The following is a 72089-nucleotide window of genomic DNA, read 5'->3' as shown; positions in this document are numbered from 1 at the left end:
GCACACAGTCAAAATTTGCGTAGTCAAAGAAGCAGAAGTAGATGCTTTTCTGGCATTGCCTTGCTTTCTTTGTGATCCAACGAATATTGACAATTTGATCTCTGATATCTTTGCCTTTTCTAAACCTAGCTTGTACATCTGGAAGTTCTCAGTTCACATACTGCTGAAGCCTAGCTTGAAGGATTTTGAGCACAATTGTCTGGTAGTTTGAAAAAAATTTGGCACTGTCCTTCTTTGGGATTGAAATGAAAACTGACTTTTCCCATCCTGTGGCCACTGCTGAGTTTTTTAAATTTGCTGGCATATTGAGTGCAGCACTTTCACAGCATCATCTTTTAGGGTTTGAAATAGCTCAACTGAAATTCCATCACCTCCGCTAGCTTTGTTTGTAGTAGTGCTTCCTAAGACCCACTTGACTTCACACTCCAGGATGTCTGGCTCTAGGTGAGTGACTTCACCATCATAGTTACCTCAGTCATTAAGAACTATTTTGTATAGTTCTTCTGGGTATTCTTGCCACCTCTTCTTAATCTTTCTGATTCTATTTGGTCCATATCATTTCTGTCCTTTATTGAGCTCATCTTTGCATGAAATGTTCCCTTGATACCTCCAGTTTTCTTGAAAAGATCTCTAGCTTTTCCCATTCTATTATTTTCCCCTACTTCTTTTTATTGTTCATTTAAGAATCCTTTCTTATCTCTCCTTGCTATTCTCTAGAACTCTGCATTCAGTTGGGTATATCATTCCCTTTTCCCCTTGGTTTTGCTTCTCTACTTTTGTCAGCTATTTGTAAAGCCTCTTCAGACAGCCACTTTGCCTTCTTGCATTTCTTTTTCTTTGGGATGATTTTGGTCACTGCCTCCCATACAATGTTACAAACCTCCATCCATAGTTCGTCAAGCATTCTATCATATCTAATTCCTTAAATCTATTTGTCACCTCCACTGTAATCATAAGGGATTTGATGTAGGTCATATATGAATGGCCCAGTGGTTTTCCCTAAATTTTTCCAATTTAAGCCTGATTATTACAGTAAAGAGCTCATGATCTGAGCCACAGTCACCTCTAGTCTTGTTTTTGCTAATTACATAGAGCTTCTCCATCTTCGGTTGCAAAGAATACAACATATAGTCTATCTGATCTTAGTATTGACCATTTCATGATGTCCATGTGTAGAGTTGTCTCTTGTGTTGTTGGGAAAGAGTGTTTGCTATGACATGTGTTCTTCTGACAAAACTCTGTTAGCCTTTGCAATTTTGTACTCTGAGACCAAACTGTACTGGTCCCTTACTCTCTAAGTAAAGTACTTACTTTACTCCAGGTATCCTTATAACCTTGTTTCATTTATTTTTTTATAAAGATTTTTTTGTGGACCATTTTTACAGTCTTTAGTTGTTTCAGTATTGCTTATTTTTTATATTTTGGTTTTTGGCCATGAGGCATGTGGGATCTTAGTTCCCCAACCAGGGATCAAACCTGCATCCCCTGCATTGGAAGGCAAAGGCTTAACCACTGGACTGCCAGGAAAGTCTCATCTTATTTCAGCTGAATCACTTTTTTAAAGGCTCTGTTTCCAAATACAGTCACATTTTTCAGCACTAGTGGTTAGAACTTCAACATGTATATATTAGAAAGATACAATCCAGTTCCTGTGTGTGTGTGTGTGTTTTAAATTTTATTTTATTTTTAAACTTTACAATATTGTGTAAGTTTTGCCAAATATCGAAATGAATCCACCAACAATATTATGTTAACCTAGGTCTACTTTTTTCCTTGAGGAAATTATCGCCTGATCACTATCAGGAAATGTGCATATCTGTTCTTATTCCCAATAATGCCACCTGTAGGAAGTTATTTGTGCATAGAGTTAAAGGTCTGATATTAACATATTTTCTGAGTTTGCATCACATGCACATAAAAACATTGTTTTAAATTAGCTTCTCCAAAAGAGTATAGCATACCTTAAATTGATTAAGCTGCCAATCAGCTAATCCACTGAAATTTGCTGTGTGAGTGTCTGCCTGGGTGTAGCTTAGACATTCCAATAGTGCTGTGAGCCTAAGGGACCCCTCCGCCACTGACTTCATTTGGGAATCTGTCTTTAAGATATCAGGTGATCTTATCTGCATTAAAAGTTCTCTTCTAGAATGAGCATCTATTACTTGTGTAATAATAGATGTCATTTATAATCTTTAGACTACCTGGGCATTAATTAATGACATTAGAATATCCACAGAAATGTAAGGAGGCCAAGTAAGCAAACTAATGATACAATGGAGCTACATGAAGCAGTTCCATGCGTGGTGCTAGTCTTTGTAAGATTGTTCTTCAGAATGGGAACTAACACACAGGTGGTTGCCCTGATCTCCACAGGCAAAAGGTAGCTAGGATCTCCCAGTGGAGGGAACACGCAGACTTAAACAATAAGTAATTTTTGTCTGGAAAATCTTGACTAACTGATTAAACTTTATGCATACAGCATATGCATACAGTAATCAAACTTTTATGTGTAAGTGATCAAACTTTGATGCATACAGTATATCAAGAAGAATTTCCACCTTCCACTCTGCTTTTTTCTCACCTCTTCTTCTGCACCTTCTTAGCCTTCTCTGCTGGGTGAGGAGACAAGGTGCTCAGTGGTTCCTGCTATGCTATGTTTTCCCCATTCCCCTTGACCCCCTCTCAGCAATGACCTGTGTTACCAGGAAAGCGCTCACTCAGGATTTTTTTTTTAAATAGTAGCAACTGTGTTGTTTTATAGAGGATGCTCTTCTCTTCAACAATGCTTTCTAACCAAAGAAGAAAGTTATTAACCAGTCTGGTGCTTCTTGTCCTCTCCCAAGTTCCCTTTAGATATTCAAAGTAGCAATAGGAAGCTTTTTCCCTTGGATTATAACCCATGACCTGTCCAGATATGTCCAGCTGTGTCCAATTATAGATATCATCTAGTTTCCTTATATGAATGAGCCCAAATTTCTGGTTATAGTATAATCATTTTGCTTTTACATACAATTTTTAGAAACCTAGTAATATGGTAGCTTGCTTCTCAGCATTTTGATAGAGTTGTATGTCACTTATTTTAAAACTATTCACACTTGTTTTATTGGTTCATATAAGTGAGTAATAATTGGTAGTTCTATTTCACTCTATATGAATGCATTATATATTTTAGAATAAGAATTAATGCCATTAATGTCTTACAAATGTCAATGAAGTATTTCCATTTGGGGCAAAGAAATATAGTGCACTAGGGAGATAGAAAGAAAAGAGCAAGTATTTAACAGCCTCTGGAAGCAGATCTTAACAGACCTAATAATGTATAATGTGCTATTTGAATTTCAAATTCTAAATTTTTGGTGCTAAACATCTGGAGCACTTTCATAAAAGCCCAGCATTATTTTAGCTGTCTACCATCCTGAGAATAATATAAGTGAACTAATAACTCCCACAGATCAAATGGTTATGCATATGGTTGGACAAGATGGTTATACAAATAAACCTTGACATGAATGAGCCTGTTGTCAATTCAGTATAAGTGAACATCTGCTGATCATGTAGTATGTTAATAAAACACATTTAGAGTAACTGACTCAGAACATTGGCAAAAAAGTGATAGAGCTCTTAAGCCTGGGCAACTGGCACTAATTTGCCTAACAATAGAAATTAATCATTTTAGTATTTTCTACTTCCATGTTTGCTTAATATTTCCCAGTGGTCTACCCTCTACTAGTACTACAAGTTTAGATCAATATTAAGGGCATGTAAAAGATAGATCATGTCTCGTTCAGAAATTTTGAGTCTTGTTTAGACAAGAACTAAACATATGGAAGAATTGGACATATTTACATAGAAATATGGATAAAGATAGAGACATATGTTTTTGTTTGAAGGGAAGCCAAACTGATAACTGAGATGGGGGTCAGAAAGTCTAAAATTGGGTTTTGAGTAACTGAAAGAAGATACTGCATTTTCCAATCCAAGAACATAGCCTAATATAGCCACTATGGAGAACGGTATTGGGTCCCTTAAAAAAACTAAAAATAGAGTTCCACATGATCCAGCAATCCCACTCATGGGTATATATCCAGAGAAAACCATGGTTCAAAAGGATACATGCACCCCAGTTTTCACTGCAGCACTGCTTACAGTAGCCAAGACATGGAAGCAACCTAAATGCCCATCAGCAGATAAATGCATAAAGATGTGATACATGCACACACACACACACACACACACAGGAATATTACTCAGCCATTAAAAATAGTGCAACAATGCCATTTGAAGCAACATGAATGGACCTAGAGATTATCATACTAAGTGAAGTAAGTCAGAAAGAGAAAGATATTTGTCTTTCATATAATGATATCACTTATATTCAGAATATTTTAAAAATGATACAAATGAACTTATTTATAATATAAAACAGACCTAGAGATGTAGAGAATGAATTTGTGGTTACCATGGGTGAAGGGTGAGAGGTAGATTGGGAATGTGGGATTGAGATGTGCACACTGCTATATTTAAAATAGATAACCAACAAGGACCTACTGTATAGCACAGGGAAGTCAGTATTCTATACGAACCTAAATGGAAAAAGAATATATATACATACACACATATATATATATGTGTGTGTGTATGTTTAACTGAATCACTTTGCTATACACCTGAAACTAACATAACTTTGTAAATTAACTATACTCCAATATAAAATAAAAAATTAAAAAAAAACAAAAAATGAAAGTAGATACTGCAAAGGATGAAAACAAGCCTTTCTCTGCAGAGGCGGTGGTGATTGTTGAGCCTAAGTATGGTAAAACAATAATTATGAAATAAATGTTTATAAAAATTGAATGGAAATCTTCAAAATAGGACAACCAGGAGATCAAATTTAGAAGTCTTAATGTGATAGAGCAAAGAGAAGCAATAGTTTAAAATATTATGGTTAATATATGGTGAGTTACTGATCCAATGTTTGCTTACTAATCTAAAAAGTCGCCTTTATACAATGAACAGGGTGTTAGAAAATATTTGTGATGCTTTACAAAAGATAATAACTTTTGACAAACATTCATTCACTATTGATTACCTACTGTTATTAACATAAAAAAGGCATGGGTCCTGATGTAAACTTACAATCTCCAATAGTATTAATACGAGCTTGTAATGTCTACAATAAAGGTACACTGCTTTAAGGCTCATAAAAGTAACAAAGGTCCTGGGAGTTAAACTACAGAGAAAGTAATTTCAAAAGCGGACAAGATAGCTCTGTTTGTCACTAAGACACTGAACAGGAGAAATTCTGCCATCAGTTTAATGGTGTTCAAAATATGATATAAAAGATTTTCAGTATTCTGGATCCAGTATTCACTTGTGTTGTGTTACTTCAAGTAAGTTATTTAATATCATTATGTACAATCTTCTCCATCTGTAAAATAAGAATATTAAAACTTTCTTCCTATAAGAGTAAAGTGCAATAATTTATAAAAATTACATACTTAGTTAACAGTACTTGTGCCCACTTATGAAAGGTTGATTTTTCAGATATGTTTACCTTATACATTAACCAAACAAGGGAATAAAATTGCTTTTTTATGCTTCCTTTGAAATTATTTACACAAGAATTCTCAAGTGAAAATTAGAATCAGAGTAAAGATGATTTTTAAAAAGATATTCTAATCCTAAATCTAAATGATCATTGAGCAAGTTTCCTTCAGAATTAACAATATCATAAGTTTATGATATCCATCATAACAATACTTCAAGTATTTACTGCTTAGAGTGGGAACTGAGTTATTTGCTGAAGGATTTGATTTGCAAAAGTGAAATACAAGATACAATAGAAGAAATTCCACATAAAATACATGAGACTAAGGACCAAATATTTATGATGGTAGATTTTCCAGTACTCAGATTATTTTCACTAGAAAAGACAATCTTTGCATTTATATGTATGCTAAATAGGGCTCCTGAACTAAAACTCTGTTTTTGCAAGTTTGGAGTTTATTTGACAAAAGGAAAGAAAAATTTAAAAATTGAACTAATTTGGTATTATTTTCTTTTGGCCTTCTCTTAAGAGTTTACATGTATTTTGTCATGAGAAATACATTTTAGGGTCTTCACAAAGTAAAATAAAAAGGATATAATTTGCAGTTATAATGGGGGAGTTCTTATAATCATGCAATATCCTAATAAATGTAAAAGGGGAAAATACAATGAAAGGACAGAATTCTCAATCATTAATATGGAGAATTTTGGAAAAAATAAAAATCTTGCTTTCTGCATTTTAATATATACACATTTGAAGTGAGATTTTCCTCTAAGAACTTGACTTTAAATATAAATTTTTAATTTTTGAGAAAGCAAATTATGAATTATTGACACATGACTTCTTCCCTCCTTATTCTCCCCAAAAGACAGATATGTCATCCTTCTTTCGAACACCACTGTGTGACTGAGTGGCTTTTCCTACAAACCAAACAAATATGTCTGGCAGTTGGCCTGATTACCTATTTCTAAACATAAGGTTAAGATGAATGCTACCACCCTAACAGCTTCTGCCAAATCTGGCTCCATTTTCCCCTTCACAGTCTTGATACACAATGGCCAAAATCCTGCTGCAGAAAAACCCCCCAAGGAGAAGAGAAGTGCCAAAGAAATGAATCATGGGAAGAGAGAAGAGATTCTGCTCCACTGAAAGGCATATTCTTAGAAAGAAGGGTATTTCATGCTCTAGCCCTGTTTCACCATTAATTGATGGAGAATGTTTTTCTCCAAGTCCTGGCAGTATTTCTCTACTTATCTAATCAGTGTTCAGAAGTTTCATTTAGGAAAAAAAAAAAAAGGAATTGGTTTTGGTGACCACATTGAAATAAGTGCCAAATTTTCCTTGTGTTGCTGAAGCTTGCAGTAGTTCTGTACATATATCTTCCACCATGAATGAGGCAGTCTTTGTTCCCTTGTAAGCTTGTTCATATTGGATATGCTATGTGCCCACAGTCACATGAATTGGCCTAAGCCTTTTATCTTCAGAGACTTTGATAAAGTTAATCTCTTATACAAACTGGACATAAGCCAGTATTCATAAGTCTCTACAGCAGAACAGCCTGTTATGACAAAGCACAAAGTAATATTTTCAGCCAATGGATCACAAAACATATGGATATTTTCCCCTTCTTGGAAGGATTTTATCAGGATTGCAAAGTGTTCATTTGGAACATTTTATGTTTGGGCTGTAATGCTCTTTTCAATACCTTAGAGTTTTAAGTTGTGGCAATCAATACTATTTATTATGAAACACTAAAATTGAGAAAATGTTTTTAAGCACTGTATTTCAGGTAGTGGATTAAGTACTAGAGATATAAACAGAAGTGGAATGTAAGGCAAATGCATTTTTTCAAGATTTCCTAGTAAGTTTGGAAACAGAAACAGTTATAAGTTTAGAGGTTTAAAAGATTCACTTCTAATTTTTTTTTGCAATTGTATTTTTATATGTGGTTAATTATACACATTTTTTTATTTTTCCAAGATGGGGCATAATGCCAGGTTTTCTATATAGAAAATATGCTGTCTTGTTTTTCTGTTTTTGCCAAGCACTATTTTATCTTTCATGTTAAGAAGCTCAAAAACGCAGAAATTCAGCAATCCAAGATATACCAGATATAACAATGATTGCCTTTTCTTCTTAACTTGGTGATTAATTCAACTTATTTTAACAAATCTAGTAAGTGTTTAGAATTGCCAGTAGTCCATAACTTTTAGAAGTGTCTCAAAAAACAATATTTTCACTGGATCCCTATGGGGTGAAATACTGATGATATCCATCTGTCCCGCTTTTTGGTATAAATCATCAGAGAAAACAATAAAATATGGAGTAACAGAGGTGACCATTAAAAGTTTTTAAATCTTATTAAAATGGGTTGAGCAGAATGACCAAGTTTGAAATATTGAAAAGTTGGCACTGCATATATTTTTATATAGCTCATAGTCTTTTCAAATCTCTTAGCTGATTCAACTAAGACATAATCTTTAATATTTGAATGGACTCATGACATCTTTAATATTTGAATTTAACTGCATAGTGGAAAGAGCTCTGGATTTGAAGTTATGTGTGGATCTATTTTATCTTCAATTTCAATCTGATCTACACATTTGCTGTGGGGAATCTTTCCTTATGATGCTCACAGATTTCATATTTGGGGAAGGAATTATATTAGCTAATATAATTATATATTAACAGAATAATTCAAATATTGGCAAACATTCTATCTTAGGATGTATATGAATGTGTTTTAATTTAAAATTTTCCAGTTATCATGGAAATAAGCTTTTTGGCCAATTCATGTTGATATATGGAAAAACCATCACAGTATTGTAAAGATACTAATCTCCAATTAAAATAAATTAATTAATTTACAAAATAAATAATTAAAAATATAGTCACAGCTTGTCCCAATAGCATTAGCTTCGTTTCCCCCATGCCCCTTGCATTGCTGGATATAAGGGAACAGGGTAAGATATCTGGATAGAATAGTAAAAGATCATCCATACACCCACATTAACTAAAGCAATTCAGTCTGTGTTTCAAGACTATTACTCTTCCCTGGTGGCTCAGATGGTAAAGAATCTGCTTGCAATACAGGGGACTCAGGTTCCATTCCTGGATTTGAAAGATCCCCTGGAGAAGGGAAGGGCAACCCACTCCAGTATTCTTGCTTGGAGAATCCCTTGGACAGAGGAGCCTGGCAGACTATAGTCCATGGGGTCACAAAGAATCAGCATGACTAAGTGACTAAGACTTTTCAAGAATAGTGAGTCAGTAATATAATCAAGGTTTATAAAATTATGTCTATTCTCCAGCGATGGAAGCTTTGTTATGGGGAACAACTGCTACTACAAGATCTGAGACTACTTTTTTTTTTTTACATTTACAATGTGTATGAATCTCTTTTAACCTCATTTCTAAAAGGAATATAATAGTATATATCTCAAAGGTCTATTGAAAATAATCAGTTATGTGATATATTTGAAAGCATTTTTAAATATTAGGAAGTAGTAACTTATCTATGCCTTTTAGCAGATGAGTATTTGGTTCTGGTTTTGAAAATATATTTTTTTATTCTGTGTTCACTCAAGAAAAACCTAGATGAATAATATAACTAGGTGTGGTTTCTTAATTGTGTGTAACTTCTATTTTCATGATATGCAATAATCTTTTGACTAGCAGAAATCAGAGTTTCTAGACTGCAATTGTAAGCACTTAAAGCACAAAGTGTACAAAAAGCACTATGTTTTTTTTTCTATCTTAAAATATAATTTTTGATTTATGTGATTTGAATTCAGTATTATATTTAATTTAGGAATTATGAAATTTGTTGGGTACCTCAATGGTCCAAAGGTTAAGACTCTGAACTACTGCAGGGTGCCCAGGTTTGATTCCTTGTTGGGGAACTAAGATATGCAAGCTATACTGCAAGCTATCCTACAAGGCCAGAAAGAAAAGAAAAAAAAAAAAAAGAATTATGAAGATTAAAAAAAAATAGCCTGGATAAAGCAGCTTGACATGTGAATCTAAGAGATTCTTAGTGATACTTTGATTATGACTCTTCAGTACTAGTAACACAAACCTATATGGGAATTTTATCTTGTGCCTGAATTCATCTCAGCTTCCTCTGGTATCAAGTCATTGGCCCTGGTTTACTATAATATTGCTAAAAGCTAAGAAATTGTATTACATTATTATTATGAAAGTGTGTTAGCCACTCAGTCATGTCCGACTCCTTGCAACTCCATGGACTGTAGCCCACCAGATTCCTCTGTCCATGAAATTCTCCAGGCAAGAATACTGGAGTGAGTAGTCATTCACTTCTCCAGGGATGTCTTCCCAACCCAGGGATTGAACCTGGGTCTCCTGTATTGCAGGCAGATTCTTTACCATCTGACCTACTAGGGAAGCCCACATTATATTATATTATATTATATGTATATATATATATATATATATATATTAAATTTATGTGTTTATTGAAGGATAATTGCTTTACAGAATTTTGTTGTTTTCTATCAAACCTCAACATGAATCAGCCATAGGTACATCTCCTCCCTTTTGAACCTCCCTCCTATTTTCCTCATCATCCTAACCCTCTAGGTTGATACAGAGAGCCTGTTTGAGTTTCCTGAGCCATACAACAAATTTTTGTTGGTTATATATTTAACATATGGTAATGTAAGTTTCCATGTTACTCTTTCCATATAGCTCACCCTCTTCTCCCTTCTCCCATGTCCATAAGTCTATTCTCTGTGTCTGTTTCTCCATTGCTGCCATGTGAATAAATTATTCAGTACCATTTTTCTATATTCTATATATGTGTGTTAGAATTCTCATTCTGACTCACTTCATTCTGTTCTAGCTTCATCCACTTCATCAGAACTGACTCAAATGCATTCCTTTTTATGGCTGAGTAATATTCCATTGTGCTATGTGTCACAACTTCTTTATCCATTCATTTGTCAGTGGACATCTAGGTTGGTTCCATGTTCTAGCTATTGTAAATAGTGCTGCAATGAACAATGGGGTACATGTGTCTTTTTCAATCCTGGTTTCCTCAGGGTATATGCCTAGGAGTGGGATTGCCGGGTCATATGGTGGTTTTATTCCTACACCTAAAACAACTGGAAAAAGAAGAAAAAAAATAGTAGAAGAAAAGAAATCATAATGATTTGAGCTAAAATAAATGAAAAAGAAATGAAAGAAACAATAGTAAAGATTAATAAAACTAAAAGGTGGTTCTTTGGAAGATAAACAAATTGACAAACCTTTAGCCAGACTCATCAAGAAAAAAAGAGAGAAGAATCAAATTAACAATATTAGAAAAGAAAAAGGAGAGGTTACAACAGACAATGCAGAAGTACAAAGGATTATATGAGACTATTATGAACAACTATATGGCAATAAAGTGGATAATCTGGAAGAAATGGACAGGTTCTTAGAAAAGTTCAATCTTCCAAGACTGAATCAGGAGGAAATAGAAATTATGAACAGCCCAATTACAAGCACTGAAATTGAAGCTGTGATTTAAAAAAAAAAAAAAAATCTCCCCAAAAACAAAAGCCCAGGACCAGATGGCTTCACAGGAGAATTCTATCTAACATTTAGAGAAGAACTAATGCCTATTCTTCTAAAACTCTTTCAAAAAATTGAAAAGGAAGGAACACTTCCAAACTCATTCTACGAGGCTACCATCACCCTGATACCAAAACCACACAAAGACAACACACACACACACACACAACACACACACACACACACACAAACCTACAAGCCAATATCACTGATAAACATAGATGCAAAAACCCTCAACAAAATTTTAACAAACATTATTCAGCAGCACATTGAAAAGCTCATACATCATGATCAATTTGGGTTTATTCCAAAAATGCAAGGATTTTTCAATATATGCAAATCAATGTGATACACCATATTAACAAATTGAAAGATAAAAACGATATGATCATCTCAAAGATGCCAAAAAGCCTTTGACAAAATTCAGCACCCATTTATGATTAAAACTTTTCAAAAAATGGGCATAGAAGGAACCTACCTCAACATGGTAAAAGCCATATATGATAAGCCTAAAGCGAACATTACTTTCAATGGTGAAAAACTGAAAGCATTCCCCCTAAGATCAGGGACAAGACAAGGGTGTCCACTTTCACCACTATTATTCAACATAGTTCTGGAAGTCCTAGCTACAGCAATCAGAGAAGAAGAAAAAATAATAATTTAAAGGAATCCAGATCAGAAAACAAGTAAAACTCTCACTGTGTGCAGATGACATGATACTGTACATAGAAAACCCTAAAGATAGTATCCGAAAATTGCTGGAGCTAATCAGTGAATTTAGCAAAGATGCAGGATAAAAAATCAATATGCAGAAATCAGTTGCATTTCTATATACTACCAATGAAAAATTGAAAATAAAAATTAAAGAATCAATCCCATTCACCATTGCAACAAAAAGAATTATATTTTTAAATTGAGGCATATATAATATACAATATTATATTAGTTTCAAGTGTATGACATAATGATTCAATATTTGTATATATTGCAAAATGATCACAACAGATCTGGTTAACATCACTAAACATAGTGATATTACAAACACTAAACATTTGTTGTGATGAAGGCTTTTACAATATACTTTCATAGCAACATTCAAATATGCAATACAGTAGTTGTAGTTACCATGCTGTACCTTACAGCTCATGACTTATTTTATAACTAACAGTTTGTAACTTTTACCTTCACTTCACTCATTTTGCCCACCTCCACCCTACTCCTCTGGCAACCACAAATCTGTTCTTTGTATTGACAAGCTTGGTTTCTGTTTGGTTTTGTTTTTAAACTTTGCATATAAGAGAGAAAATACATATATGTCACATCATAGTTTTTTATCCATTAATCTCTCCATTGTTCACTTAGGTTGTTTCCATATCTTGGTTACTGTAAACATTGTTGCAATGAAATTGTGTGTGTGTGTGTGTGTGTGTGCACTTAGTTGCTCAGTCATGTCTAACTCTTTGTGACCCCATGGCCTGTAGTTCACCAGGCTCCTCTGTCCATGGGGATTCTCCAGGCAAGAGTATTGGAGTGGGTTGCCATGCCCTCCTCCAGAGGATCTTTCCAACCCAGGAATCAAATCTAGGTCTCCAACATTGCAGGTGGATTCTTTACCAATGGAGCCACTAGGAAAACCCATATATGTACTTATATTTGAAATAAAAGTGTCCCCAGTCAAATTATAGGATTTTAAAGTGATTGCAAGTTCAACATCAATGAACATTTACTGTGAATGAAACATTTCACTGCTAATGAATAGGCTTACCAAAAGAGGGGTGAAGTCGATTTACAGAAATACCAATGATGGATATTATAGTGAAGATATCTAAGCAGATGATTGGTTTGGATGTGTAGGAAATCTAAGGTTTCCAGTACAAAATTTGTTGCTGCCAGGCTCATCAGTCATTGGATACACTTTGTTGTAAGTAAAGAAATTGAACTGTTCTAATGTGCTACACTAGTCTGTAAAAAATCCAATATTACTTCCTGTCATTTTACCTTCTGACATCCCTTGCTCTTCTTTAAAAATTAGAATGCTGGCAAAAGATCAGAAATGTAGGAAAGAGTATACTGAATACCCAATATGTTTAAAGCGATGATTCCAGGAGGTATATCCCAGCCTTGTTCTTTATTGGCAAATTTACAACCAGATGCTTATAGCAGACTGGCTTGTAAAGTTAATGAGAATGGACAGCTTCCCTGTGTCATTTTGCAGTGAGGCCACAGAAAGATGCTCCCCATGCCAGCTGGAGATGACATTGGTTCAAAAACTCAGTATTTTGCTACATTTTTATTAACTTGGCTAAAAGGAAAAGTAAAGCAGACAATCTCTCTGAGGGATAAGAAAATGGGAATAGAAAGCTTGGTCTTCTTTTTTTTCTTCCCCTGTCTCTTTGTAACTAATTCCATAGACTACTCCAAGCCCACTGGGAAGGGAATTTTGAAGTAGACAAACATTAATAAATATTTAATATTAGAGCAGAACCTTATTAATTTACTATTTAATAAAACAGTTGTAATGTAAAACTGATATTTAATATTTGAATTAAATTACCTTGTAGCCCTCAGTATACTTGCAAGGCATGATCAGAAATATCAGGTTGAAACAAGGTGATTCTCACAGAAATCATTTTCAGTTGTTATCTTAGTTCCTTCAAGCTGCTATAACAAAATACTACAGATCGGGTGGCTTACAAATAACAGAAATTTATTTTTCGTGGTCTGGAGACTGGGAAGTCCAAGATCATGCACAGGCAGATTCAGCATTTGGTGAAGGCTTGGTTCATAGATGGACATTTTCTCACTGTGTCTCATATAGAAGGGCAGTGGAGCTCTCTCCTGGGTCTGTTTTACAAGGCAACTACTTTGCCAATAAAGGTCTGTATAGTTAAAACTATTGTTTTTCCAGTACTCATGCTCAGATGTGAAATTTGGACTATAAAGAAGGCTGAGTGATGAAGAATTGATGCTTTCAAATGGTGGTGTTGGAGAAGACTCTTGACAGTCCCTTGGACTGCAAAGATATCAAGCCAGTCAATCTGAAAGGAAATCAACCCTGAATATTTATTGGAAGTACTGTTGTTAAAGCTGAAACTCCCAATACTTTGGCCACAAGATGTGAAGAACTGGCAACAGTCCATGGGGCTCACAAAGAGTTGGACATGACTGAGTAACTGAGCACACACATGTACGCATAGCATAAATAAGGTGAAACTTCCACAATATGAATGTTTAGCCATGACTTTGACCTGAACTTAAGACACATTTACCCAACTGTCTACATACCCTTTCCAAATGACTTTTAATATAATAATCTTTATTTTTTGTGGGATCTTTGTTAGGTTTTGGTATTAGGGTGATGGTGGCCTCATAGAATGAGTTTGGAAGTTTACCTTCCTCTGCAATTTTCTGGAAGAGTTTGAGCAGGATAGGTGTTATCTCTTCTCTAAATTTTTGGTAGAATTCAGCTGTGAAGCCATCTGGACTGGGGCTTTTGTTTGCTGGAAGATTTCTGATTACAGTTTCAATTTCCGTGCTTGTGATGGGTCTGTTAAGATTTTCTATTTCTTCCTGGTCCAGTTTTGGAAAGTTGTACTTTTCTAAGAATTTGTCCATTTCTTCCACATTGTCCATTTTATTGGCATATAATTGTTGATAATAGTCTCTTATGATCCTTTGTATTTCTGTGTTGTCTGTTGTGATCTCTCCATTTTCATTTCTAATTTTGTTGATTTGATTTTTCTCCCTTTGTTTCTTGATGAGTCTGGCTAATGGTTTGTCAATTTTATTTATCCTTTCAAAGAACCAGCTTTTGGCTTTGTTGATTTTTGCTATGGTCTCTTTTGTTTCTTTTGCACTTATTTCTGCCCTAATTTTTAAGATTTCTTTCCTTCTACTAACCCTGGGGTTCTTCATTTCTTCCTTTTCTAGTTGCTTTAGGTGTAGGGTTAGGTTATTTATTTGACTTTTTTCTTGTTTCTTGAGGTATGCCTGTATTGCTATGAACTTTCCCCTTAGGACTGCTTTTAAAGTGTCCCACAGGTTTTGAGTTGTTGTGTTTTCATTTTCATTCGTTTCTATGCAAATTTTGATTTCTTTTTTGATTTCTTCTGTGATTTGTTGGCTATTCAGCAGCGTGTTGTTCAGCCTCCATATGTTGGAATTTTTAATAGTTTTTCTCCTGTAATTGAGATCTAATCTTACTGCATTATGGTCAGAAAAGATGCTTGGAATGATTTCTATTTTTTTGAATTTACCAAGGCTAGATTTATGGCCCAGGACGTGATCTATCCTGGAGAAGGTTCCATGTGTGCTTGAGAAAAAGGTGAAATTCATTGTTTTGGGATGAAATGTCCTATAGATATCAATTAGGTCTAACTGGTCTATTGTATCATTTAAAGTTTGTGTTTCCTTGTTTATTTTCTGTTTAGTTGATCTATCCATAGGTGTGAGTGGGGTATTAAAGTCTCCCACTATTATTGTGTTACTGTTAATTTCTCCTTTCATACTTGTTAGCATTTGTCTTACATATTGCAGCGCTCCCGTGTTGGGTGCATATATATTTATAATTGTTATATCTTCTTCTTGGATTGATCCTTTGATCATTAGGTAGTGACCATCTTTGTCTCTTTTCACAGCCTTTGTTTTAAAGTCTATTTTATCTGATATAAGTATTGCTACTCCTGCTTTCTTTTGGTCCCTATTTGCATGGAAAATCTTTTTCCAGCCTTTCACTTTCAGTCTGTATGTGTCCCCTGTTTTGAGGTGGGTCTCTTGTAGACAACATATGTAGGGGTCTTGTTTTTGTATCCATTCAGCCAGTCTTTGTCTTTTGGTTGGGGCATTCAACCCATTTACATTTAAGGTAATTACTGATAAGTATGATCCCATTGCCATTTACTTTATTGTTTTGGGTTCGAGTTTATACACTGTTTTTGTGTTTCCTGTCTAGAGAATATCCTTTAGTATTTGTTGGAGAGCTGGTTTGGTGGTGCTGAATTCTCTCAGCTTTTGCTTGTCTGAGAAGCTTTTGATTTCTCCTTCATATTTGAATGAGATCCTTGCTGGGTACAATAATCTGGGCTGTAGGTTATTTTCTTTCATCACTTTAAGTATGTCTTGCCATTCCCTCCTGGCTTGAAGAGTTTCTATTGAAAGATCAGCTGTTATCCTAATGGGAATTCCCTTGTGTGTTATTTGTTTTTCCCTTGCTGCTTTTAATATTTGTTCTTTGTGTTTGATCTTTGTTAATTTGATTAATATGTGTCTTGGGGTGTTTCGCCTTGGGTTTATCCTGTTTGGGACTCATGTTATGGATCTCGGCGCGGGCGCATCCCCTGTGCACATGGCCCGATGCCGCTGCCTTCATCTTGAGTGGAGGCGTCGTGAGTTTGTTTCTCTTCCCAGCTGCTGGGCTCAAGCAGAGTCAGTTTTCACCAGAAACTCTCATTTCAACTTCCCGCTGGGAGGCCTTTGCATGTAGCGCCCTAGGAGGGAGTGAAACTGGACTGAGCACAAAGGACAAAAAGCAGTAACTGGAATTCCCTGGTAGCTCAGCTGGTAAAGAATCCTGCCACGAGGGAGGAGCTCAGATGGCGGAGGAGTAGGACGGGGAGAACACTTTCTCCCCCACAAATTCATCAAAAGAACATTTAAACACCGAGTAAATTCCACAAAACAACTTCTGAATGCCGGCAGAGGACATCAGGCACCCAGAAAAGCAACCCAAGTCTTCGAAAGGAGAGAGAAGAAATACAGCTCCACTCACCAGAACACCGACACAAGCTTCCTTAACCAAGAAACCTTGACAAGCCACCTGTACAAACCCACACAGAGCGAGGAAATGCCACAATAAAGAGAATTCCACAAACTGCCAGAATACAGAAAGGACACCCCAAACTCAGCAATTTAAACAAGATGAAGAGACAGAGGAATACCCAGCAGACAAAGGAACAGGATAAAAGCCCACCAAACCAAACAAAAGAGGAAGAGATAGGGAATCTACCTGATAAAGAATTCCGAATAACGATAGTGAAATTGATCCAAAATCTTGAAATCAAAATGGAATCACAGATAAATAGCTTGGAGACAAAGATTGAGAAGATGCAAGAAAGGTTTAACAAGGACCTAGAAGAAATAAAAGAGTCAATATAAAATGAATAATGCAATAAATGAAATTAAAAACACTCTGGAGGCAACAAATAGTAGAATAACAGAGGCAGAAGATAGGATTAGTGAATTAGAAGATAGAATGATAGAAATAAATGAATCAGAGAGGATAAAAGAAAAACGAATTAAAAGAAATGAGGACAATCTCAGAGACCTCCAGGACAATATTAAACGCTACAACATTTGAATCATAGGGGTCCCAGAAGAAGAAGACAAAAAGAAAGACCATGAGAAAATACTTGAGGAGATAATAGTTGAAAACTTCCCTAAAATGGGGAAGGAAATAATCACCCAAGTCCAAGAAACCCAGAGTCCCAAACTTAATATAATAATCTTTAATATTAATTTCAAATGCATTACTCCAAAGGGAATTCTTGCTCTGTACCCCTGAATCTTCCTAACTCATAGGAGCTATTCTTTTTTCCTGTGATTTACTCAATACTCACATCCAAATCAAGAACAAGCCTTATATGCCATACATTTAAAACTTATCCCCAATTCTACTCCTTGCCACCTCTCTACTGCTTTCACATTATTCCAATCCACTCTCATCAGATGATGGCAATGCCACTGATACAAGCAGCTCTTGCACCTCCAATACAGTACTTGATCCAATACAGTGCAGTCCTCAAAAGACAGAGTGGGCATTTAAAACAGTAAACATTCACACCATCCACATGCTCAAAACTCTCCAGTAACTTCATCACACTTAGGGAAAAATAATACAACCTCCTCTGCAGAACCTCTAACATCTACACGACTGACCTAAATTTCCAAGCACATTTCCCACCCCTTTTTCTTCTGAAAATGTGTTCCACATTACTGGCTTCTTGCTTTTTCTTGCAGAGAAGGCAATGGCACCCTACTCCAGTACTCTTGCCTGGAAAATCCCATGGACGGAGGAGCCTGGCAGGCTGCAGTCCATGGGGTCACTAAGAGTCGGACACGACTGAGTGACTTCACTGTCACTTTTCACTTTCATGCATTGGAGAAGGAAATGGCAACCCACTCCAGTGTTCTTGCCTGGAGAATCCCAGGGACAGGGGAGCCTGGTGGGCTGCCATCTCTGGGGTCGCACAGAGTTGAACACTACTGAAGTGACTTAGCAGCAGCAGCTCTTTCTTGAGGTAGGCTGCATGGCTCCCTCTTTCTGACCATTTAGTTCGTGATTCAAATGTCAAAGCCTCCTTCAACCAGCTTCCCTGATACTGCTACCTAAAATAGGTCTTTTTTTGTAGTTTGCTGAGATTTCAATACAATGTGTGAGGCAAGGATTGTTTATCTTTCCTTCTTTGTGTCTTCTGTACGTCCTGTACCCATGAATTTGTTTCTTTCATTAATTCTGAGGGATCTCCAGGCACTGTTGTGGTCAGTTCTGGCTACTACAACAACATACCATAAACTGAGCGACAAACATTTATTGCTCAGTTCTAGAGACTGGGACTTCTGAGTTCAGGGTACTAGCATGGTCTGGTTTTTGATGAGGGAACTTTTCCTGGCTTGAAGAAGACTGCCTTCTTGCTATGTCCTCACTTGGCAGAGATCAGAGAAAGCAAGTGAGTGAGCATGGGCACATTAGTGAGCTCTGTGTTTTTTGTTTTGTTTTGTTTTGTTTTCCGCCCCCCTCTCTCTCTTCTTATAAAGACACTAATCCCATCATAGGGCCTCACCTTCATGACCTCATCTAAATCTCAGTATTCCCCAAATACCATTGAACTGAGGATTAAGACTTCAGTATATGAATCTGTGCACGGGAGTACATTTAACCCATAATCCACATTATTCTTGAAAATACTGTCCCTCCTACCTTATTTCTATTTTCTTCTTTACTTTGTGTTGTATCAAGTTAATAATTTTAATAATGACCCCAAATTCCAATACAAAACATTATGGCAATTTAAAGCAAAAACAAAAAAAATGTTTAATAAATTTTTATTTCAAAATGAAATGAGTCGCCAGTCCAGGTTCAATGCACAATACTGGATGCTTGGGGCTGGTGCACTGGGACAACCCAGGGGGATGGTACAGGGAGACTATTATCAAAATAATAGCAGATAATAAAAGTTGACCTTATAAGATCATGGCATCTGGTCCCATCACTTCATGGCAAGTAGAAGGGGAAAAAATGGAAACAGTGACAGACTTTCTTTTGGGGGGCTCCAAAATCACTGCAGATGGTGACTGCAGCCATGAAATTAAAAGACACTCCTTGGAAGAAAAGTTATGACCAACCTAGACAGTGTATTAAAAAACAGAGGCATTACTTTGCTGACAAATGTCAATCTAGTCAAAGCTTTGGTTTTTCCAGTAGTCATGTATGGATGTGAGAGTTGGACTATAAAGAAAGCTGAGAGCCAACGAATTGATGCTTTTGAACTGTGGTGTTGGAGAGTCCCTTGGACTGCAAGGAGATCAAACCAGTCCATCTTAAAGGAAATGAGTCCTTAATATTCATTGCAAGGACTGATGCTGAAGCTGAAACTCCAATACTTTGGCCACCTGATGCAAAGAACTGACTCATTTGAAAAGACCTTGATGCTGAAGGCAGGAGGAGAAGGGGACGACAGAGGATGAGATGGTTGGATGGCATCACTGACTCAATGGACACAAGTTTGAGTAATCTCTGGAAGCTGGTGATGGTCAGGGAAATCTGCCTTACTGCAGTCCATGGGGTCACAAAGATTAGGACATGACCGAGTAACTGAACTGAACTGAAGAGTTGACAAAGCTGTGGAGAAAAGACAAATTTTGCACCATTGGTGAAAACATAAATTTGTGCAGTCACTATAAAGCACTGGGTGTTCCTCGGAGACTTAAAAATAGAACTGCCATAGTATCTAGCAATTCCACTTCTGGGTACACAGTAGTGGCCTTATCTGTGTGGGATATATTTCAAGACCCCCAGTGGATGCCCGAAACCAAGAACAGTACCAAACTGTCTATATATAATATTTTTCCTATACAAACATACCTTAAGAAAATTTAATTTATAAATTAAGTATTGTAGGGATTCATAATAATAACTAATAATAAACTAGAACAATTATAACAATATATTGTAATAAAAGCTATGTGAATATGGTGGTGGTTTAGTTGCTAAGTCGTGTTCAACTCTTGCAACTGCATGGACCGTAGCCAGCCAGGCTCCTCTGTTCATGGGATTTTCTAGGCAAGAATACTGGAGTGGGTTACCATTTCCTTCTCCAAAGGATCTTTTGGACCCAGGAATTGAACCCCAGTCTCCTGCAATATGACGCTGCAGGACCAGCCAAAAGGAGCTACCCTACGTCCAAGGTAAGGAGCAGTGGCTGCGCTTTGCTGGAGCAGCCATGAAGAGATACCCCATGTCCAAGGTAAGAGAAACCCAAATAAGACAGTAGGCACTGAGAAAGGGTATCAGAGGGCAGACAGACTGAAACCACAATCACAGACAACCAGCCAATCTGATCACATGGGCCACAGCTTGTCTAACTCAATGAAACTAAGCCACTTGGGGCCACCCAAGACGGAGGCATCATGGTGGAGAGGTCTGACAGAATGTGGTCCACTGGAGAAGGGAATGGCAAACCACTTTAGTATTCTTGTGTTGAGAAACCCATGAACAATATGAAAAGGCAAAAAGATAGGACACTGAAAGATGAACTCCCCAGGTCAGTAGGTGCCCAATATGCTACTGGAGATCAGTGGAGAAATAACTCCAGAAAGAATGAAGGGATGGAGCCAACGCAAAAACAACACCCAGCTGTGGATGTGACTGGTGATAGAAGTAAGGTCCAATGATGTAAAGAGCAATATTGCATAGGAACCTGGAATGTTATGTCCACGAATCAAAGCAAATTAGAAGTGGTCAAACAGGAGATGGCATGAGTGAACGTTGGCATTCTAGGAATCAGTGAACTAAGATGGACTGGCATGGGTGAATTTAACTCAGATGACCATTATAGCTACTACTGTGGGCAGGAATTCCTTAGGAAAAAAAAATGGAGTAGCTATCATAGTCAACAAAAAAGTCCAAAATGCAGTACTTGGATCTCAAAAACGACCATCAGCAATCAATGCAGCAATCTCAAAAACGACAGAATGAACTCTGTTCATTTCCAAGGCAAACCACTCAATATCATGGTAATCCAAGTCTATGCCCAGACCAGTAACACTGAAGAAGCTGACATTAAATGGTTCTATGAAGACCTACAAGACTTGTAGAACTAACAACCAAAAACGATGTCCTGTTCATTATAGGGGACTGGAATGCAAAAGTAAGAAGTCAAGAAATAGCTGGAGTATAAGGCAAATTTGTCCTTGGAATACAGAATGAAGCAGGGGAAAGGCTAATAGAGTTTTTCCAAGAGAATGCACTGGTCACAGCAAACACCCTCTTCCAACAACACAAGAGAAGACTGTACACATGGACGTCACCAGATGGTCAACACCGAAATTATATTGATTATATTCTTTGCAGCCAAAAATGGAGAAGCTCTATACAGTCAACAAAAACAAGACCAGGAGCTGACTGTGGCTCAGATCATGAACTCCTTATTGCCAAATTCAGATTTAAATGGAAGAAAGTGGGGAAAACCACAAAGCCATTCAGGTATGACTTAAATCAAATCCCTTATGATTATACAGTAGAAGTGAGAAATAGATTTAAGGGATTAGGGCTGATAGTGCCTGATGAACCATGGATGGAGGTTCATGACATTGTACAGGAGACAGGGATCAAGACCATGCTCATGGAAAACAAATACAAAAAAGCAAAATGGCTGTCTGGGAGTCCTTTAAAATAGATGTGAAAAGAAGAGAAGCAAAACGCAAAGGAGAAAAGGAAAGATATACCCATTTGAATTCAGAGTTTCAAAGAATAGCAACAAGAGATAAGAAAGCCTTCCTCAGCGATCAATGCAGAAAAATAGAGAAGAACAATAGAATGGGAAAGACTAGAGACCTCTTCAAGAAAATTAGATACCAAGGGAACATTTCATACAAAGATGGGCTCAATAAAGGACAGGAATGGTAGAGCCTAACAGAAGCAGAAGCTATTAACAAGATGTGGCAAGAATACACAGAACTACACACAAAAAAATCTTCATGACCCAGATAATCACGATGGTGTTATCACTCACCTAGAGCAAGACACCATGGAATGTGAAGTCAAGCAGGCCTTAGGAAGCATTACTATGAACAAAGCTAGTGGAGGTGACAGAATTCCAGTTGACCTATTTCAAATCCTAAAAGATGATGCTGTGAAACTGCTGCACTCAATATGTCAGCAAATTTGGAAAGCTCAGCAGTGGCCACAGGACTGGAAAAGGTCACTTTTCATTTCAATCCCAAAGAAAGGCGATGCCAAAGAATGCTCAAACTACCACACAATTGCACTCATCTCACACGCTAGTAAAGTAATGCTCAAAATTCTCCAAGCGGGGCTTAAGCAATATATGAACTGTGAACTTCCAGATGTTCAAGCTGCTTTTAGAAAAGGCAGAGGAACCAGAGATCAAATTGTCAACATTCGCTGGGTTATCAAAAAATCAATAGAGTTCCAGGAAAAAAATCTATTTCTGCTTTATTGACTATGCAAAGACTTTGACTGTGTGGATCACAATAAACTGTGGAAAATTCTGAAAAAGATGAGAATACCAGACCCCCTGACCTGCCTCTTGATAAATCTGTATGCAGGTCAGGAAGCAACAGTTCGAACTGGACAGGGAACAATAGACTGCTTCCAAATAGGAAAAGGAGTATGTCAAGGCTGTATATTGTCACCCTGCTTATTTAACTTCTATGCAAAGTACATCATGAGAAATGCTGGGCTGGATGAAGCACAAGCTGGAATCAAGATTGCCGGGAGAAATATCAATAACCTCAGATATGCAGATGACACCACCTTTATGGGAGCACATGAAGAAGAACTAAAGAGCCTCTTGATGAAAGTGAAAGAGGAGAGTGAAAAAGTTGGCTTAAAGCTCAATATTCAGAAAACTAAGATCATGGCATCTGGTCCCATCACTTCATGGCAAATAGATGGGGAAACAGTGGCTGACTATTTTGAAGGGCTCCAAAATCACTGCAGATGGTGCTTGCAGCCATGAAATTAAAAGATGCTTACTCCTTGGAAGGAAAGTTATGACCAACCTGGACAGCATAATTAAAAACAGAGACATTACTTTGTCAACAAAGGTCCATCTAGTCAAGGCTATGGTTTATCCAGTAGTCACATATGGATGTGAGAGTTGGACTGTAAAGAAAGCTGAGCACTGAAGAATTGATGCTTTTGAACTGTGTTGTTGGAGAAGACTCTTGAGAGTCCCTTGTACTGCTAGAAGATCCATCCAGTCCATCCTAAAGGAGATCAGTCCTGGGTGTTCTTTGGAAGGACTGATGTTGAAGCTGAAACTCCAATATTTTGGCCACCTGATGCTAGGAAAGATTGAGGGCAGGAGGAGAAGGGGACAACAGAAGATGACATGGTTGGATAGCATCACTGACTCAATTGACATGGTTTTGGGTAGACTCCAGGAGTTGGTGATGGACAGGTAGGCCTACCATGCTGCGGTTCATGGGATCGCAAAGAGTCGGATATGATTGAATGACTGAAGTGAACTCCTGCATTGCAGATGGACTCCTGCATTTGCGGTGCCACTCCTGCATTGCAGGTGGATTCTTTTACTGACTGATCTATGGGCAAAGCCATGTGAATATAGTTTCTCACAAAATACCTTACTGTACTAATTGAATGCCTTTCTACGTTAACTAAGTGCTATCACACACTGTGGCTGTAACTTCTGTGGTGTGAGGTGCAACAGAAAAACTAGGACCCATTTCTTTCTCCTTTCTCACAATTTCAGCAATAGAACGATTCTTTCTTACTGGAAATCTTTGCTACTTCAGGGTATGTTTTTTGTTTTTTTTTTTTTTTTCCCCCCTGTCTTTATTCAGACGAGGACTTTTATTATGGACCCTACTGAGTTGGTCTCCAACAAGGGTCCTTCTGCCTGTGTCCTTGGATCCAATAGAACGAGACTGAATTCGCTTTAGAAATTATGGAAAGCTCTCATTGCTGACCGAAGAATGAAAAGTGGACACCTGCGAACTCTTGCTCCAGAGCACAGTCTCTTCAGGGTAGGGTAGGCAGCCACCAGAGCCGCTTTATAGCTTTCTCCACAGCGGGGATAGGGGGCGGGGTTCTCACGCAGCTCTTGCAGGCGGGTAGCTAATGGCTGAAGATCCACATGCAAGGTCTTAACGTCTGGGCAGACAGCTTGCTGCCGCCATCTTGGATTGAGGGGTCATGCGCAGAGCTTGAACAGCTTGCCAGCTGAGGAGTCAGGTGGCACGGTTTGCAGCCTGCCTGTTGAGGCATCAGGCACTGCCATTTTGCCAAAGTAGTTCTGGTCTCAAGTGCCAGGTGTGGGGCCTCTGCATGTGGCACAATTGAAAAAAAGAAAAAGTCAGACTTTTTTATTTCCCAGATTCTATTTTTATTCCCAAGGAGTTAATGGCCTTTGCTAGTAACATATTCACCTGTTCACTTAAAGGAAGCACTTAATTGCTTCTCTTTGGTGTATGCGAATTACCTGTGTCACTACTCTTGAGTTTTGGGACAATTTAATGAAATAAGGGCAGCTTGAACACAAGCACTGTGAGACCTGGACTATCTGATAACCCGGTGGCTGCTAACTGACTAACAGGCGGCATGTGCCGGGGCAAAGGGATGAGTTACATGCAGGAAGAGTGAAGCCGAACAGTCTGAGTTTTTGTGGTGCTGCTCAGAGTATCATGCAATGTGAAACTTATGACGTATTTATTTCTGGGATTTTCCATATTTTCTGACCATGGTTGTCTAAGAGTTACTGGAACTGAAGAAAGTGAAACCGTGGATAAGGTAGGAGTACTGCGTACTCAAAGGAAATAAAAATAGAAACTTGAGACATTTGCACACCTGTAGTCATAGCAGCATTATTTGCAATAGCCAGGATATGAAAACAACCTAAGTGTGTGTGAATGGATGAATTATATTAAAGACATGGTTTACAGATGTGTGTGCGTGCTAAGTTGCTTCAGTCATGTTTGACTCTTTGCAACGGAAGGACTGTAGCCCGCCAGGCTCCTCTGTCTCATGGGATTCTCCAGGCAAGCATACTGGAGTGGGTTGCAGTGTCCTCCTCCAGGGGATCTTCCTGACCCAGGGATGGGACCCGTGAGTCTCCTGTCTCCTCTATTGGCAGGCAGGTTCCTTACCACTAACACCACCTGAGAAGCACAGTTTATATACACTACAGAATATTTTTCAGACATGAGAAAGAAGGATATCCTTCTATTTGTGACAACCCAGATGGACTTTAAGGGCATTATGCTACATGAGATAAGTCAGACAGAAAAATAGGTCTCACACAAATAAACATGATCTCATTTATATGTGGAATTTTTTTAAAATCACATATTCATAGTAACAGAGACAAGAATTGTGGTTAACAGGGAATGTAGTATGGGGAGAAGAGGAGATGTTGGTCAAAGAGTACAGATTTCAGTTATAAGATGAATTAGTGCTGGTGGTCTAATAATGTGTGGTAATTATAGTTAGTAATACTACGTCATATACTTGAAAGTTGCTAAGAAAGTAAATTTTAAAAGTTCCAGCAAGAAAGAAATGCTAATTATGTGATGTAATAGCAGGTGTTAGCCAAAGCTATGGTGATAGTAATTTTCCAATACTAGTATGTCAAATCAAAGTGTAATACACCTTAAACTTACATAATGTTTATGTCAATTATATCTGAACAAAGATGGGAAAAAGGTATTTTAAAAAAGGAAGCACTACAATTATTGCTCTTGGATAATATACATGAATATATTTACTTTTGTTTCCTTTTTATTTTCCACTGGCTATATTCATACTAGTATTTTTTTCATGCTATATTTATTTTCATAAATATTTCTGAAATTCATTTTATATACCAGTTTTCATTATAGAGGCTAATAATTCAGCATTGAACAAAATTTAAAAAAAAATCTGCTCTCAAGAACTTCCACTCTAGATTAGTATTCACACACTGTGTTAGATAATGTCAGTCTGTACATTCTTGCTACCTTGTGGTCATCTCTGGCCGTTTTGTTTACTTAGTTTCACACATACAAAATGGCACAGACCAAGTAGTCATTGTCCACTAAGGTTTCGGTTTCCACATTTTATGTCAGTCTTAGAGCAGAGCCATATATAGAATCCTGTGTGAAAGCTAGGATCTGAGCCCTACCTATTTATGTATTGTGAATGGTATACCTGGTCCCAACCTTTCTTTTAATATGTATTTTTCCCAATCTTTTTGGTAATTCTGGATGTTACTACTTGCCTGGTGAATGTCTTCTATTTGTACAAACTTAACTCTAAAATTAAAACTTTTCTGTGAAAATTTTCCTTTCAAAGATATCTTCCTTTTATTTTTCTTTCTTCCCCATTCCTTTGTCGCCTTGCTCCTGCTATTCTTCCTTATGATTCAGCCTGTTTTTTACTTAATCCTTGGTATTCTTTTATTTCCTCATAGACTAAATTTATATATGAACCCATTATGCTATACAGGTTGTGTTTTGCTTGCTTGTTTGGTGTTTGGTCTTTTCCATTATCCAGTGAGTTCCTTATTCTTGGTAGTTTCTCAGTCATGTTCAACTCTTTGAGATCCCAGGTACTTGTAGCCCACCAGGCTCCTCTGGCCATGGGATTTCCCAGGGAAGAATACTGGTGTGGGTTGCCATTTCCTTCTCCAGGGGATTTTCCTAACCCAGGGATTGAATGGCATCTCCTACATTGGCAGGTGGATTCTTTACCACTGAGCCACAAGTGTGACTCATGACTTAGGACTAAAACAACAACAAAATGGTGCATCTAAGATGCTGGATTCACCTACACCAAGCAAAGGTCTTTATTGACAGATCATATTGGTGACATCGTTTTATCTTTAATACCTTGTATGTTGCTTAAAACTTAGAAACACTCCATCAAATTGATGAATTAATATGTTGGACATCTTGTGGAAGATACTGAATGTTAGCATGAGCTGAATGGATTTTGTCCTTTTTTGTTTTAGGTCATGAGAATTCTGGATTGCAAAACTCAGGGACATTATGAGAGAAGGAGTGATGTCTGAGTACGGCCTTGCCAGGTAGGTTTAGATACTTGACAAAGAAACAAGAAACAGAGAATGGCATTCCTGGCATAGGAATAAGCTTGTGCCAAGGTGCAGAGTTAAGAATCAATACAGTGTGTCAGGGAATTTGAAGTAGTGTGTATTGCTAGAACATAAACCATGAGTGAGGTGGATTGTGTGAGAGATGAGTTGGAGAGGTAGGTGGAAGCAGGATAGATGCAAGAGCCTTTTAGGCAGAAAGCTTTGCAATTTGAAGCCTTAAACCCCTGCAGCATCCCTGCAGCCAGTTCATCTTTAGAGATGTCTACATGAATAGGTAATGACCTGCCAAGACAAGCATGGAATCCAACCAGAGGGCAAAATGAAGCAAAGTCAGCCAGGCTCTGGTGCAGCCTGAAAGCTGATTTCTAGCTAGTCATCAACAGAAGACTAAATTCCCAGTTAAGAGAGTTTGATAGTAAATAGGAGAACAAGTAGGTGTCACATGCAGGTATTTTGTCGTTATATGTTTCTGGGCTGCTCAGGTGGCCCTAGAGGTAAAGAACCCATCTGCCAGTGCAGAAAGCATAAGACACATGGGTTTGATCCCTAGGTTAGGAAGATTCCCTAGAGGAGGTCATGGCAACCCACTCTAGCATGCTTGCCTGAAGAATCCCACGGACAGAGGAGCATGGTGGGCTACAATCCTTAGGGTCACAAAGAGTCAGACATGACTGAGGTGACTTAGGACACATGCAGATACATGTTTCTATCTCATTTATTCAGGACTGGATAAATATCTCAAATATTGATGCATTTTAGTTCATCACAGATCCTTGTCTGTCACATGCCAGAAGTACATAACAATGAATGTTGTGAAATTGGTTTAAAAAATATTTGAAATGGGATAAATTTAATCAACTCTCCATTACAGTATGAACACTTGGTTGAGACTACCAGTTATCAGTGAGTTCACTTGGAAATATTTTTTAACTAAGCTTTTACTTTGTTAGATAGAGGCTAGCTACACAGCATAAAAAGGACACAGTTCTTCACACTGAAGAGCTTACTGAGCTTACAGATGGTGAATATCCAAGTAGTTTCTCAAGCAGACTCTCTCTAATTTGGGTATCACTTAGGAAGATGTGAAATGGTTTAAGCAGTAACTAAGTTTAAAAACAAAGATCTATGTTAAAAATAGGATCTGTCATGAATGTTTAAACTATAAAGATGTATTGCTAAGTGACATAAGCAAATAAACCAAAAATAGCAGACAATAATGACACAGACATTTACTTCACATTGAAATTTTTAACGTTAATATTTTTAAAATGCATCTCAGAAACTTTACTGTTTTTTAAAGGACTACTACATTACAGTTAAATTGAGGCCACTTGACTAATTCATTAACCTTTATTTCCTCCTAGATATATAATCAGTGGACTAAATTTATTGTTTATTTTTTCTATTTGTGTTTTCATACTTTTCCTGCATAGGTATGTATTCACAACTAATGTATCATATTTTTGCTGTTTTTAAAATTTGGATCAGGGAACATATATATTAATTTACTTTATCAATACTGTTGGTTAGTGTTCCATTTGTAAATATATCATTATTTAATTACTCAATTTATTTTTGAAGAATTTTTATTTCCCTTCCTTCCTTCTTGTATTCCCAATAACATTCTAATATACATTCTTGCACCTGCATTGCTGTGTACAATTGTTTCTATAGTGTATATACTAAAAACCAGGACTTCTTGACTCAAGAGGTTCATGTCTTTATTAAGTTGACCTGATATTGGGAAATTGCTTTCCAAAGTGGTTGAACTGGTGTATACTCCCACCAGAATTATCAGAGCATTCTACACTTCCACATAAGATTTTCAGTATTTATACCAATTTGTTACATGTGGAATTGCATTTCTATTTTAATTTGTCTAGAAACTAATAGTTCATGATGTTGAACTTTTTTCATATTTATAGCCACTTGTACTTTCTGTTCTGAAAATTGCTTACTTATCCTCATTTCTAGGATATTCTTGTTTAGAGTATAAAGAATAATGATTTGGAGATGTGCAAAGCAACCATTCTTGCCCCAGTGCATACCAAACTCATATCCTTATAGACTCTTAACAATTATTTGGAAAGACAAAATTTTTAAAGCAAAAAATATTTTCAGTTTCAGCTATAATCCAAATCACTCATATAGGGATATTAAATCTTTTCAAGTATGAGGTTGTCAGTAAAGGTTGTGGATCCCCAAGTGTTTATTGCACTGAAGGCAATAGTATTGGTCAATGTGATGCATAGAAAATGTGAGACAAATAGGTAAAAAAAAATGTATTTTCACTGTAATTAGGAACTCTAGTTTTGTAGCATAGCATTTACATGGAAAAGAAACTGAATACCTTCTTTTCTGAGAAGAACTATGCAGTGATGTGGAATGTAGAACTGAACTGATATCTTGCTATTTATTTAGCAAAAGCAGGGATGTTACTTTGCCAACAAAGGTTCGTCTAGTCAAGGCTATGGTTTTTCCTGTGATCATGTGTGGATGTGAGAGTTGGACTGTAAAGAAGGCTCAGCGCCGAAGAATTGATGCTTTTGAACTGTGGTGTTGGAGAAGACTCTTGAGAGTCCCTTGAAATGCAAGAAGATCCAACCAGTCCATTCTGAAGGAGATCAGCCCTGGGATTTCTTTGGGAGGAATGATGCAAAAGCTGAAACTCCAGTACTTTGGCCACCTCATGCGAAGACTTGACTCACTGAAAAAGACTCTGATGCTGGGAGGGATTGGGGGCAAGAGGAGAAGGGGACGACAGAGGATGAGATGGCTGGATGGCATCACTGACTCGATGGATGTGAGTCTCAGTGAACTCTGGGAGTTGGTGATGGACAGGGAGGCCTGGCATGCTGTGATTCATGGGGTCACAAAGAGTCGTACACCACTGAGTGACTGATCTGATCTGATCTGCACATGTTCTTGCCTGGAGAATCCCAGGGACAGCGGAGCCTGGTGGGCTGCTGTCTATGGGATCGCATAGAGTCGGACATGACTGAAGTGACTTAGCAGCAGCAGCACATCTTTTAACTTATTTAGAATATTATATAGACTCACCAAATAACATATGTGTTAAGATACCATTTAGTAAGAGCAAAAGCTGTGGTTGACATTGTTGTTCTCCTCCATGTGGTGGTTTAGGGACATAGGCTCCTCCTACTCTGTGACCTTGCCCCAAAGGGATCACTGATCAAAGGGATCAGTGATGGGAGGGTGAAACTGAACATGCACTTTCTAACTCTTTGGTCTAAAGTGACCAAATGGATTAAGGATATTCTGCATCTGCGATGGGTGATGGAAGGTGAATATGAACATGCACTAAGTCTTTGGTCTAAGGTGACCCATATCACCTCAACTACTGTTTTGTAGTAAGAAGTACTTATATAGCATCAACTGGATTTAAAGGAGAATTCAGAATTTAGTCTCTGGATGGGAAGCTGTTTTTAACAGCTCTATAATATATAAAGAGAAATGGTAAATTTGGGGAGCTAAAAGGTGTCTCTGTGATATGAGTGTTTACTTTATAATTTACCTACTACAGATAATATATTTTATAGATCACTCAGTTGGCATCCTGGTGGTTTAGTTAATGCACATAATTTAGATTCATCTCCTATTAGTATTTCCTCTTCAGCCTCATGGAATAATGTGTTGAACAGTAAGAGTATTTCAAGTTTCCAACTGTGTTCTCATTTCCTCATATTGATAACACCTAATTAATTGTTCTATAAGTCTTAAGTCAAATTTTATTCTATTGAATAATCATTAACACTACCCAGCATTTACCCTTTTATGATCCAATATCACCCAATATTGCTTCTACTAAACCAGGCCACAATTTTTCCTCTTGTTGTTTGACTGCCAGCCTGAACTGTAAGCGTCCTCTGAGCACAGAAAATATGTAACTTGAGCCTCAACAGAGTATTTAATAAATCCAAGCACTTTGGTCTGAATAGTGATTTGAATGAATAAATTAATATACCTAACCTCACTTCTCAATTAGAGGGAAAGATGTCATGGGTCCATAAGCTTGGGAAATATACTGATCTTGTTTCAACTTTGTCCCCAGTTCTAACCATAACTAAGCAATAGTAGTCATCCATTATCTATTTGTTGGATAAACAAACATGAATTTGAATAGGGCTGGAGTCTTTGCAAGGTGGTAGGGGAATAACCAAAATCCCCCAAAGGACAAGGGAACCACAGTCTTATAAATAAGATACCTTAAGGATGGATGGAGAGCAACATGTATATTCAAGTGTCAGGATCTGAAAGTGAGATGGTAATGTAGAATAAAAGTATCTGACATAAGCTAGAATGTTTCTTTAAATCTGTTGAATGCAGAGGGAGGGAGCCATAGCCATTCAATTACATATTATCTAAACCTGTGTTCGTACTGCAATATCAGAGTTGAGTAATTGGGACCAAGGCCAGGACTACAAATATACTTACTATCTGGATCTTTAAAGAAAAACTTTGTTAACTTCAGAAAAGATTTCACAGTTAACTTAAATATTGTAAATATGAGTATGGAGAGCTTGTGGGATGCTAAGAAGAGCTAGAGAAACATGATGATTGTATTAGCTGGGGTATAGGCTCTGATTGTGTTAAAGGAAAAAAGAACCCTAGTAAAACAGATTATGGAGAATATAGATAACCTGCAAAAGCATCTGATCTTTTTCACATGGAAAATGGGAAGATTTGAAAAAATTTTGGTAGGTCAATAGCAAAATCTCTTCCAAGCTTTAGAAAGATACCCTGACAGCAACATGTAGTATATATTAGAGTTAATCTAAGCCAAGTGTGTTCTTAAGTCACATAATGGATGCAGTTGAGCATGTAAATGCCTGAACCCTTTTCGTGGAAATTCTGATCTGGTTTGTCTAAATGGAAAATTGACATTGGCATTCTTAAAAACTCCCCACATTTTTTATGTCGTATATTCATATCTCTTTCTCATATCAAAACTGTTTTAGTGGTTTCTAATTCATATCTTTTTCTCATATCAAAACTAATTTAGTGGTTTTTAAACATCAAGAATTTCAGCACTGAAGTCTGTGATAAAGATCTAATAAAAAATCTAGAACAGAGAAATGTGATAACTAAAACAACCAAATCCTTAGACAGTTACCTGGAAAATTAGATATAGTTGAAAAGATGATTAGTGAATTGGAAGATAAGTTAGTAGAAAATATTTAGACTACAAAGAAAAAAAATTAAAGAAAGAAAATATAAAGAAGATATTAAGAGATATTTCAACTCACTGAAAAGGTTAATCAATGTGCAACTGGAGTATCAGAAAGAAAGAAGAGGCTGAAATTCAGTAGAAATGATAATTATTTTCAAGAATTAGGTAGAATAATAATTATTATAATATTAATAATATAATTTTTCAAGAATTTCCCTGAACTAAATATATACATTAAGTAAGAAAATAAAGAGTTAAAAATCAAATAGAATTATGAAAAGAAAGAAACCATGTATATAAATATCACAGTTAAACAAGTGAAAATGAGAATGAGAGAATCCTAAAAGCAACTAAAGTTAAAAAGAAAAAATTATCTCAAAAAGACCATTAATAAGACAGACATTGGCTTCTTGTTTCAGCAGTCTGTTGACATATTCTCATATATATTCATTCAGAAGATAGAAAATATGGAAACACTTTCCAGTGACTTCAGATAAATATATCTTTGATATTTACAACTTGATAATATATGTTAAGAAAGAAAATTATACTCCTATCTCATACACATAAATGCAAAAAATCCTATACAGATATTAGGAAAGCAAATCCAGGAATCTATAACATTTGTGGAGAAAGAAGTTAACATAGCAAGCCTAAAACTGATCACCTGTTTATAGTCTAGTCTTTGCTTGGCTGATGTCCAGGATCTTACATTTCAAGAGGGTTTCCACCATTCTCTGATAACAATGACTTGTTATGTCCAAACAGTTAGTACAAAAAATATGGTTTATACTGAACATCTGCTTTCTTTCTGGGAGTCTGGCAGTTTAGTATATGCTGGGTAGAGGATGCCAACATGACCAGTCCCCAGTAAAATTCCTGGGCACTGATAACTAATTAGCTTCCTTGGTAGACAACATTTCATGTGTATTGTCACAACTTGTTGCTGGAGGCATCAAGCATGTCTGTGTGACTGCACTGGGAAGGACTCCTGGAAACTTGTTCTTGGTTTCATCTGGAATTTGCCCCACGTATCCTTTCCTTTAGCTGGCTTTTCTTTGTATCCTTCACTGTAATAAACAATAGCTGTGAGTACGATTATCTGCTGAGTAATAGGAGTCCTCCCTGTGATAGATTCTGAAAAAGTATGTGAACACTTCAATACCAAGTCATGGTTTTTTTTAAAAACTTCCTAGCAAAATAGAAGAATAAAAAATCAATAGAAATAGAATTTCCTTCTGCTAGAAGGAATCTACAGTAAACTTCATGCTTAATGTTAAAATCTTGACACTTCCTTCTGTAAGATGAATTAAGCAAGAACCTGCTGTCATCAATTCTTTGTTCATTTTCAGGAAAATGGTATATAAATTAGAAGCAAATAAATTTATTATTCATAAATGACATGACTTTACATGTAGAAGGTTTAAAAATAGAAGAGAATGTATTAGAATATATAGGTAAATTAAACAAGATCACTAGATATGAGATCATTATAAAAAGTCAATGTATTTCTAGATCCAATAATAAACATTTAGATAATAAAGTTTTAAAAGCATGATACCATTTCAAATTAACTAAATGTTTTCAGAAACTAAAATAAACAGAAATAAATCTAACAAGGTATGTCCAAAAGTCTTGTACACATTTTTCTATTGCTGAGGGACAAAGTGTCAACTTGCTATTGCTATTGCTAAGTCACTTCAGTCGTGTCCGACACTGTGTGACCCCATAGATGGCAGCCCACCAGGTTTCCCCGTCCCTAGGATTCTCCAGGCAAGAATACTGGAGTGGGTTGCCATTTCCTTCTCCAATGCATGAAAGTGGAAAGTCAAAGTGAAGTCGCTCAGTCGTGTCCGACCCTCAGCGACCCCATGAACTGCAGCCTTCCAGGCTCCTCCATCCATGGGATTTTCCAGGCAAGAGTACTGGAGTGGGGTGCCATTGCTTGACGCAACACAAATTTATTAGCGTACAGTTCTATTGAAAGCTGGATAGACATGACTGGTTTCTTTTCTAATGGTACCAACAAGGCCAAAATTAAGGTGTCAGCCAGGTGGGATTTTTGTCTGGAATCTCTAAAAGAAAATTCATCCCCAAGCCCATTTTTGTTTTCAGAATTCTGCTCATTGTGATTGTAAAACAGATTTATATTTCATTGGTGACTGACAGCCAGGATGTATACTCAGCTTCTAGAGGCCACACACGTATCTTGCCACATGTCCCCATTCGAACCTGAAGCCAACTTTGAATCTATGACTTTCTCCTTTTCTGACTTCTAGATCCAGATTTAAACACTGATGTGATTAGACCATTCCCCTCTGAATGATCTCATGATTTTAAGGTCTAACAGTTTGGAATTTAATTGTTTAAAAATTCATTTTACCATACCGTGTAACATAACCACAGAGGTGATTTTTCATCATATATACAGATTTTGCCTACATTCATGATGAGAAAATTATTATGCAAGGGTAAAGGTCATTGAATTTTGCCCACCTCAGGCCTGTATGGGAAAAATTATAAAATATTACTTTGAGAAATTAAGAAAAAAAATTAGAGAACTAGACTATGTTCACAAATGGAAATAATGTATATTAAAAATATTCAATTATTTTAAATTGATCTGTAGTTAGTTCAATCACAATGTCACACTGAAAAATGGAAGATAAAAGATTCATTTCAAAATTTAAAAGTATGAATACCTAAGAATAGTCAATATAATTTTATTTTTTAACTTTCCAATATTGTATTGGTTTTGCCATATATCAACATGAATCTGCCACAGGTATACATGTGTTCCGTATCCTGAACCCTCCTCCCTCCTCCTTCCCCTTACCATCCCTCTGGGTCGTCCCAGTGCACCAGCCCCAAGCATCCAGTATGGTTCATTGAACATGGACTGGCAACTCATTTCATATATGATAATATACATGTTTCAATGCCATTCTCCCAAATAATCCCATCCTCTCCCTCTCCCACAGAGTCGAAAAGACTGTTCTATACATCAGTGTCTCTTTTGCTGCCTCGTATACAGGGTTATTGTTACCATCTTTTTAAATTCCATATATATGCGTTAGTATACTGTATTGATGTTTTTTCTTTCTGGCTTACTTCACTCTGTATAATAGGCTCCAGTTTCATCCACCTCATTAGAACTGATTCAAATGTATTCTTTTCAATGGCTGAATAATACTCCATTGTGTATATGTACCACAGCTTTCTTATCCATTCATCTGCTGATGGACATCTAGGTTGCTTCCATGTCCTGGCTATTATAAACAGTGCTGCGATGAACATTGGGGTACACGTGTCTCTTTCAATTCTGGTTGCCTCAGTGTGTATGCCCAGCAGTGGGATTGCTGGGACATAAGGCAGTTCTATTTCCAGTTTTTTAAGGAATCTCCACACTGTTCATAGTGGCTGTACTAGTTTGCATTCCCACCAATGGTGTAAGAGGGTTCCCTTTTCTCCACATCCTCTCCAGCATTATGGCTTATAGACTTTTGGATCACAACCATTCTGACTGGCATGAAATGATACCTCATTGTGGTTTTGACTTGCATTTCTCTGGTTAATCTAATCACACTAGGACCACAGCCTTGTCTAACTCAATGAAACTAAGCCATGCCCGTGGGGCAACCCAAGATGGGCGGGTCATGGTGGAGAGATCTGACAGAATGTGGCCCACTAGAGAACGGAATGGCAAACCACTTCAGTATTCTTGCCTTGAGAACCCCATGAACAGTATGAACAGGCAAAATGATAGGATACTGAAAGAGAAACTCCCCAGGTCAGTAGGTGCCCAATATGCTACTGGAGATCAGTGGAGAAATAACTCCAGAAAGAATGAAGGGATGGAGCCAAAGCAAAAACAATACCCAGCTGTGGATGTGACTGGTGATAGAAGCAAGGTCCAATGCTGTAAAGAGCAATATTGCATAGGAACCTGGAATGTCAGATCCATGAATCAAGGCAAATTGGAAGTGGTCAAACAAGAGATGTCAAGAGTGAATGTTGACATTCTAGGAATCAGCGAACTAAAATGGACTGGAATGGGTGAATTTATATCAAATGACCATTATATCTACTACTGCAAGCAGGAATCACTCAGAAGAAATGGAGTAGCCATCATGGTCAACAAAAGAGTCTGAAATGCAGTACTCCAATGCAGTCTCAAAAACAACAGAATGATCTCTGTTCGTTTCCAAGGCAAACCATTTAATATCACAGTAATCCAAGTCTAACCCCAACCAGTAACGATGAAGAAGCTGAAGTTGAACGGTTCCATGAAGACCTACAAGACCTTTTAGAACTAACACCCAAAAAAGATGACCTTTTCATTATAGGGCACTGGAATGCAAAAGTAGGAAGTCAAGAAACACCTGGAGTAACAGGCAAATTTGGCCCTGGAATACGGAATGAAGCAGGGCAAAGACTAATAGAGTTTTTCGAAGAGAATGCACTGGTCATAACAAACACCCTCTTCCAAAACACAAGAGAAGACTCTATACATGGACATCACCAGATGGTAAACACCGAAATCAGATTGATTATATTCTTTGCAGCCAAAGATGGAGAAGCTCTATACAGTCAGCAAAAACAAGACCAGGAGCTGACTGTGGCTCAGACCATGAACTCCTTATTGCCAGATTCAGACTTAAATTGAAGAAAGTAGGGAAAACCACTAGACCATTCAGTTATGACCTAAATCAAATCCCTTATGATTATACAGTGGAAGTGAGAAATAGATTTAAGGGCCTAGATCTGATAGATAGCATGCCTGATGAATTATGGAATGAGGTTCATGACATTGTACAAGAGACAGGGAACAAGACCATCCCCATGGAAAAGAAACGCAAAAAGCAAAATGGCTGTCTGGGGAGGCTTTACAAATAGCTGTGAAAAGAAGAGAAGCGAAAAGCAAAGGAGAAAGGGAAAGATATAAACATCTGAATGCAGAGTTCCAAAGAATAGCAAGAAGAGATAAGAAAGCGTCCTTCAGCAATCAGTGCAAAGAAATAGAGGAAAACAACAGAATGGGAAAGACTAGAGATCTCTTCAAGAAAATCAGAGATACCAATGGAACATTTCATGCAAAGATGGGCTTGATAAAGGACAGAAACTGTATGGACCTAACAGAAGCAGAAGCTATTAAGAAGAGATGGCAAGAATACACAGAAGAACTGTACAAAAAAGATCTTCACGACCCAGATAATCATGATGGTGTGATCTCTGACCTAGAGCCAGACATCCTGTAATGAGAAGTCAAGTGGGCCTTAGAAAGCATCACTATGAACAAAGCTAGTGGAAGTGATGGAATTCCAGTAGAGCTATTCCAAATCCTGAAAGATGATGCTGTGAAAGTGCTGCACTCAATATGCCAGCATTTTTGGAAAACTCAGCAGTGGCCACAGGACTGGAAAAGGTCAGTTTTCATTCCAATCCCCAAGAAAGGCAATGCCAAAGAATGCTCAAACTACCACACAATTGCACTCATCTCACATGCTAGTAAAGTAATGCTCAAAATTCTCCAAGCCAGGCTTCAGCAATATGTGAACCGTGAACTTCCTGATGTTCAAGCTGGTTTTAGAAAAGGCAGAGGAACCAGTGATCAAATTGCCAACATCCGCTGGATCATGGAAAAAGCAAGAGAGTTCCAGAAAAACATCTATTTCTGCTTTATTGACTATGCAAAGCCTTTGACTATGTGGATCACAATCAACTGTGGAAAATTCTGAAAGAGATGGGAATAACAGACCACTTGATATGCCTCTTGAGAAATCTGTATGCAGGTCAGGAAGGAACAGTTAGAACTGGACATGGAACAACAGACTGGTTCCAAATAGGAAAAGGAGTACGTCAAGGCTGTATATTGTCACCCAGCTTATTTAACTTATATGCAGAGTACATCATGAGAAATGCTGGACTGGAAGAAGCACAAGCTGGAAACAAGATTGCCAGGAGAAATATCAATAAGCTGAGATATGCAGATGACACCACGCTTATGGCAGAAAGTGAAGAGGAACTAAAAAGCCTCTTGATGAAAGTGAAAGTGGAGAGTGAAAAAGTTGGTTTAAAGCTCAATATTCAGAAAACGGAGAACATGGCATCCAGTCCCATCACTTCATGGGAAATAGATGGGGAAACAGTGTCAGACTTTATTTCTTTGGGCTCCAAAATCACTGGAGATGGTGACTGCAGCCATGAAATTAAAAGACGCTTACTCCTTGGAAAGACAGTTATGACCAACCTAGATAGCATATTTAAAAGCAGAGACATTACTTTGCCAGCAAAGGTTAGTCTAGTCAAGGCTATGGTTTTTCGTGTGGTCATGTATGGATGTGAGAGTTGGACTGTGAAGAAGGCTGAGCACCAAAGAATTGATGCTTTTGAACTGTGGTGTTGGAAAAGACTCTTGAGAGTCCCTTAGACTGCAAGGAGATCCAACCAGTCCATTCTGAAGGAGATCAGCCCTGGGATTTCTTTGGAAGGAATGATGCTAAAGCTGAAACTCCAGTACATTGGCCACCTCATGTGAAGAGTTGACTCATTGGAAAAGACTCTGATGCTGAGAGGGATTGGGGGCAAGAGGAGAAGGGGATGACAGAGGATGAGATGGCTGGATGGCATCACTGACCTGATGGACGTAAGTCTGAGTGAACTCCAGGAGTTGGTGATAGACAGGGAGGCCTGGCATGCTGCGATTCATGGGGTCACAAAGAGTAAGACACGACTGAGCGACTGATCTGATCTGATAATGAGTGATGTTGAGCATCTTTTCTTGTGTTTGTTAGCCATCTGTATGTCTTCTTTGGAGGAATGTCTATTTAGTTCTTTGGCCCATTTTTTGATTGGGTCATTTATTTTTCTGGAATTGAGCTCTAGGAGTTGCTTGTATATTTTTGAGATTAATTCTTTGTCATTTGCTTAATTTGCTATTATTTTCTCCCATTCTGAAGGCTGTCTTTTCACCTTGCTTATAGTTTCCTTTGTTGTGCAGAAGCTTTTAAGTTTAATTAGGTCCCATTTGTTATTTTTGCTTTTATTTCCAATATTCTGGGAGGTGGGTCATAGAGGATCCTGCTGTGATTTACGTCGGAGAGTGTTTTGCCTATGTTTTCCTCTAGGAGTTTTATAGTTTCTGGTCTTACGTTGAGATCTTTAATCCATAATGAGTTTATTTTTGTGTATGGTGTTAGAAAGTGTTCGTTTCATTCTTTTACAAGTGGTTGACCAATTTTCCCAGCACCACTTGTTAAAGAGATTGTCTTTTTTCCATTGTATATTCTTGCCTCCTTTGTCAAAGATAAGGTGTCCATAGGTGCGTGGATTTATCTCTGGGCTTTCTATTTTGTTCCATTGATCTATATTTCTGTCTTTGTGCTAGTACCATACTGTCTTGATGACTGTATGACTGTATGACTGATGACTGTATGACTGAAGTCAGGCAGGTTGATTCCTCCAGTTCCATTCTTCTTTCTCAAGATTGCTTTGGCTATCCGAGGTTTTTTGTATTTCCATACAAACTGTGAAATTATTTATTCTAGCTCTGTGAAGAATACCGTTGGTAGCTTGATAGGGATTGCATGGAATCTATAAGTTGCTTTGGGTAGTATACTCATTTTCACTATATTGATTCTTCCGATCCATGAACATGGTATATTTCTCCATCTATTTGTGTCCTCTTTGATTTGTTGCACCAGTGTTTTATAGTTTTCTATATATAGGTCTTTAGTTTCTTTAGCTAGATATATTCCTAAGTATTTTATTATTTTCGTTGCAATGGTGAATGGAATTGTTTCCTTAATTTCTTTGTGTATTTTCTCATTATTAGTGTATAGGAATGCAAGGGATTTCTGTGTGTTGATTTTATATCCTGCAACTTTACTATATTCATTAATTAGCTCTAGAAGTTTTCTGGTGGAGTGTTTAGGGTTTTCTATTTAGAGGGTCATGTCATTTGCAAACAGTGAGAGTTTTACTTCTTCTTTTCCAATCTGGATTACTTTTATTTCTTTTTCTGCTCTTATTGCTGTGGCCAAAACTTCCAAAACTATGTTGAATAGTAATGGTGAGAGTGGGCACCCTTGTCTTGTTCCTGACTTTAGAGAAAATGCTTTCAATTTTTCACCATTGAGGATATATTGCTTTGGGTTTGTCATATATAGCTTTTATTATGTCAAGGCATGTTCCTTCTATTCCTGCTTTCTGGAGAGTTTTTATCATAAATGGATGTTGAATTTTGTCAAAGGCTTTCTCTGCATCTATTGAGATAATCATATGGTTTTTATTTTTTAATTTGTTAATGTGGTATATTACATTGATTGATTTGCGGATATTGAAGAATCCTTGCATCCCTGGGATAAAGCCCACTTGGTCATGGTGTATGATCTTTTTAATGTGTTGTTGGATTCTGATTACTAGAATTTTGTTAAGGATTTTTGCATCTATGTTCATCAGGGATATTGGCCTGTAGTTTTCTTTTTTTGTGGCATCTTTGTCAGGTTTTGGTATTAGGGTGATGGTGGCCTCATAGAATGAGTTTGGAAGTTTACCTTCCTCTGCAATGTTCTGGCAGAGTTTGAGCAGGATAAATTTTTGGTAGAATTCAGCTGTGAAGCCATCTGGACCTGGTCTTTTGTTTGCTGGAAGATTTCTGATTACAGTTTCAATTACTGTGCTTGTGATGGGTCTGTTAAGATTTTCTATTTCTTCCTGGTCCAGTTTTGGAAAGTTGTACTTTTCTAAGAATTTGTCCATTTCTTCCACATTGTCCATTTTATTGGCATATAATCGCTAATAGTAGTCTCTTATGATCTTTTGTATTTCTGTGTTGTCTGTTGTGATCTCTCCATTTTCATTTCTAATTTTGTTGATTTGATTTTTCTCCCTTTGTTTCTTGATGAGTCTGGCTAATGGTTTGTCAATTTTATTTATCCTTTCAAAGAACCAGCTTTTGGCTTTGTTGATTTTTGCTATGGTCTCTTTTGTTTCTTTTGCATTTATTTCTTCCCTAATTTTTAAGATTTCTTCCCTTCTACTAACCCTGGGGTTCTTCATGTCTTCCTTTTCTAGTTGCTTTAGGTGTAGAGTTAGGTTATTTATTTGACTTTTTTCTTGTTTCTTGAGGTATGCCTGTATTGCTATGAACTTTCCCCTTAGCACTGATTTTACAGTGTCCCACAGGTTTTGGGTTGTTGTGTTTTCATTTTCATTTGTTTCTATGCAAATGTTGATTTCTTCTGTGATTTGTTGGCTATTCAGCAGCGTGTTGTTCATCCTCCATATGTTGGAATTTTTAATAGTTTTTCTCCTGTAATTGAGATCTAATCTTACTGCATTGTGGTCAAAAAAGATGCTTGGAATGGTTTCTATTTTTTTGAATTTACGAAGGCTAGATTTATGGCCCAGGATTTTAAAAAACAAAGTTGGAGAACTTATATTTAATGCTGACAGAAACCATTGTTTATGACAAAGCTATATAAATGCAATGTTGATAGGTATAAAAGAGCATAAAAGAGGGCTCAACACCAGTTTCACACATATTTTGAACATCTGATTTTTGACATAGGTGAACTACAGAGTGAAGGAAGAACAGTTTTTATAAAATGATGTAATGAAACTTGGATCCCATATGAAAAAAATGAACAAACCACAAACCTTGACCCCCTACATCACACAATACACACACAAAATCTATTTTAAATGTATGGTAGTGTTGGTAAGGATGTGGAATAACATTATTTGTGAAACAAAATTGTTAAATCATTTTAGCAAGTTTCTTGGCAGAATTTCATAAAGCTAAACATATGCCTAACCTATGATTCAGCAGTGCTATTCCTGAGTAAAAACCAACAGAAATGTGTAAAAATGTATACAACGTATACATACAAATATGTTCACAGAAATATTATCAAAATAGCTCCAAATTGAAAACCACAAAGTAGTCCATTGACATTAGAATAAATAAATTGTAGTATATCCACAAAAAGAAATATTTTATTATAGTAAAAATGATTAAAAATATACACAAAATACTGTAGATGAATCTCAAGTATATGAAGTTAAATGAAAAAAACACAGTCATTACGGACTGCATACTGTATATAACTATCCTCATTTCACTGAAGATAGTGAGCTAGAGAAACATGACACATCTAGTATTCCTATTTTCCCCTAATAGGCGTGGTATCATACCATGGGGTCTTCTTAGGTAGCTCACTGGTTTAAGAGTTCACCTTCCAATGCAGGAGACTCAAGAAATGTGGGTTCAATCCCTAGGTGGGGAAGATCCCCCGGAGAAGGAAATGGAAACACACTGCAATATTCTTGCCTGAAAAATTCCATGGACAGAGGAGCCAGGTGGGCTACAGTCCGTGGGGTTGCAAAGAGTCGGACACGACTGAGCACATGCACATTTACACACACTTACACACACACACTCTGGGGATTTAGTAGTCAACAATAAACAATTCGAATCAAATCCACGTGTATTTTTGCTTTGCCTTTTAAGTCTAAGATACTAATCTTTATATTTTCTCCTCAAATGATAATGAAATAATTGTATGTTATATATATAATTGTAAAATATAAAATATATATGTATGAAATTTCCTTACTCTCCTGATCACCAGGTACAAATTATAACCAAAAAATGAGGTATCTTTCATAATAAAAATTAAATACTGAGTAAATAATACTTCTTAGTGGTACATTTAAGTGTATGAAATAACAGATTTCTTAGAAATATAGGAGACAATTACATGGGATGCTATGTTTTACATAATGGAAAGGAGAGATGATTTAAATGTTACAACTCTTCTGAAATTCCTTTGCATTTTTATCACAATCCCATGAAAAATAACATAATATTTTTAAATAATTATTATTAGTTTGATAAAACTCAAATGCCAAAGCCTTTGACTGTGCAGATCACAATAAACTGTGGAAAATTCTGAAAGAGATGGGAATAACAGACCACCTGACCTGCCTCTTGAGAAACCTATATGCAGGTCAGGAAGAAACAGTTAGAACTGGACATGGAACAACAGACTGGTTCCAAATAAGAAAAGGAGTACATCAAGGCTGTATATTGTCACCCTGCTTTTTTAACTTCTATGCAGAGTACATCATGAGAAACGCTGGGCTGGAAGAAGCACAAGCTGGAATCAAGATTGCTGGGAGAAATATCAATAACCTGAGATATGCAGATGACACCACCCTTATGGCAGAAAGTGAAGAGGAACTAAAAAGCCTCTTGAAAGTGAAAGTGGAGAGTGAAAAAGTTGGCTTAAAGCTCAACATTCAGAAAACAAAGATCATGGCATCTGGTCCCATCACTTCATGGGAAATAGATGGGGAAACAGTGGAAACAGTATCAGACTTTATTTTTTGGGGCTCCAAAATCACTGCAGGTGGTGACTGCAGCCATGAAATTAAAAGATGTTTACTCCTTGGAAGGAAAGTTATGACCAACCTAGACAGCATATTGAAAAGCAGAAACATTACTTTGCCAACAAAGGTCTGTCTAGTCAAGGCTATGGTTTTCCAGGGGTCATGTATGGATGTGAGAGTTGGACTGTGAAGAAAGCTGAGCACTGAAGAATTCCATGCTTTTGAACTGTGGTGTTGGATAAGACTCTTGAGAGTCCCTTGGACTGGAAGGAGGTCCAACCAATCTATTCTGAAGATCAGCCCTGGGATTTCTTTGGAAGGAATGATGCTAAAGCTGAAACTCCAGTACTTTGGCCACCTCACGCGAAGTGTTGACTCATTGGAAAAGACTCTGATGATGGGAGGGATTGGGGGCAAGAGGAGAAGGGAACAACAGAGGATGAGATGGCTGGATGGCATCACCGACTCGATGAATGTGAGTCTGAGTGAACTCCTGGAGTTGGTGATGGACAGGGAGGCCTGGTGTGCTGCGATTCATGGGGTCACAAAGAGTCGGACACGACTGAGCGACTGAACTGAACTGAACTGAAAACCCAAAGGTTAGATTATATGATCCTGTCAATAAATGTATAAAAGATGAATATGATGACAAAAGTATCGCAGATATAAATGTCAGAATATATCAAAGCAAAAACACTAAAAGAAAATGAGTGTTTCTTACATACAATGGACTTCCCTGGTGGCTCAGGAGTAAAGAATCCATCTGCAATGCAGGAAACATAGGAGACACGGGTTCAACTCTTGTGTTGGGAAGGTCCCCTGGAGGAGGTTATGGGAGCTGACTCCAGTATTCTTGCCTGGAGAATCACATGGACAGAAGAGCCGGTGGGCTACAGTCCATGGGGTTTCAAAGAGTCAGATGCAACTGAGTGACTTTCACACACACACACACACACACACACACACACACACACACACACTTCCTAAAAACTGATTCAATCTAGCCAAAGGCAGGGGAACTGGATCTTTGATTTTAAGCACCTGGGGCATCTGAGCACACTGAGGCACCTCATGGATCTTTCTTAGCCTCCCTAGAACTTGATTTGCTTACCTGTGAAATGAAGCAGTTGGCCTAAATGATGCTTCAGATTCTTCCATTTCTGATATACCATGTCTCTATTTTGCTGCTGCTAACTGACAGGAAATCCAAATACAATCACTTAAGTAGTTCTTTGGTATTCTAGGATCAAAGAGGTATGAAAACATAACTAATGTAACATCTTACAGCATTATTATTTGGTCATGCTTTTGCTTCCTTTATTCTTTCCTCATTTATAAACAAAGGCATTTTCTCATTTAAGCAATTTTATCCACTTTATACTATGTGTGCTTAGTTGCTCAGTTGAATTGAGTTCAGTCGCTCAGTCATGTCCGACTCTTTCGAACTTCATGGACTGCAGCATGCCAAGCTTCCCTGTCCATCACCAATTCCTGGAGTCTACTCAAAATCATGTCCTTTGAGTCAGTGATGCCATCCTAACTCATCCTCTGTCATCCCCTTCAACTCATCAAGGTATTTTCCAAGGAGTCAGTTCTTCACATCAGGTTGCCAAAGTATTGCAGTTCCAGCTTCAGCATTAGTCATTCCAATGAATATTCAAGACTGATTTCCCTTAGGGTGGACTGGTTGGACCTCCTTGCAGTCCAAGGGACTTCCAAGAGTCTTCTCAAACACCACAGTTCAAAAGCATCAATTCTTTGGCACTCAGCTTTCTTTATAGTCCAGCTCTCACATCCATACATGACTACTGGAAAAACCATAGCCTTGACTAGATGGATTTTTGTTGGCAAAGTGATGTCTCTGCTTTCTAATATGGTGTCTAGGTTGGCCAAAACTTCCCTTAGAAGGAGTGTCTTTTAATTTCACGGCAGCAGTCACCATCTGCAGTGATTTTGGAGCCCCCCCAAATAGTCTGTCACTGTTTCCACTGTTTCCCCATTTATTTGCCATGAAGTGATGGGACCGGATGCCTTGATGTTAGTTTTCTAAATGTTGAGCTTTAAGCCAACTTATTCACTCTCCACTTTCACTTTCATCAAGAGGCTTTTTAGTTCCTCTTCACTTTCTGCCATAAGCGTGGTGTCATCTGCATATCTGAGGTGATTGATATTTCTCCCAGCAATCTTGATTCCAGCTTGTGCTTCCTCCAGCCCAGTGTTTCTCATGATGTACTCTGCATAGAAGTTAAATAATCAGGGTGACAATATACAGCCTTGACTTACTCCTTTTCCTATTTGGAACCAGTCTATTTTTCCATGTCCAGTTCTAACTGTTGCTTCCTGACCTGCATACAAATTTCTCAAGAGTCAGGTCAGATCAGGTGGTCTGGTATTCCCATCTTTTTCAGATTTTCCACAATTTATTGAGATCCACAAGTCAAAGGCTTTGGCATAGTCAATAAAGCAGAAATAGATGTTTTTCTGGAACTCTCTTGCTTTTTTGATGATCCAGCAAATGTTGGCAATTTGATCTCCTCTGGCTTTACTAAATCCAGCTTGAACATCTGGAAGTTCTCAGTTCATGTATTTTGTTGAAGCTTGGCTTGGAGAATTTTGAGCATTACTTCGCTAGTGTGTGAGATGAGTGCAATTGTGCAGTGATTTGAACATTCTTTTCCTTTGCCACCTTTCCTTCAGAATTGGAATGAAAATTGACCTTTTCCAGTCCTGTGGCCACTGCTGAGTTTTCCAAATTTGCTGGCATATTGAGTGCAGCACTTTCACAGCATCATCTTTCAGGATTTGAAAGAGCTCAACTGGAATTCTGTCACCTCCACTAGCTTTGTTTGTACTGATGCTTTCTAAGGTCCACTTGACCTTGCATCCCAGGATGTCTGGCTCTAGGTGAGTGATCACACCATCTTGGTTATCTGGGTCATGAAGATCTTTTTTGTATATTCTGTTTGAATATTCTTTCTGTGTATTCTTGCCACCTCCTCTTAATATCTTCTGCTTCTGTTATGCCTATACCATTTATGTCCTTTATTGAGCCCATCTTTGCATGAAATGTTCCCTTGGTACCTGTAATTTTCTTGAAGAAATCTCTAGTCTTTCCCTTTCTATTATTTTCCTCTATTTCTTTGCACTGATCAATGAGGAAGGCTTTCTTATCTCTCCTTGCTATTCTTTGGAACTCTGCATTCAAATGGGTATACCTTTCCTTTTCTCCTTTGCTTTCCATTTCTCTTCTTTTCACACCTATTTTTAAGGTCTCCTCTGACAGCCATTTTGCTTTTTTGCATTTATTTTTCTTGAGGATGGTCTTGATCCCTGTCTGCTGTACAATGTCATGAACCTCCATCCATACTTCATCAGGCACTCTATCAGTTCTAGTCCCTTAAATATATGTCTCACTTCCACTGTATAGTCATAAGGGATTTGATTTAGGTCATACCTGAATGGCTTAGTGGTTTTCCCCACTTTCTTCCATTTAAGTCTGAATTTGGCGATAAGGAGTTCATTATCTAAACCACAGTCAGCTCCCAGTCTTATTTTTGCTGACTGTATAGAGCTTTTCCATCTTTGGCCAAAAAGAATAATCAATCTGATTTTGATGTCGACCATCTGGTGATGTCCATGTGTAAAGCATTTTCTTGTGTTGTTGGAAGAGGGTGTTGGCTATGACCAGTGTGATCTCTTGGCAAAACTCTATTAGCCTTTGCCCTGCTTCATTCTGTACTCCAAGGCCAAACTTGCCTGTTACTCCAGGTGTTTCTTGACTTCCTACTTTTGCATACCAGTCCCCTATAGTGAAAAAGACATCTTTTGGGGGTGTTAATTTTAAAAGTCTTGTAGGTCTTCATAGAACTGTTCAACTTCAGCTTCTTCAGCGTTACTGGTTGGGGCCTAGACTTGGATTACCATGATATTGAATGGTTTGCCTTGGAAAGTAATAGAGATCATTCTGTCATTTTTGACATTGCATTCAAGTACTGCTTTTCAGACTCTTTTGTTGACTATGATGGCTACTCCATTTCCTCTAAGGGATCTTGCCCACAGTAGTAGATAAAATGGTCATCTGAGTTAAAATTACCCATTCCAGTTCGTTTTAGCTCACTGATTCCTAAAATGTTGATGTTCACTCTTGCCATCTCCTGTTTGCCACGTCCAATATGCCTTGTTTCATGGACTTAACATTCCAGGTTCCTATGCAATATTGCTCTTTACAACATTGAACCTTCCTTCCATCGCTAGTCAGATCCACAACTGTGCGTTGTTTTTGCTTTGGCTCCATCTCTTCATTCTATCTGGAGTTATTTCTCGACTGATCTTTTGTTTAACTTATATGCAGAATACATCATGAGAAACGCTGGGCTGGAAGAAGCACAGGCTGGAATCAAGATTGCCGGGAGAAATATCAACCTCAGATATGCAGATGACACTACCCTTATGGCAGAAAGTGAAGAGGAACTAAAAAGCCTCTTGATGAAAGTGAAAGTGGAGAGTGAAAAAGTTGGCTTAAAGCTCAACATTCAGAAAACGAAGATCATGGCATCTGGTCCCATCACTTCATGGGAAATAGATGGGGAAACAGTGGAAACACTGGCAGACTTTATTTTGGGGAGCTCTAAAATCACCGCACATGGTGATTGCAGCCATGAAATTAAAAGACGCTTACTCCTTGGAAGGAAAGTTATGACCAACCTAGACAGCATATTGAAAAGCAGAGACATTACTTTGCCAACAAAGGTCCGTCTAGTCAAGGCTATGGTTCATTCAGTGGTCATGTATGGATGTGAGAGTTGGACTGTAAAGAAAGCTGAGCACTGAAGAATTGATGCTTTTCAACTGTAGTGTTGGAGAAGACTCTTGAGAGTCCCTTGGACTGCAAGGAGATCCAACCAGTCTATTCTAAAGGAGATCAGCCCTTTGTGTTCTTTGGAAGGAATGATGCTAAAGCTGAAACCAGTACTTTGGCCACCTCATGCAAAGAGTTGACTCATTGGAAAAGACTCTGATGCTGGGAGGGTTTGGGGGCAGGAGGAAAAGGGGGGGGGGGGCAGGAGGAAAAGGGGATGGCAGAGGATGAGATGGCTGGATGGCATCACCGACTCGTTGGACGTGAGTTTGAGTGAACTCCGGGAGTTGGTGATGGACAGGGAGGCCTGGCATGCTGCAATTCATGGGGTTGCAGAGTCGGACAGGGCTGAGCGACTGAACTGAATTGAACTGATCTCTTGTTGCATATTGGGCACCTACCAATCTGGGAAATTCATCTCTCAGTGTCTTATCTTTTTGCCTTTTCATATTTTCATGGAGTGGACCACATTTTGTGCTTAGTCACTCAGTCATGTCCAACTCTTTGCAACCCCATGGCCTATAGCCCACGAGGCTGCTCTGTCCATGGAGATTCTCCAGGCAACAATAGTGGCGTGGCTTGCCATGCCCTCCTCCAGGGGATCTTCCCAACTCAGGGATTGTAGCCAGGTCTCCTGCATTGCAGGTGGATTCTTTACCATCTGAGCCAGCAGGGAAATGAACCAGAAAAGAAATAATCCCTTCCAAAGTAGATGTATTAATACATTGAATACATCTTTCTCTTGTCAGCCAATTTAATGAGTTACACCATTTTGATATCTCAAACTTTATATTATTGGTGTGTAAAATTGTGTAGGGAGTATGGAGTTTTAATTTTTATTTTCTCTACAGAGGTCATTTGTATTCTTTGCCAGTTTCAATACGTGTCGTTGTTGCTACTCTAACATTTTGTTGTTGTTGTTTAGTCGCTAGGTCATGTCCTCTTTGTGAGTCCATGGGCTATAGCCCATGGGATTTCCCAGGCAACAATATGGGATTGTGTTGCCATTTCCTTCTTTAGGGTTTCTCCTGATTCAGGGATCGAACCTGTATCTCCTGCATTCGCATGTATTGGCAGGCAGATTGTTTATGGCTGAGCCACCAGCAAAGCCCTATCCAATTTTAATTGTTTTAATGGTGTGGTATAGAAAGACTTGTGAGAGGGTCCTGAATAAGCCAATTGGCATAAAAATTACCTTGAGCTGAAGGGATTTGAGTTCCTGAAATCCTTAACTGCTTAAATGCAGAGACTCCAAGTCAACTCAGTTGTCAAAAACTCTTTCCTCAGAATAACTTCAGTTTTCTCTTCCCAAAGATAAATCAGTGCTATACCCAAACAGACATTGTCACAAAACTACCATATCACCTATCTTTTCTTATAAGGGCTTATTTATATATCCCCAATTTTTGTTTGTTTGTTTGTTTGTTTTTTCATAAGTGACCCTTTTCCCTCCTACAAATAAGTTATTTGTTCTCCCCTGTGTCCCACCTTATCCCCTATTAAGAGAGTACTGTGTTTCGTTCTTGTGCTTGGGCTTAGTTGCTCAGTCATGTCTGACTCTTTTTGACCCCATAGCCTATAGACCGCTAGGCTCCACTGTCCATGGAATTTTCCAGGCAAGAATACTGGAGTGAGCTGCCACTCCCTTCTCCAGGGGATCTTCCCAACCCAGGGATTGAACCCATGTCTCTTGCATATCCTGCATTGGCAGGCAGATTCTTTACCACTGCACCCCTGGGAAGTCCATTAAGATAGTATATAAACCTCAAATTCTAATTTCTTTGAGCCGCATTTCTTTGTCACTCCAGTGCAGACATACATAATTAAATCTATTTTTTTTTGTCTTTGCTAATCTATCTTCCATGAGTTTAATTCTCACACCCTCATTAAACCAGTCTAAGAGAGTAGAGGAAAAGTTAATTCTCCTCAACACTTGCTTTCTTTTGTCTGTTAAGCAAAACTTGGCAGATCTGCAGTATGAGTACATGAAGTTCATTTCTTTGGAATTTTTTGGTTTCTTAAGGGAAGAATCTTCAAATCCCGGGTCTTACAAGCATATTCCAGAGAGGAGAGAGAAGGTACAAAACGTCTCATGGTTCACTGGGGCACCTTTCCCTTAATCCTCCTGCTTTCATTCCTGTACTTACTCCTCTCTATCAAGAGCTCTTGATATTACTGAGCCCAGAGCCTTTCTGGTTAAATTCCTATGAAAATTAAATGTTGGATCAATCTCTTGCCCACAGGAGGCAAGAGTTCATGGGCTTACATGCTATTTGTAGGATGCTGGTAGCTTTCTGTGGTCCAACTTGTGACCTTTCCCTATTTTTGAGGGATTATACTTTTTCATTTCTATATTTTAATTCCAGTGAGATTTCAGAGAGAAAGGAGATAAATGTATGTGAGGATTCCTCTATTTCAGTGTACTAGCTGTGGTAAGCAAGTTTGACACCACCACCCCCCATCCCCCACTGCCACCCTTTTTTTTTTCTTGGTGTTACAATTTAGGTAAAATTAGAGAAGTTAGGGGAAAATTGTGAAAGACTTTAAGAAGGATGAAAAGATTATTGTGTGTCTTCAAAAGAAACCTAGGTGCCATCTGAGTTTGTGATTCTGTGGATTCTCTAAGCCTTTCATTTTCTTTAAGTTCTTCTGAAAATTGTAAAATACCAAATATTCATCAGAGAAATGTAAATTTCCTTGTAGATAGGATTGATTTGCCTTTTTAATATTGTCTGGTTTTCCATATATTAGGGAATTTTATGTCAGCATGTCTGACTTCCCAAACATGTGTGTGTACTCTTTGAATTCTCCTTTGAACCCCTTGTAATATATCCCCACATTAATGAGTTATTATTTGATGTGTGTCCACTTCAGGTTTCTCTGAGTCATTATTTTATCTTTTAAAAATTATTCTAAAGAATATTGCTAAAGCAATATGAATTTTATGATTTTTAAAATCCTAGAAAATAGTTTTTGTTGTATGATTTTATGAGTGAAATTATAGATTCATGTTTCTATTTTCAATGTGGAAACATTATTTAAGAAATAGTGACAGGCTTCTCTGGTGGTTCATTGGTAAAGAATCTGCCTGCCAATATGGGAGACACAGATTCAATCCCTGTCTGGTATGGTCCCACATGCTGCATGACAACTAAGCCCACGCACCACAATTACTGAGCCTGTGCTATAGAGCCCAGGAGTCACAACTACTGAAGCCCTCCTGCCCTACAGCCTGTGCTCTGCAGCAAGAGAAACCACCACAATGTGTGCCCACACACCAAGCTAGAGAAAGCCTGCACACAGCAATGAAGATCCAGCACAGCCAAAAGTAAATAATTAATTAAAAAAGAAATAGTGACTGTGGAATGCCTAAAATAAATGAAGGTTAAATACAGTAAGATAATGAAGGAAAGAAGCTTTGTCCTGGAGACATTATGTCAATGACCTAAACTTGGTAACCAGACAGATACCATTTTAAAATGTAACCTGCTCTAATTTCTCAGGGAGTGATATTGAAGAACCAAACAATCTTTTTTCTCAAGTGCAAGTAAAAATTACTTCAAAGGTTTGTGAGGATTAAATTTAAAAATCCATGTAAATTATTTCGCAGAATGCCTGTAATGTAGTAAGTATTAGATAACTGATAAATACAACAGATACCAGATATCTGTACCCAGAGATATGAGGAAATAATAATAGAATTATTGCAAATAACCCTGTTAGATTTTAAAGGTGAAGAGTTCCTAATATTTGAAATTTTCTCCTTTTATGTCATGGATACAATTAATGAGATGCAGTTTCCATCCCTAGATTGGGAAGATCCCCAGGAGTAAGAAATGGCAACCTGCTCCAATATTCTTGCCAGGAAAATCCCATGGATAGAGCAGCATGACAGATTGCAGTCCAAGGGATCACAAAGAGTTGGGCATGACTGGGCACACACATATCCTTCTGCATTATCAAAATACCATGAATCCTTTGCACCAAGAGAAAATTAACAGCTAGGTTGAATTCTTTTTTCTCCCTTGGAAACTTAATACTCAGAATGATTATTATTAATTTTAAAAAGTAGTTTTTCTATTATATACTTGTTATTTCAATCATGTCTAAGAAATATTACAATAATTTGCCACTTTTGTACGAAGACTTTGAGTATTTTTTCCGTTCTCAAAAAACCCCTCACATTCTTTCTTCTAAATTTCCATTTCCTTTTACGTATATTGACCTTGAAGGATCATAATAGCTATTACTAGTGAGAGGGAAAATACCATTAGACATACTTTCTTATCACTGAAAGGGTTTTAGATGCTGCTGCTGCTGGTGGTAATAGTTGTGAAGGTGTTTTAGCTAATGAAGCATGGCCATAAACACACCACTAGATGTTCTTGTGCTGGTTCCTGAGAAAGAGGTTGTTCCTTATTATTAAAAACTCATCTCCTGTTGTTGATAACATAAACACTTTACCTACACTCCTTCTTTTGCTAAAAATGTCTGATTGCTTTTACAACAATTTACAGCTTTAAAAGAGGATGAGACCAGATCTGGGGAGAAAAGAAGCACATAAAGGAGAGATATTTGTTTAATTTTTACTTGTTTCCTATATGATAAATGGTTTGTTTTCAACCAAGATTGTTACAAGGATGTTATGGGTTACTACTAATGATTTCAATTGTTTCTATTTCACTGGTTGTTCCCATTAGCACAAATAAGACAAAATGGACCATTTTACCTCAGTCCTGAAGTATGAATTCACCAAAACAAAAGTTTAAATGAGTGAAGGACAATACAAGGGGAGAAAAAAAAATGTTATACAATGGTTTTACTTAGAGTAGTACTAAAATAACTTTTGCTCTGAAAATTTCTTGAGGAATTAAAAAGAAGCTGGGCTGGCTTGAGTTGCAAATAAAATGTAAAGTTTGATATTCAAAAAAGGAGACTAATTTTTTTTTTTTAATGACTACTGTGAGACACACATTTTAACCATGCTTCATCATTCACTGTTTACAATAAAACCTATTCTCCACCCCACCCCTCTCCATTTTTTTTTTTTTTTTTGAGAAGACTGAGACAAAGAATGTTTAAAAGGATTGTTTCAGGTAACTCAACTAATAAATGGCAGAGCTAATATTTGAACTCAACCTTACGTGGTTTCAAAAACAAGGTACTTCCTAGATTGCTGTCAACTTAAAATGGAGAAACAATGTAGGCACGCCTTTAGCATGGCATGAAATTGAAAGACTTATGGGGAGGGAGGAGGGAGGAGGGTTCAGGATGGGGAACATGTGTATACCTGTGGTGGATTCATGTTGATATATGGCAACACCAATACAATATTGTAAAGTTAAATAATAAAATTTTAAAAAATAAAAAAATAATAAAGTAAAAAATAAATAAACATTGAGAAACCAGAATGAGTGAGATGATTTTGATTTGTTTTAATTTTGCATAAGAGGATTAAGGATTACCTTTTCATAATATTCTTCTCTGATACTGGTTAAACCAAACATCCTGTTCATAGATGAAAGCTGAAGGTGTCTTACATTTGGTGCATATCCAACAATTTTCAGTCTCTCTTCCTGGCAGTGACCTGACTTTTTCTGATAACTCCTGGATAATATGAAACTCCTCACTGTCTCTGGTGGCTCAGGTGGTAAAGAATCTGCTTGCAATGCGGGAGACTTGGGTTCAATTCCTGGGTTGGAAAGATGCCCTGGAGAAGGGAAAGATTACAGTCGCCAATATTCTTGCCTGGAGAATTCCAAAGGCATAAGAACCTGGTGGGCTACAATTCATTTGGTTGCAAAGACAACTGAGCAACTTAACACTTTTATCCCCTACTGTCTCTGGAGCTAATTCAACCATCAGGATTGACAGTATTTTCTTTTTAAAAAGTTGGCTTAAAGCTTAACATTCAGAAAGCTAACACCATGGCATACAGTCCCATCACTTCATGGCAAATAGATGGGGAAACAGTGGAAACAGTAGCTGACTTTATTTTGTGGGGGCTCCAAAATCACTGCAGATGGTGACTACAGCCATGAAATTCAAAGACACTTACTCCTTGGAAGGAAAGTTATGACCAGTCCAGACAGCATATTAAAATGCAGAGACATTACTTTGCCAACACAGGTCCATCTAGTCAAGTTTTTCCAGTAGTCATGTATGGATGTGAGAGTTGGACTATATGCAGAAGAATTGATGCTTTCGAATTGTGTTGGAGAAGACTTTTGAGAGTCCCTTGGACTGCAAGGAGATCCAACCAGTCCTTCCAAAAGGAGATCAGTCCTGAGTGTTCATTGGAAGGACTGATGTTGAAGCTGAAACTCCAATACTTTGGTCACCTGAAGCGAAGATCTGACTCATTTGAAAAGACCCTGATGCTGGGAAAGATTGAACGCAGGAGGAGAGTAGGATGACAGAGGATGAGATGGTTGGATGGCATCACCAACTCAATGGACATGAGTTTGGGTAAACTCTGGAAGTTTCGTGATGGACAGGAGGCCTTGCGTGCTGCAGTCCATGGGATTGCAAAGAATAGGACATGACTGAGCAACTGAACTGAACTAAACTCAAGAAATCTTATAGTCTTTGCTCTCATGTATAAATCTATAATCCTTAATGATCTAATTTTTAGGGATATTGCTAAGTAAAGATTGAAGTTAAGTTAAATTTCTATTTGTTTCCTTCTCTGACAAAGTTTGTTTTGAGGTGGGATATGAAAAGGAAGATCATGGGTTAGAGGCTTAGAATGATTAAATAACTTTAAAGTCATATTTCACTTTTAAGTGATGAAGCCAGGACCTATTACACGAAGTCTTTCCTTATGTATTCTAGACCACTAAGCTCTATCTTTATTCAGTAAATTATTGAATTTATTATAAATAATTCATATTCATAATTATTGAATTTATGATAAATAATTTATTTGAGAATGACACCCTATTCAGGATTTTTGCTGAAGAGAGTATCCTTTATTAATTAAATTATCTATGAAACGTCTTCAAAAATGAATTGACTGTATATGTATCAGTATTATACCGTACTTTTTTTTTTCTAAGTCATTAATATGTTTGTCTAGTTAAAGGCCACACAGTTTTGATGATGCTAAATTTGAAATAATTCCTAAATTGTTTTGGCTTTTCTAGGTCCATTGTGTTTCCATACAAATTTCAAAACCATCTTGTCACCTGTGTTAAAAATTCTGGCTTTCATTGCAATTATGATTGCACCATATCTATAGATCAATTCAATGATTTCTGTTTTAACAAAAATTATTTTCTGATCTATTGAGAAGGGTATATATCTTCATTTATTTACTTTTAATTTCTCTCAGAAATGATTTATAGTTTTGAGTAGAGAAATCTGTCAGGGCTAGCCTCAAATATTTCACATTCTTTGATGCTATGGTAAATGTTATTGTTTATTAGTTTCAATTTCTTACTGTATATTACTAGTATATAGAAGCAAAACTCATTTTCATTTTTATCTTATATCCGGAGACCTTGTTGAACAATTTGTATCAGCATCTTTGTAGATTATAAGGCTTTTCCACATAGACAATCATGTCTTCTTTGAATAAAGACAGTTTACGTATTTTCCTCTCTCTGAATGCCTTTTTTTTTTTCCATTTCTTTTCTTTTCTTATTTCTTTTCTTTTTTTTTTTTTTTTTGGCCTGATTACACTGGCTATAATGTCCACTATACTACTGAATATAAGTGGTAAAAGCAGACATCTTTGCCTAATTCCTGGTATTAATGAGAAAGCATATTGAGATTAATTCTTTGTCAGTTGCTTCATTTGCTATAATTTTCTCCCATTCTGAAGGCTGTCTTTTCACCTTGCTTATAGTTTCCTTTGTTGTGCAGAAGCTTTTAAGTTTAATTAGGTCCCATTTGTTATTTTTGCTTTTATTTCCAATATTCTGGGAGGTGGATCATAGAGGATCCTGCTATGATTTTTGTCGGAGAGTGTTTCGCCTATGTTTTCCTCTAGGAGTTTTATAGTTTTTGATCTTACTTTTAGATCTTTAATCCATTTTGAGTTTATTTTTGTGTATGGTGTTAGAAAGTGTTCTAGTTTCATTCTTTTACAAGTGGTGGACCAGATTTCCCAGCACCATTTGTTAAAGAGATTGTCTTTCCTCCATTGTATATTCTTGCCTCCTTTGTTGAAGATAAGGTGTCCATAGGTGTGATGACTTATCTCTGGGCTTTCTATTTTGCTCCATTGATCTGTATTTCTGTCTTTGTGCCAGTACCGTACTGTCTTGATGACTGTGGCTTTGTAGTAGAGCCTGAAGTCAGGCAGGTTGATTCCTCTAGTTCAATTCTTCTTTCTCAAGATTACTTTGGCTATTCAAGGTTTTTTGTATTTCCATACAAATTGTGAAATTATTTGTTCTAGTTCTCTGAAAAATACCGTTAGTAGCTTGATAGGGATTGCATTGAATCTATAAGTTGCTTTGGGTAGTATACTCATTTTCACTATATTTATTTTTCTGATCCTTGAATACAGTATATTTCTCCATCTATTTGTGTCCTCTTTGATTTCTTTCACCAGTGTTTTATAGTTTTCTAAATATAGGTCTTTTGTTTCTTTAGGTAGATATATTTTGCCATATGACCCAGCAATCCCACTGCTAGGCATACACACCAAGGAAACCAGAATTCAAAGAGACATGTGTACTCCAATGTTCATCGCAGCACTGTTTATAATAGCCAGGACATCGAAGCAACCTAGATGCCCATCAGCAGACAAATGGATAAGAAAGCTGTGGTATATATACAAAATGGAATATTACTCAGCCATTAACAAGAATACATTTGAATCAGTTCTAATGAGGTGGCCTATTATACAGAGTGAAGTAAGCCAGAAAGAAAAACACCAATACAGTATTCAGTTCAGTTAAGTTCAGTTCAGTCACTCAGTCATGTCCGACTCTTTGTGACCCCATGAACTGCAGCACGCCAGACCTCCCTGTCCATTGCCAACTCCCGGAGTTCACTCAAACTCATGTCCATTGAGTCTGTGATGCCATCCAGCCATCTCATCCTCTGTCGTCCCCTTCTCCTCCTGCCCCCAATCCCTCCCAGCATCAGAGTCTTTTCCAATGAGTCAACTCTTTGCATGAGGTGGCCAAAGTATTGGAGTTTCAAATTTCAGAAAGATTGAAAGGCAGGAAAGGCTGGGAAAGATTGAAGGCAGGAGGAGAAGTGGACAACAGAGGATGAGATGGTTGGATGGCATCAGCAACTCAATGGACTTGAGTGTGAGCAAGCTCTGAGAGTTGGTGATGGACAGGGAAGCTTGGCGTGCTGCAGTCCATGGGGTCACAAAGAGTTGGACATGACTGAGTGACTGAACTGCACTGAACTGAGACTCTTTTTATGATTGCCATTTTGACTGGTGTAAGTTTATTGTTTTGATTTTTAATCCCTATTATATTTTGTGATATTGAGATCATCTTTTGATGTATATTTTGGCTATTTGTCTTCTTTAGAGAAACGTCTGTTTAGGTCTTTTGACTATTTTTTATTTGTGTTGTTTGTCTTCTGATATTAAGCAGTAAGAGCTGTCTGTATATTTTGGAAATTAACCTCTTGTCGGCCACATCATTTGCATATATTTTGTCTCACTCTATAGTTTTTTTTTTTTTTCACTTTGTTTATGATTTCCTTTGTTGTACAGAAGCTTCTAAGTTTAATTAGGTTCTATTTGTTAATTTTTGTTTTTATTTCCATTACTATAAGAAATGGATCCAAAAAATGTTGCTGCAATTTATGTCAGAGAATTTTCTATGTATAGCTCTAGGAGTTTTGAAGTATCTGGTCTTACTTTTATGTCTTTAATCCATTTGATTATATATTTGCATGTAGTATTGGAGAATGTTCTAGTTTTATTCTTTTACATGTAGCTGTCCTGTTTTCCCAACACTGCTTATTATAGGAACTCTCTTATCTCCATTGTGTATTCTTGCCTCCTTTTTAATATATTAGTTGACCAAAATTGCATGCATTTATTTCTGGGCTTTCTATCTTATTCCATTGCACTACATGTATGTTTTTGTTCAGTACCATATTGTTCTGAATTTTATAGCTTTGTAGTGTATATGAAGCCAGAATGCCTGATTATTCCAGCTCCATTCTTTCTCAAGATGACTTTGGCTATTCAGGGTCTTTTATGTATCCATACAAATTAAAATATATTCATTCTAGTTCTGTGAAAAATGCCATCGATAATTATTTAGAAGTTGCATTCAGTCTGTAGATCGCCTTGAGTAGTATGTTCATTTTAACAATATTTAATCTTCCAATTCAAGAACATGATATATTTGCCCACCTGTTTGTGTCATCTTCAGTTTCTTTCTTCAGCATCTTACAATTTTGAGTACAAGTCTTTTAACTTCTTATGTACATTTATTTCTGGATATTTTTTCTTTCTGATGCAATGATAAACCTCTTTAACTTATCACTTCATTTTTTATTGATGATGAATTTTACTATTCTATTAAATTCTTGTTTTGCAGAATGCTATTTGAGAAGTATTGTCCATCTATGTGGAAATCTTACAGGTGAAATAGAGTTACTTTAACTTCCTCTCTTCGGAACATGTTTGTTCTTTGTGTTATGTCATGATAAACAGTTTGAGCTCACCTAAAGTATGAAAATCTTGTCATGAGAATGAAATGAAATAATATGTATTATAAAATTTCTGGTTCATACATACACACTAAATACATGTTAGTTCCTCTGAATTCTATCTTTATGTGTCAAATATAAGAAATTTTAAAGTTGTAAAATACATTATCCACGTCATGTACTTTTGTATTTACATGACCTAAAATAAATCTGTAGCTTTTTATTATAGTATATAACCAAGGAGGGCATTTTATTGTAGTTGTTTATAATGTGTTCAGTGACTGGCAGTGTGCTTCTACGATGTAGTGCATAAATAGTTTAATAGGTATTTGTCTCAAATCAGGTAGTATAATTCATTGTATTTGGTATTTATTACTCATTTCCTACATGATAAATTTTGAAAAAAATACAATCATAGAAGTACGAGTGTATTTTTCCTGTTACATAAAGAAAGTTTAATTGATGTCTATGGAATTTGAAGAAATTTTGGAGATAAATATAACCTATTCCAGAAAACTTCTTAAAGTCACCGAATAAAGTTATTCTCAAAACACCTGTGAGACAGCAAAGTATGCTTCAGTGGAGTATTTGAGGAGAAAGCTTGTTGGTTTCGAGTGAAGGCAGTGCCATAGCTTCCTGTGCTATTGACCAAACCCACTACTATGGAACTGAAAACTCTCTACTTATATCCACATTGATTCTAGAAAAGGTCTAAAATATTTTATCTTCTTCCCTTTATGTTTTATAATTTGCATATTTCCTTTAATATCTTGTGAAATGAAGTCTATAGCTCTTAGCCAAATACCTTTAGACGATATTTTCGTATATACCGGTTAATTTTTTTTTTCATTGTGTTCTTCTTCTCTCTAAATACAATGTTTTTCTTACAATTATAAAATAGCTTTTAAGCTGAATCATCAGAGAATGATTCAATGTGTGTGAAGTGTTGCTGGTGACTATAGTAACTAGGAGATTCTGCTCTGTGATACCTTGAAAATCACTATCATATACAAAGTCAGAGGTGATGCTTATTTGTCTCTTCAGAATTTTCTAACTGCAAGTTGACTTACACATAATTTTGATTGGTATATTTTAGGAAATATGACAGTGGAAATCATCTAGCACCTGAGACATTTTTGTTGAGGATTGTTTTATGTTTGTGAATTGTACATTAAGCCTGGCAGCAACTTTTTGTAAATATAGTGGAAACTGTAAATAATATACATGAGGTGGAGAAATTCCTCAACTCTGTTACCATCTTAATCGAAGGGATGTGTCAGATTAATTGGCACTCTCTTCTCTCAGTAGAACAAAATTATGACTGCACATAGCACTTTATTTTCAAAATGACTTTTCTGCAATTTCAGTCTCAAGACTGTCTGGAATCCTCCAAATTATTAATAGAAGGACATTTGTTAGTATGCCTATACTTTCATATATACTTTTTTTGTATACTGTCAAGGGGCTTCCCTTGTACTCAGTTGGTAAAAACAATCTGCCTGCAATGCAGGAGACCTGGGTTCAATTCCTGGGTTGGGAAATTCCCCTGGAGAAGAAATTGGCAATCCACTCCAGGTTTCTTGCCCGGAGAATCCCATGGACAGACAAGCCTGGCAGGCTACAGTCCATGGGGTCGCAAGAGTCGAACACGAGCTACCAACGAAACCTATACTTTCATTCTTCCAATTGATTTATCAATAGTTAACATGGCAGAAAGTGAAGAGGAACTAAAAAGCTTCTTGATGAAAGTGAAAGAGGAGAGTGAAAAAGTTGGCTTAAAGCTCAATATTCAGAAAACTAAGATCATGGCATCTGGTCCCATCACTTCATGGGAAATAGATGGGGAAACAGTGGAAACACTGGCAGAATTTATTTTTGGGGGCTCCAAAATCACTGCAGATGGTGATTGCAGCCATGAAATTAAAAGATGCTTACTCCTTGGAAGGAAACTTATGACCAACCTAGATAGCATATTGAAAAACAGAAACATTACTTTGCCAAAAAAGGCCATGTAGTCAAGGCTATGGTTTATCCAGGGATCATGTATGGATGTGAGAGTTGGACTGTGAAGAAAGCTGAGCACTGAAGAATTGATGCTTTTGAACTGTGGTGTTGGAGAAGACTCTTGAGAGTCCCTTGGACTGCAAGAAGATCCAACCAGTCCATTCTAAAGGAGATCAGTCCTGGGCGTTCATTGGAAGGACTGATGCTGAAGCTGAAACTCCAATACTTTGGCCACCTCATGTGAAGAGTTGACTCATTGGAAAAGACCCTGATGCTTGAAGGGATTGAGGGCAGGAGGAGAAGGGGACGACAGATGATGAGATGGCTGGATGACATCACCAGCCTGATGGACATGAGTTTGAGTGAACTCTGGGAGTTTTTGATGGACAGGGAGGACTGGCATGCTGTTATTCATGGGGTCACAAAGAGTCAGACACAACTGAGCAACTGAACTGAACTGAATTGTGTTTTCATAAGAGCTATGTATAACACTAGCTTAGAATTCTTATTATAAATATATTATTTAAATAAATCTCATTTGGCCAGCATAATAAAAATAATTCTTATTTCCATGATTGATTTCTATGAAAACAATCAATAATGATGACTTGCTAAGAAATCAGTCAGATTAGGAAGAAGATAAGCATAAGAGATTGGAGAAATAATCTACAAATCTAGAAGGCTTCTATACCAACTTTTCAGTGGTTATGGGGTTGTTTAATTTCACAGGCACTGAAAACCACGGACAATCCTCTTTGAATATATAAATTTACAATATATATTTATATTTGCAATAAAAACAAAATAAAATTGAAGTCAGAGAACTCATGTTCAAAGAAAGTCTCTTTCCTTTGGCTAAAAATGCCCCAATAAATGTACATGTGCTTTCTTTAAGTTGCAGGATATAAAATCAACACACAGAAATCCTTGCATTCCTATACACTAATAATGAGAAAATAGAAAGAGAAATTAAGGAAACAATTTTATTCACCATGGCAACAAAAAGAATAAAATACTTAGGAATATATCTATCTAAATCAACTAAAGACCTATATATAGAAAACTATAAAACACTGGTAAAAGAAATCAAAGAGGACTCTGATAGATGGAGAAATATATTGTGTTCATGGATCCGAAGAATCAATATAGTGAAAATGAGTATACTACCCAAAGAAATCTATAGATTCAATGCAATCCTTATCAAGCTACCAATGGTATTTTTCACAGAGCTAGAACAAATAATCTCACAATTTGTATGGAAATACAAAAAACCTCAAATAGCCAAAGTAATCTTGAGAAAGAAGAATGGAACTGGAGGAATCACCCTGCCTGATCAGACTCTACTACAAAGCCACAGTCATCAAGACAGTATGGTACTGGCACAAAGACAGAAATATAGATCAATGGAACAAAATAGAAAGCCCAGAGATAAATCCATGCACCTATGGACACCTTATTTTTGACAAAGGAGGCAAGAATATACAATGGAGAAAATATAATCTCTTTAACAAGTGGTGCTGGGAAAACTGGTCCACCACTTATAAAAGAATGAAACTAGAACACTTTCTAATATCATACACAAAAATAAACTCAAAATGGATTAAAGATCTAAACGTAAGACCAGAAACTAAAAAACTCCTAGAGGAGAACATAGGCAAAACACTCTCCGACATAATCACAGCAGGATCCTCTATGACCCACCTCCCAAAATTTTGGAAATAAAAGCAAAAATAAACAAATGGGACCTAATTAAAATTAAAAGCTTCTGCACAACAAAGGAAACTATAAGCAAGGTGAAAAGACAGCCTTCAGAATGGGAGAAAATTATAGCAAATGAAGCAACTGACAAACAACTAATCTCAAAAATATACAAGCAACTCCTGCAGCTCAATCCCAGAAAAATAAACAACCCAATCAAAAAATGGGTCAAATAAATAAACAGACATTTCTCCAAAGAAGACATACAGATGGCTAACAAACATATGAAACATCACTCATTATCAGAAAAATGCAAATCAAAACCACAATGAGGTACTATTTTACGCCGGTCAGAATGGCTGTGACCCAAAAGTCTACAAGCAATAAATGCTGGAGAGGGTGTGGAGAGAAGGGAACCCTCTTACACTGTTGGTGGGAATGCAAACTAGTACAGCCACTATGGAGAACAGTCTGGAGATTCCTTAAAAAACTGGAAAAAGACCTGCCTTATGACTCAGCAATCCCACTGCTGAGCATACACACTGAGTAAACTAGAATTGAAAGAGACACGTGTACCCCAGTGTTCATCACAGCACTGTTTATAATAGCTAGGACATGGAAGCAACCTAGATGTCAATCAGCAGATGAATGGATAAGAAAGCTGTGGTACATATACACAATGAAGTATTAGTCAGCCATTAAAAACAATACATTTGAAGAAGTTCTAATGAGGTGGATGAAACTGGAGCCTATTATACAGAGTGAAGTAAGCCAGAAAGAAAAACACCAATACAGTATAATAACGCATATATATGGAATTTATAAAGATGGTAACGATTACCCTGTATGAGAGACAGCAAAAGAGACACAGATGTATAGAACAGTCTTTTGGACTCTGTGGGAGAGGGCGAGGGTGGGATGATTTGGGAGAATGGCATTGAAACATGTATAATATCATATGTGAAACGGATCACCAGTCCAGGTTTGATGCATGATACAGGATGCTCAGGGCTGGTGCACTGGGATGACCCAGAGGGATGGTATGGGGAGGGAGCTGGGTAGGGGGGGAGGGGGGTTCAGGATGGGGAACACGTTTACACTCATGGCATATCCATGTCGATGTATGGCAAAACCAATACAATATTGTAAAGTAATTAGCCTCCAATTAAAATAAATAAATTTATATTTAAAAAAATAAAAGAATGTATTTAAAGTACATTAAAAATCGTTTCATTTTTGGCAAACTTATTTTGACTGATGGGGTTCGGATCACTATCTTTTGGCAGGGGACTTTTTTGTTTGTTTGTTTTTTGCATATACAGTGTTGAAAATATTTTAAAAAAATAATCCAAAATAATGTTGTAAGTTCAATGTTTTTGACTGTTTCATTATCCTAAGTTAAACCCCAAACATTTTCAGATTCCAACTAGTGCCATGATCATTATTTTTAAATACTGATATAGCAGTATAATTGAATGTTCAGACTATTTTTTTATCCTATATTACCTAAAGGAATTTAGGAGTTGAAAGGAATTATGAAGATGATGTCCACTCTGTAGATGCCACCTTTTCCCACAAGTATTTGGAAGGAATCATATAGGAGTAGATAGAAGAAAGATAAATTTTTTTTATTGTTGTCTGTTTTTTGCCCTCCCCATCTAGTTACAATGTAGCTTAACTTTTTCTTAACTCTGATACTGGCAACCAAATGTCACCCCTTGCTCCTTTTTTGGTTCCTCACCTTTTAATTGAGCTTCCCAGGTGGTGCTAGTGGTAAAGAATCCAATGCCAGAGACCAGGGTTCAATCCCTGGGTCAGGAAGATCCCCTACAGGAGCATATGGAAACCCACTCCAGTATTCTTGCCTGGAGAATCCCATGGACAGAGGAGCCTGGCAGCCTACAGTCCATAGGGTCACAAGAAGTCAGACAAAAGTGAATTGACTTAACACACTCACACACAACTTTTAATTTGTCACAAGAGATGGAGATTTATAAAATCTTTCAAAGCCAAAGTTCTCCATCTCCAAATCAGAAACTTTATGAGTACGAAATCATCAGAGAGTAAGGATAGATTTTAACTTTGTTCAGGTCAGTTTGAATATGCATTTGGTGTTTTAAATCAGCATCATATTTTTCCCTGCAAATGAAATAATGCATATTCATTAAAGTGTATTAGGAAATTTAAGACAATATGTAAGTATAATAATTGTCTGTTATTTACCTTCCCAGAGATAACTGTAACAAATAGCAAATACAAAAACCCAATATGTTTTTGTATATGCCCACATGCATTTATTTAAAATGTCATTCCTACATTTTAGAAACACCTAGAAAATATTGATGCTATAATAAAATTTCCCATATTAATAAAACCTTGTTATAATAATTATCTAAGTATTTCACAATATTCAGGTATAAAGATAAAAATCATTTAAAAATATTTTCCTATATTTTTACCAAAGGGTCAGCTCTAATTTATCAACATATTAGATTACTAGTACATTTGAACATTTTTCAGGCTTTTAATTTCTTCTTTTTGAATATATAAGTACTTTTTACACACTTGGTATTAAAATTGTATTATTTGATTTTTTCTAAAATGTATTTTGATTTTAAAGATTATTTAAATATTTTGGCATAATTTTATATGATCAAATACTTCCTTCTTCTTCCCATGCTTTTCATTTTAGAGAGTCTTCTATCATCCTGATATTAATGTTACAATTTTCTCATGCTTGTGGCTTGAGAGTTCTGCTCAATAATTTAATTTCTAAAGTTATCAGCTGTGTGACCTTTGCCAAATATTATCAGTCTCAGTGCTTTAGTTTTGCCATATGTGTAATATACACATCATTATTAACTCATGTAGTGAATCTGAATTTTACATGAAGTCGGACACAACTGAGTGACTGAACTGAACTGAACTGAACTGATACATGTAAAGCATGGGAAAGAACACTGGCACAGAATAAGTGCTTCATCATTGTAAGCTCTTATTATTTTACAGTTATAAGGCCTGGAATTATTTTTCTCAAAAATAATTTCAGCAATATTCATTGAACATTTCCATCTTACATGATTTTTATTTCATATTTTTAAACATTCAAATTTTATGTGTGCACATGTATGCATGTCATTAATGTTATTTTTTGTTATGTAGATTACTGTGCACATATAATATTGGTCAACAATTGTTGCACGAATATGTTCCTTTTATTAATGGAAAGGAAGTACTCCATTTGTATCAATTAAGATAGGCAAAGTTATGCTCATGTAAAAAAATTTGCCTATGACAATATAAGGCTGTACACTGTCACTCTGTTTATTTAACTTCTATGCAGAGTGTATCATGCAAAATTCCAAGCTGGATGAAGCACAAGCTGAAATCAAGATTTCTGGGACAAAAAATAATAACCTCAGATAAGCAGATGATACCACTCTAATGGCAGAAAGCAAAGAGGAACTAAAGAGCTTCTTGATGAAAGTGAAAGCTGGCTTAAAACTCAACATTCGAAAAACCAAGATCATGGCATTTAGTCCCATCACTCAGATGGGGAAAAAGTGAAAACAGTGACAGATTTTATTTTCTTGGTCTCCAAAATCACTGCAGATTGTGACTGCAGCTGGGAAATTAAAAGACACTTGCTCCTTGAAAGAAAAGTTATGAAAAACCTAGAAAATGTATTAAAAAACAGAGACATCACTTTGCTAATAAAGGTCCATATAGTCAAAACTATGGTTTTCATGTACAGATGTGAGAACTGGACCATAAAGAAGGCTGAGCACCAAAGAATTGATGCTTTCAAACTGTGATGCTGGAGAAGACCCTTGAGAGTCCCTTGGACTGCAAGGAGATCAAACCAAATTTCCTAAAGGAAATCAACCCTGAATATTCATTGGAAGGACTGATACTGTAGCTCCAGTACTTTTTCTACCTGATACAAAGAGTCGACTCACTGGGAAAAAAAACCCTAATGCTGGGAAAGATTGAAGGCAAAAGGAGAAGAGGACAGCAGAGGATAAGATGGTTTGATAGCATCACTGGCTCAATGGACATGAATTTGCACAAACTCCATGATATAGTGAAGGACATGGACTTCACAACCGAACAACAACATGACAATACAAAGTTTCTTTCACCCAGTAAACATCAAATATATATTGTCACAGTGCTTTGAACATTATAGTCACTTCAGAACCCAGGCTGATGAAGCTCCATCTTTATTTTTTTTCCTATTTCTGCTTTTTCAAACTTTTAAAATTAATTACTTTATTTTAATTGAAGGCTAATTACTTTACAATATTGTAGTGTTTTTTGCCATACCTTGACGTGAATCAGCCATGGGTGTGCATGAGTTCCCCATCCTAAAGCCCCTCCCACCTCCCTCCCCATCCCTTCCCTCAGGGTCATCCCAGTACACCAGTCCTGAGCACTGTGTCTCATGCATCATACCTGGACTGGCAATTTATTTCACATAGATAATATACATGTTTCAACGCTTTTCTCTAAAATCATCCCACCCTCGCCTTCTCCAAAAGAGTTCAAAATCTGTTCTTTACACACTTGTGTCTCTTTTGCTATCTTTTATATAGGATCATCATTACCATCTTTCTAAATTCCATATATATGCAGAATGCTTCCAAATTGGAAAAGTAGTATGCCAAGGCTGTATATTGTTACCTTGCTTATTTAACTTTTATGCAGAGTACATCATGAGAAACATAGGACTGGAAGAAGCACAAGCTAGAATCAAGATTGCTGGGAGAAATCTCAATAACCTCAGATATGCAGATGACACCACCCTTATGGCAGAAAGTGAAGAGGAACTAGAAAGCCTCTTGATGAAAGTGAAAGAGGAAAGTGAAAAAGTTGGCTTAAAGTTCAACATTCAGAAAACTAAGATCATGGCATCTGGTCCCATCACTTCATGGGAAATAGATGGGGAAACAGTGGAAACACTGGCAGACTTTATTTTGGGGGGCTCCAAAATCACTGCACATGGTGATTGCAGCCATGAAATTAAAAGACACTTACTCCTTGGAAGAAAAGTTATGACCAACCTAGATAACATATTCAAAAGCAGAGACATTACTTTGTCAACAAAGGCCCTTCTAGTCAAGGCTATGGTTTTTCCAAGGGTCTTGTATGGATGTGAGAGTTGGACTGTGAAGAAAGCTGAGCACTGAAGAATTGATTCTTTTGAACTGTGATGTTGGAGAAGACTCTTGAGAGTCCCTTGGACTGCAAGGAGATCCAACCAGTCCATCCTAAAGGAGATCAGTCCTGGTGTTCATTGGAAGGACTGATGCTAAAGCTGAAACTCCAATACTTTGGCCACCTTGTGTGAAGACAACTCATTGGAAAAGACCCTGATGCTGGGAAAGATTAGGGGCAGGAGGAGAAGGGAATGACAGGACGAGATGGCTGGATGGCATCACCGACTTGATGTACATGAGTTTGAGTGAACTCTGGGAGTTGGTGATGGACAGGGAGGCCTGGTGTGCTGCGATTCATGAGGTCGCAAAGAGTCATACATGACTGAGCTACTGAACTGAACTAAACTGATGCACTGATATACTGTATGGGTCTTTTTCTTTCTGATTTGCTTCACTCTGTGGCTCCAGTTTCATCCACCTCATTAGAACTGATTCAAATGCATTCTTTTTAAAAGCTGAGTAATATTCCATTGTGTATACGTACCACAGCTTTCTTATCCACTCACCTGCCAATGGACATCTAGGTTGCTTCTATGTCCTGGCTATTGTAAACAGTGCTGCGATGAACATTTGTGTGTATGCCCAGTAGTGGGATTGCTGGGTGATATGGCCATTCTATTTCCAGTTTTTTAAGGAATCTCCACACTGTTCTCCATAGTGGCTGTACTAGTTTGCATTCCCACCAACAGTGTAAGAGGGTTCCCTTTTCTCTGTACCTTTTCCAGCATTTATTGTTTGTAAACTTTTGGATAGCAGCCATTCTGACCTATGTGAGATGGTACCTCATTATTGTTTTGATTTGCATTTATCTGATAATGAGTGATGTTGAGCATCTTTTCATGTGTTTGTTACCCATCTGTATGTCTTCTTCGGAGAAATGTCTATTTAGTTCTTTGGCCCATTTTTGGATTTGGTCATTTATTTTTCTGGAATTGGAAGCTCTGTCTTTAAATGAATTTTCACAATTAATTCAGTACAATAAAGAGAACATGGAAAATCAAAATTTGGTCCTTTAAGCTTCTAGTGATAACACCCATCATTTCTTCTCACATTTCTTTGGAGAAAAACATGCTGCATGGCCATGCATGTTTAAAAAAGCTAGAAAGTAGTGTTCAACTATGTGTCTGGAATATTTATGAGCAGGTGTATTAAATACTATACCATTTTTACTATTTTTCAAAGAGGTTTTTATCTCTGTTTCCCTTGTCGTTTTGCCAGAAAAAAAGTTGAATTATTTTCCAAAATTTCAATGACTCTTTGTCATACACTTGGGAATAATTTTTCACCTAAGAATTTGAAAGTTTTATAATTTGTGTCAAAAAATGCTTCTCTCTTCATAAGTGTCTCATGCATTTCTTCATGCACTTAATCTCACAACAGTGTGTTTGCAGCTACTTTGAGAGATAATCATTTATTCCCATCAGATTTTCTAATTAGTTATGAGTAATAAACCTGAAAACCATTAATTCTTATATGTTTGGTTTATCCCTGCTAAACAATAAATTTGCTAATAAATTGTAAACTTTTCCTTTCATTTTCCTGGAACTTGTTGTAAGTATTCTTTTTTCATACAATCGTATTATTGCAATAGTAATAATAACTATACCTCTTCTAGTTCAAGCTATTAATATGTGTTTTTCTTATTGTATCAATCGCATATTCTAAGCAGTATTCAATGTGTAATGGGAAGAAAAAAATATATTCAAATGTAATAATCACTAGATAAATTTGTCCTCTATATGAAATAGACAACAAAACTATTGTCATGAATGAAATACATGTCTCTTCTGTTTCATTCTCCTTGGCAACACTAGTTCAGGTAATATGAAAATGTCTCTGCTTCTATCTGAGACATTTTTTTTTCAAATAAGACATCCAAATGGCCAACACGCACATGAAAAGATGCTCAGCATCACTAATAATCAAAGAAATGCAAATGAATACCACAATGAAATATCACATCACACATCTCAAAATGGTTGTCGTCAAAATGACAACAAATAACAAATGCTGGCTAAGATGTGGAGAAAAGGAAAAATTCCCTGCACTGTTGGTACGAATATAAATTGGTGCAGCCACTGTGGAAAATAGTATGAAGGTTTCTTAAGTAATTAAAAATGGCCATATGATTCTATTGCTGGGTATTTTTCCAAACAAAACAGAATCGCTAGTTCAACAAAGATATATACACCCCTCTTTTCCTTGGCTATTGACCATAGCCAAGATATGGAAACATTGTTAATGTCCATCAATAGATGAATGAATAAAGAAGATGTGACATATATATGAAATATTACTCAGCCAGAGAAAATAATTAAAGCTTGCCATTTGCTACAAAATGGATGGACCTAGGGGACATTATGCTATGTAAATTAAATCAGATAGAAAAAGACAAATACTGTTTGATTTTACTTACATGTGGAACCTAAAAAACTATACAGAGAAATACATTTAAACAGAAACAGAGTTATAGATACAGAGAACAAACAGGTGGTAGCCAGGGGGAGGAGGTGGAAGAAGGAAAGAAATTTTGAAGGAGATTAAGATAAACAAATATCTAGGTATAAAATAAATGAGTCGTGGAGATGGAATGTACAGAGTGGGGGATATAGTCAATAATGATGTATTATCTTTGCATAATAGCAGGTGGTAACTAGAGTTTTTATGGTGATAATTTTGTAATAAACAGAAATATCAAATCATGTTGATTTGATGTACAACGATGTTGTACATCATGAAGTAACAGTGTTACTATGTCAATTATATTGACTGCTGTTGTTCAGTTGCATCCAACTCTTTGCAACACCATGGGCTGCAACATGCCAGGCTTCCTGTTCTTCACTATCTCATGGAGTTTGCTCAAACTCATGTCCATTGAATCGGTGATGACATCCAACCATCTCATCCTCTGTCTTCCCCTTATCCTTTCTCTTCAATCTTTCTGAGCATCAAGTTCTTTTCCAATGAGCAGTTCTTCGCATCAGGTGGCCAAAGTATTGGAGCTTCAGCTTCAGCATCAGTCCTTCCAATGAATATTCAGGGTTGATTTCCTTTGGGATTGACCTGTTTGGCCTCCTTGCCATCCAAGGGACTCTCAGGAGTCTTCTCCATCACCACAGTTCAAAAGCATCAATTCTTTGGTGCTCAGCCTTCCTTTTAGTCCAACTTTCACACCCATACATGACTACTGGGAAAACCATAGCTTTGGCTATACAGACCTTTGTTGGCAAAGTGATGTCTACTTTTTAATACTGTCTAGATGGGTCATAACTTTTCTTCCAAGGAGCAAATGTCTTTTAATTTCATGGCTGCAGTCACCATCCAGGTGATTTTGGATGTCAAGAAAATAAAATTTGTCACTGTTTCAATTTCTTCCCCATCTAGTTGCCCTGAAGTGATGGGATCAGATGCCATGATCTTAGTTTTTTGAAAGTTGAGTTTTAAGCCAGCTTTTTCACTCTTCTCTTCCACTTTCATCAAGAGGCTCCTCAGTTCCTCTTCACTTTTTGCCGTTAGAGTGATATCATCTCCATATCTGAGGTTATTGATATTTTTCCTGGCAATCTTGATTCCAGCTTGAGTTTCATCCAGCCTGGCATTTCACATGATGTACTCT

The sequence above is a fragment of the Bos grunniens genome, chromosome 28, assembly GCF_055505025.1.
Source record: "Bos grunniens cultivar Pamir isolate PY7600 chromosome 28, Bosgru_T2T1.0, whole genome shotgun sequence".
Classification (NCBI taxonomy): Eukaryota; Metazoa; Chordata; class Mammalia; order Artiodactyla; family Bovidae; genus Bos; species Bos grunniens.
Note: the sequence above shows the minus strand (reverse complement) of the source record.